At 42.4% G+C, this 72089-nt stretch overlaps 3 protein-coding genes across 3 annotated transcripts in view; all 3 read left to right on the top strand.

The window, feature by feature from the left end:
- si:ch211-159i8.4 (matrix-remodeling-associated protein 5) overlaps positions 1 to 6633 on the top strand; it is a 22237-nt gene extending 15604 nt beyond the window's left edge. The window contains exons 12-16 of the mRNA XM_041944611.1: positions 2027 to 2293; positions 2423 to 2549; positions 2891 to 2971; positions 3845 to 4991; positions 6080 to 6633. Coding sequence (XP_041800545.1) covers positions 2027 to 2293; positions 2423 to 2549; positions 2891 to 2971; positions 3845 to 4991; positions 6080 to 6633 — 2176 coding nt within the window. The remainder of the gene's footprint in view (positions 1 to 2026; positions 2294 to 2422; positions 2550 to 2890; positions 2972 to 3844; positions 4992 to 6079) is intronic.
- A 2339-nt stretch (positions 6634 to 8972) lies between these two features.
- Positions 8973 to 18576, top strand: rab33a (RAB33A, member RAS oncogene family). Its single transcript, XM_041944551.1, has 5 exons — positions 8973 to 9090; positions 11246 to 11798; positions 16320 to 16460; positions 18146 to 18226; positions 18325 to 18576. Exons 1-5 carry the CDS (start codon positions 9086 to 9088, stop codon positions 18547 to 18549), a joined length of 1005 nt encoding a protein of 334 aa, XP_041800485.1. The 5' UTR covers positions 8973 to 9085; the 3' UTR covers positions 18550 to 18576.
- A 4752-nt stretch (positions 18577 to 23328) lies between these two features.
- fmr1 (FMRP translational regulator 1) lies at positions 23329 to 45555 on the top strand. Its single transcript, XM_041943723.1, has 15 exons — positions 23329 to 23714; positions 27612 to 27664; positions 27765 to 27858; positions 28324 to 28395; positions 29015 to 29163; positions 29490 to 29583; positions 29787 to 29903; positions 30141 to 30311; positions 32711 to 32789; positions 32918 to 33045; positions 33282 to 33368; positions 34406 to 34652; positions 35116 to 35316; positions 35929 to 36008; positions 36840 to 45555. Exons 1-15 carry the CDS (start codon positions 23664 to 23666, stop codon positions 37038 to 37040), a joined length of 1824 nt encoding a protein of 607 aa, XP_041799657.1. The 5' UTR covers positions 23329 to 23663; the 3' UTR covers positions 37041 to 45555.
- The last annotated feature ends 26534 nt before the right edge of the window (positions 45556 to 72089 follow it).

Genomic DNA, 72089 nt, shown 5'->3' on the forward strand with positions numbered 1-72089 from the left:
AAAATGGACTGCTGGCCACAGTTGGCTGACGGGCGCAGTTTGGACACCCCTTTTTTAGCCTGTTTTCATATGATTCATTGTTTCTGTCAGTACACAGGGTTAAATGTCTGGTTTAATATAATTACTGTATCATGAGACATGGTTCTTGTTTTAGTTGGCCTCCCTTGTTAAATCAGAATCTTTTTTTCACCTCTTAAGATAGAGAAATAATTCTCTCAATCTTTTGATTTCCCTCTGAAGCTTTATGTCAGAAAAATTTAGTTTAGGTGTGTGGGGTTTTTTTAGTATGTATTTTTTTAAAGACTGAATTTAAATGTATCAATTCAGGTCAGTGGAGGTTGTATAAATCAAGAAACATTTGTGGATACATAAATGTGTCTTGTCTGTCTGCAGGAACTGATGCCTTCATGGCAGCACACACTCCAATGCTACACTGCTGTCTGATAAAAGTTAAAATGAACATTGCAAATGATCCTGGCTAACCAGCTACCTATAACATCAACTTTCATTGATATTAGTTTTATTTTTAGCAAACCTGCTGATGGCTCTAGGGATGGCAGTGTAGGTTGGTTGGTCTTTTAGTCCACTACTTTTTCCAGACTGAAATATTTGAACAGCTATTGGATGGGATGCCATTCATGGTGCCCAGAGGATGAATCATACACACTTTGGTGATCCCTTAGGTTTTCTTCTAGCAACACCATGAGGCTGACATGTATGATTTTGAATTAAATGTCTTAACAATTGAATACATTTTCAGGATTATTAAGGTCTCCTGCAGATGGATCTTATTGATTTCCATTACTTTTCTAGTGCCAGCAGCAGGTGAAGATTTTAAGTTATCGAGTAAAATAACATCTATTGGATAGATGGTAGATAATTTGGCACAAACATTCATGTCCCCCACGGGATTGTTTGTCATAAACTTTATTTATCCTGATTTTTAATCTAGTGCCATCATCCAGTCAAAATTTAAATTAGTCAATTATGTTGGCCTTTGACCAAATGTCAGGCTGGGACTCAAGACAGGACTCAGAGATTTATCAGAAAGCAGACTTTAGTTATCACAAACACCAATGACCTCAGAGCAGAGTGACAAATAAGCAGGCTATGAAATTATTCTATGGGAACTTCAACTCTCCAAGGGGAGAGAGCAAAAACCTTGAGTAAAAAAAAGTCACTGAGAAAAGAGAACAGAACTAAACAGAAAATCACTCCGGAAGGAGGAAAGGGATTAATGCAACAAACAGCCTCGAAAAGGTAAAGAAAACAAAATTCACTCCGAAGGGAGGTAAACTGAACTATAGAAATTAGTAACAAAAAACGCTCAGACTGGAGGAAAATAACAAAAGAAACTCGCTCCTGGAAAATGGAGGCTCTAAGATACATTAGAAACTTTAAATGACAAACCAAAAGTCACTCCTTATGGAGGAAAACAACACGGCTATGAACAAAAACTATTACCAAAAGGCAAAAACTAGATTATACAAGTTAAAAACAAACAAACAAAAAAAACATTTGTTAGAGGATCAAAGGCTTCCGCGCAATTAACTCTAGCAAGGACAAGGACAGGCTCGGGTGACTCGATCATCGGACAAAGACACTCTGGCATAAGACAAGGGAGACACAGACTATTTAAGCACATGGAGGGTAATATGAAACAGGTGGAGACAATAGGTAATCAGACGAACTGGTGACACATGAGGAAGAGCAAGTGCTCTGAAACGAGAGGAGATTTAGTCTTTCAAAATAAAACAGGAAATGACAAGACAAAAAAAAAACCCAGGAAGAGACAAACCTCACCACGGTGTGACACCAAATACCTTATGGCATTCGCATCAGCCTCAGAAAGCTGCTAGCATGTCGTCCTCACTTGGAAGTGGGACCTACCGACTGTAGATCTTCATCTTCTGCCTTTGGATGGCATGCAGCAGTAGATGTGTTGTGTACTGCATTTAAAGTCAGCTGTGTACCATTTGACAAGTCACCAGAAGAAGTCACCGGGCTGCTGTCAATCCTTCCACAGGTACGAGTGTTTAGCCACTAATGCTGTGGGCATTGCAAAAAGAACCGTCCTGCTGGAGGTGAGGGCAGATTCCCCCTCCTTCCCACGCCAGCCTCCTGCTCCCCTCCCCATCCCTCCAGCCCACCGCCATGGTGTTCCATCCCGCCAACACTCTGTCTCGGCTATGTATGGCTCTGCCGTCTACCTGCACTGTCCAGAGTCGACCGGATCCACAAGAGGGACAATCTGGCAGCTGCCCACCAAGACCATCATGGAACATCGATACAGGTAGCTGACTTTCATGAATTCATGAATCAGTATAATACTGACCAAATTATTAATATGTTAAAAGGTTTTACTTTCCATTAAACTCTACTGACTGCTTTAATCTCAACCATGTCCTCCATCTGCTTGCAGTCCAGAGAGACCAATTAAAGTCTTCCGTAATGGGACTCTGAGGATACTTCAGCTAACAGAGCTAGATGGTGGAAATTATCTGTGTGTCTTTCAGCGGCCCAATGGGGAGGACATGGAGCTCTTCCAGGTATGAACAGGACAGAAAATGACTTCTGGCAGGTTAATTTTTCTGCCAACTCTGTTCCATTAATCTTCATTTAATTTCTGGCCGAGAACACTTGTTCATTAAGAATCTCTGTTTTGTTAATGAGTATCAAAGACACTGTTGTAAAGACATGTCTTCATGTAAGAATCAAAGAAGTGGTCTATCCTCACAGTTAAGAACAGGATTTTAATTTTCATACATGGGCTGGCAAAAGCTGTAATAGTCTAATCAGTCTCTGTATTTTCCAAGCTTTCACTGCAACTTCTCACATTAAAAGTATTTCATGGATGTGCTCATATTTTTGTATGTATTTGCTCTATCAGGTAGAGGTGTTAATGACCCCTCCCAGAATCGAACATGTGAGGACTCCACAGACCAGGGTCACCTTTGGAGAAAACTTCCAGGTAGCTATGGGTAGCTACAGTTTATTTAAAGTAGGACCGGGTCTGATGTTGTAAGGACTTCACTACATCACTTCAGTTTTGTTCATACATTTTATTATTTTTTTCTGTATTTTATGATTTTATTCGTGTGCATTTGATCTTATAAGACATTTAGGTCTCATTTCCTAAAAGCATCAGGGGTTGACTTTTTAGCCACTTGGGAGCAGCACCTTGTTAAGTTTATATAGCAGAAGTAGTGATGAGCAGGTGCCTATTCACACATCCAGCAGGTAGAAAACAATTAAATCATTTAGAGTTTCTGTCCACCTATGGATGTAAGTTAAATTCTTTTAGCTCTGTTTTGGTCTCAACCAAGTCCTCAGGGAAATACCTGGCTCTTTAGCAGCTAAACGCTCCACTATGCTGACCAGCTAGTTGCTAACTTTGTCTGTCTGCTGTTTGGAGCTGGGCAGGTAGTGTGCAGGCCTTTTAACTGAAACAGGGTAGATGAGGACAGTGAGAGTGAACCAAAGCAGCAAAGGTACCAAAACAATGAGCTGAAAGATGCTAAAATGCTCTCTAGAGTGGAACTGCTATTAATCTAGGTGCAAAGAGCGACCCCTTTCAAATGACACATAGCCATTAAAATAAAATGAATACACAATAAACAAGACATACAGCTTTACAACAGATTCGGCCAATTGTTTTAATTCTTAATATAAAGTGTAACTTTCGTACACCAAAAAAACCTTTCAGCACTACAGACAATGTCATTACTTGACTTGACTTTAACAATTAAAAAAAAACCCTAAACAGTGAGATCTTCATTCAGAAATAAGCCTATATTCTGATTCAACCTAATCAACTCATTCTCCCTCCTTTCTTTACTTTTAGGTCGATTGTGTTGCAACAGGCCTCCCTGATCCAGAAGTTTCCTGGAGTCTCCCCGATGGAACATTGATCAACAACGCCCTTCAGTCGGATGACAGTGGACTACGCAACCGCCGCTATGTTATTTTTGGCAATGGAACGTTACTTCTCCAGCAAATGGGCAAAAAAGATGAGGGTGACTACACTTGTTATGCCAAGAACAAACTGGGCAAGGATGAAAGAAAAGTGAGCGTCAAAGTGGGACCGAATGCTCCAAAAATTAGATTAAAATCACAGTCACTGCTAACGGTAAAATTAGGAGAATCAGTTAAGTTGAGTTGCCAGGCCACAGGTGAACCTACACCAAAAATCACGTGGATCTCACCAAGAAATGATGTGATATCAATATCCTCAGACAAATTTCAGATCATGGATGACGGGGTGTTATTGGTGAAAAAAGTCAGACTAGCTGATGAAGGGAAATATGCGTGTGTGGCACGCAATTCTGCTGGCGACGATGTTAAAAACATGAATCTTGAGGCTGAACCACAGGAACCCTCTCTCAATGGTATGAAAGGAAAGAGCACCACAAAGGTCTTGGCAGTTTCCTACCAGACAGCACTCCTGGATTGCAGAGTGGAAGGGAAACCCGAACCAAGAGTCTGGTGGGTTACGCCTTATGGTCACTCCCTCCCAACACCCTACCTAGGCGGTCGCTTCCAAGTCCATCGGAATGGGAGCTTGGAGCTGAGAGGGGTGAGGAAAACAGATGAAGGGAGGTACATGTGTCTGGCTAAAAACAACCTGGGTGAAGCCTCACTTTTGGTTGAATTAGACGTGGCATCATTAGCTGAGAAACCAAGTTTTGCCGTTCCCAATATTGAAATCTTACCAATAAAGCAAGATGGCGGGGCATTAAGCCTGGAGTGCCCCGCTCGTGGAAAACCCAACCCGGAGTTTGCATGGATTCTACCCAACGGAACAATGTTAACACCTGGCGTCAGACTCCAACGCTTCACACATCATCTGGGTAATGGAACTCTACAGATATCGCAACCAGTTGCAAGTGATAAGGGAGTGTACCGGTGCCTTGCAAAAAATGTAGCAGGACAAGCCGAGAAACGTTATTCTCTGGAGGCGGGAAGAAAGCCAGTGATCAGGGGATCTACAGGTATGTTTTTTCATCTGGTAAACTTGTTGTTTTCCTTTGGTTTGGATTCTTTCCACACAGAAAACATTCTAATGAATCAAAGTGCAGCACTGTAAGTCACGTGAGAAGATTGACTCTACTCACTTAAGAGCATGAAGGTCCAGAGGTGGGTCTTATCCGCCCAAATATGAATGAAGCCAGGGATAGTGGAGGTCAGTCACAGCTGGGGATGCTCAGAGAAAGTCAATCTAATCTATATAATGACATCATGTAAAATCATGCATGTTTTTCCTGTTTTTTTGTATTAATTTGAATGGCCAGGCTAACTTATGTCTCATAGTTTTAAACATTTTACAAGTAATTTGAGAACATTTTTAAAGTACAGGAGACAACAAACACCAGCATACAGTATGTTAAAGCAGCCACTGCAACCACACAGTCAACAACATGAAGCTAGTGCATGAGAACTGCACAGAGAGGAAGAGGAAAAGACAGCACCTGGACGTGAGCTAGAGATGTGACCCATGACCACCAGAAGTTGTAATAATGCAGCGCAGTGAGGACACAAACATTTCATAGAGGAGATAAGCGTATATAACACAGAACTATCCGTCTGTCTGCAGTGCAGTTCACACACTTCACTTATAAACCACAGAATCATATAGGAGCATTAGTCTTTATGATTGGAGTTTTTATATCAAGTCTCAAGCCTGCATCACGCTTTTTTAATCAACTGACGGTTTTTATAATGCCTGGCTTTAAGGGGGTCCTTAACAACTTCCTGACCTTGATGCATTTTCTGGCTAGCTGCTAGCAACTGTTGTTTTTACTCCCCTGCATCCCAGCACGCAATGCAAACATGGCTACAAGACAAATTTACCTCAAAAGTCTGGAATGCTACAGGGCCTTGGTGCAGGGGCTTTGGTCCACATGAGTTCTGTTTTCTTATCTGCCTAAATTAATCAAACCAAGAGGCAAAGTAAACCAGAGTGTAATTGAACTGAAAACTCTGGCCATATTGCCTCAATGTATTTTGTTTTCATCAGATCATCATTTCATCCATCATTTTTACATATAATCTACTTACTGCTATTATTTTACTTTTCCAGGTGGGATGAAGATCACTTACGGCCTCAATCTCAACTTGCCCTGCAGTGTGGATGGCTGGCCGCAGCCATCAATCACATGGACCCTCCCTAATGGTCTTGTTTTGGACAAACCTCAAACCATTAGCCGGGTATCTTTCCTTGCAAATGGGACCCTCCACCTCAAGCATGTTGCCACCTTTGACAAAGGAACATACTCCTGTAAAGCCTCCAACTCTTTTGGCTCTTCAACACTATCCTACCCAGTTGCAGTGATGGTTTTCCCCCCACGCATCACCAGTACGATGTCCTCAATTACAAGAGTCAACCGGGGATCACCAGTGACGCTAAGTTGTGTAGCAGCTGGTATTCCCAAGCCGGATATTTCATGGACATTGCCTGGACGCACAACGCTGGTTCCACATAACCGGTTCACGGTGCAGGGAGGGATTCACATGACAGAGGACGGCAGTCTGGTCATACAGAACCCCGTACTCATGAACTCTGGCATTTACAAATGCAATGCTAAAAATGCACTCGGAACAGACTTTAAATCTACTTACCTACAAGTGGTCTGAGTGAAGAGCCATAATGATTATATTGGCAGAGTTAAGACTGGATGAAGATTTTTCTTTCAGAATCTGCCTGAAGCTGCCTGACTATTGGCCTGAGATACCTTTCAAAGCAGTTTCCACTGAACAATGAAGTTTCAAACAAGGACTTCCCAGTTAACGCTCACGTTTGACTGTAGTATTTTGTTTTATGTTGCAAATGTTACATTTTGGACTTAAAAATGCATTTTTCACTTCTCGAAATGCATTTCTTCCCTTATCAAAGCCTTGCCTTTCTGGCCTTACCTTGCTTTGTAATTTAACCTTCCTCATACAACATTAATTTTGCCTTACAGTACAATTTCGTTATAACATGATGCCGTTTTGCAACTGAAATAACTTAAGACTCCTCTCTTGTGATGGATCTAAATGTAATGTTTACCCTTTATATGATCACTATTATTGTCTATGTGTTGGTACAATTACAATTTACAGTGATCTCAGCTGTACATGGCAAATATTGAATTGCTCACATCACAAAATAAACACTTCATCAAACACCAAAAACAAGCAGTAATGAGTAGTGGAGAGTCAGAATTCTCACTGGTGGGTCTATCATCATCTGGTCTGCTGGTGCGATAATAAAGTGCCATATTCTATGAACTTGGTGAGCAGTGAGTCTTTTCTATGAGAATACAAATACAGCCTATTGCTGGTCTGCAGAGCGTATCAGCAAATCAATGACTGTATCAATCATTTAATCATTTTCATAATGGTGGGCAAGTAATGACCCATAGCTATGATGTGAGTTTACAGTAGCTATCAACAGCTGAGAGGCACTAATACAAAAAGGTGCACATGACAAAAAATACTCTATGTAAGTGTATAATTTATAAGTAAAAAATAAAACATAAAGGTATATATTGTTGTTTTTTGCCAGTTGACTCATTTTTGCAATGTGAATGCAGCAAGAATAAATTAATAACATTTTTATAAATCCCTTATATTAAGCAGCTTTGGTCTGGTCTGGTCACACCAGCATTTAAAATGATAACATTTCCCGATCAAATCAATTAATTGCGATAAAATTGCTGTGATGAGTAGATTTGCTCATAGTCACCTTCCAAAACAGAAACATTATGAGACATGGATCAATGATAGAAACACTTCTTTTAAATGCATTTGTCCCGTTAGCGACCGAGCTAAGCTGATGAACTGACAAACCACTAACAAACTTGCTAGCTCTGAAAACTTTTTTATTAAACAACGGTAAACAAAAGAGAAAATGGAGAGAAACTTCGAGAGCCACTGTGACTAGCCTGGCTGGCTAGCGTGTTAGCAGTTAGCTCACCATCTACAGTGGTTCACCAACCTGCTCTGCCACTTCCTGTTGTGACCAGGCCTTGTGTGTAAGAAACTTACTTACATGTTGAGCTTATTTTCATTCCCATTAATAATCAAAAGTGCATGCAAGTAAAGTCTGCCTCTGACTGCTGTGTGCACCAGTCTGGGTCGCTCAATGAACACACTATTGGTGATGTTCTGCTACATACTTAGAGGATGCTCCCCTACTTGTTAGCAATGCGATGACATGGTTGGTGCAATACAAGAGAGTTTTTTTTTTTTTTAATCCATGGACGGCCTACAGCACATTGATTGCCACATATATTAACTTTTTTTACGTTTACCATTCAGACTCCTCTTGAAGCTTGATTGGCAGCTGCTGACTGCTCAGTTGATCAGGTGGCGTACACCAGCTGAGGAGATCCCAAATTAAAAAAAAACAAACATTTCCAATGAGTTCTAGTCAAAGGACGATGATGAGTACCACAACCACAGATGAAGGTGTGAAACCAGGACACTGTTATGCATGCATCTAAATGTGTGTGGCTACTGTATATGTAAATGCATGCTATATTTCACTGTTGGTTTGTGTTCACCAGAATGTGAATGTCCCACTGAGACTTGCTTCCAGACAACCAGGCCTTTGACTGAGGAAGAAGGGAGCTTTGTCAGACACAAGCGCTGGGATTGTTCGACGCAGCGCGAGTGTGTGTGTGTGTGTGTGTGTGTGAGAAAGAGATTATGTGTGTCTCTTTGAGAGACAGAGTGTACGTCTGTGAGGAAGAGATTGTGTCTGTGTGTGAGGGATTGTTAAACACAGTGAGTGTGCGCCTGTGTATATGTGTCTGACTGTGTTACTGTATGTGTGTGTGTGTGTAAGAGACACATTGATTTAGAGACTTAGAGAGGGGAAACAGGACAAGTGTTTGGTATTTCTGTCTGCATTTCAGTCTAATATCAACAGACAGGGAGTGTGTGTGTGTGTGTGTGTGTGTGTGTGTGTGTACAAGTGCATTCTGTATGTGTGCACAAGTGTGTGTGTGCATTTCGGGTTTTGTTTATTTTCTGCCGCTGTTCATCAAAATGAAAGCAAAGCAGCTCAGACACATGACAGCGCTTCGCCCGGCTGGAGTTCATGTGGTGAGTGACACTGCTTTCCTTTCTTTCTTGCATTTTATTTTATACAAAAACAGCTTTTCAAGCATGAAAAAGACTTTTGATTTCACGTGTTAATTTTGACCGATGATCAAAATGTAAGAGTTGGTGGTTCTTTGGTCCAGACTGAATTATCTCAACTAAATGTTTGATTGCCATGGAATTTTGTAGATATATTTATGGTCCTCCTTCCTTCATAGGTATATGGAGTATCATGAGGTTGACATTCTTGCTTTGCTTCTTGACAGCTATGGATAGATTGGATATATTGGCGATTTCCAATATAATGGTCAATGACCAAATCCCTGCAAAACTAATGACATGCTGATCAGCCTTAGCTGTACTTTGTGTTTATTGCAAATGTTGGTGCGCTAACATGCTTATCTAAAAAGCTGAACACAGTAAACATTGTGCCTGCTAAACATCAGTGAAGTTGTCATTGTTAGCATGTTAGCATGTAGCTTGTTTGTGTGAGTGATGTTTACAGCTGTCGTTGAGCGGCAGACATTAATGAGTTCCTCATTCATGGGATCGGCAAAAAGGCTATTCAGTGCTGCCCTGTAACGTGTAAGACTACGCCTCACGCCGTTCGTCCTCGTATAGCTCTGGTCAGCACCTGCCTCTGTAGCCAGGTAGGTGACATGGTATTGTTTCAGCATCACGAAACCTGCTTGGTGTGAAAAAATAAGAGTGAACAATAACAAATCATGTTGGGAAACAATGAGCTGTGGCTGCTGTCAGTATATAAACACCAGCATTGTGCATTTCCCATTGACCTTAAGGAGTGTATTGAGCATCACCTTTACATAGCTTCATTCAGTTCATTCATTTTGCATGAATGTTGATTTGTATGGGAATTCCTGGTATTTCTGGTGTTCTGTGTACCTGGACAGACAAACCAATGAGGCCTGGAATGTAGCGACATTACAATCCCGTGGCGTTACGGCCTTGTTGGTTTGTGGAATGTGACAATATGAGATGCTGAACAGATCACGTGACTAGATAGAGTGAGAAAATCTGTTTCACTTTCCCTCTCTGCTCAAACGCCCACTGATGGCTCCAATCACATCATTTAATCACCATTCAGCATTATATTTAGATACGCAGTGTTTGGATGAAGTGTTATTTAGTATGTTGTCTGGAAACAGAATCTTCTACTGGCAGGTGATTTTAAAGGTTTCAGGAACATGAGTCCAGAACAACTGATGCATCAATTTGGCCCATAGTATATGTTCTATGGAGAATATAAACTTATATTAAACTTATATTCTGCAAATGAAACAAACAGTAAAGATGCTAATAATAAGAAGAGGGAGAAGGGATGGATGGGTGACCTACCGTCTGTGTTAACATGATACAAATAATAGAGTAATCCTATACTGCAGTCATTTTGTCTGTGACTGATTAGTGTCTTTATGGTGTCATGTAAGTTTTTATGTTGTATTTTAATCATCTGGCATCACTATAACAGTGCTGTATGGAACAGCAGGATGCAACAGTGGAACAAGGATTCTGCTTTTTAAGCTTTGTGTTTATTAGATTTGACTGTTTAAATAAAACCATCGGACAAGTCTGGTGAAGAAATCATTCTTTGCTGCAGCTGCACAGACATCTGAGATGTGACATGAGCCACAAGCCAGAAAGATTCTGTTTGAATCTTCAACAAATCATTGTGTTTAATAAACTTATCATATGTTTTCTCATGTCAAATCTCAATCTGAAAGTAACTACTACTTTAAATTTAGTGGACTATACAGTACAATATGATCCTGTGCTCATATAGTGACCTTGTTATACTTAATGGGCTTTCATGGTATAAATATAAAAGTGCTCTGTATATTTCTGTACAGGTGTATATATCTGTGTGAGTCACTGGTGAGTTTATAGTCATCTTAGAGCACGTTATATTACATTTGCCTTGGCTCTCCCATTGTATCACTATAATACTTTAATTTCTAAAGGTAATTTGTTGTCCCTAACGGCATCATTATCATCTGGTCTTAATAAAATAATGATTTGGAATAATTTTGAGTAATTGTCTGGTTGTATTTATTTAGCACATCACTACATGTCTTTTCCAGTAGGAACAATAAATCTGACTCTTTTCCTGTGTTGTGTGTACAATACTTCTCCCTTTAAGGCCACACTCAGCTGCTGACAGAGAGCACCGGCTGTATTGTTGCATTGCTGGTCCCCTCCTTCCTTCCTCCTCCTCTCCCCTCCCTTCCCTCATCCATCCATCCGTCCACCCCCTCTCCTCTGCACACACGCACACCGATTTGCGCATCACCTCCTCCGGCATAATGACCAACGATTCCCCGGAGGAGGAGACCCGAGCTCCGGGCGGCGGTGGCGGAGGAGGTGGTAAAGGGATCGCACGAAGGAACCGAGCGGACGACAATGTCACCATCCTGACATCGTCCATGGATTTACAGAGAGCCAGCCGGAGCCGAGCCAGCAGCAGCAACGATGCCGCCCAGAGCCTCACATCCTCCGTGGATCTGAGCACCTCCTCCCTGGAGCTGAGCATCCAGACGCGGATCTTTAAGATCATCGTCATCGGGGACTCCAACGTGGGGAAGACCTGCCTCACCTTCCGCTTCACCGGCGGGAGCTTCCCCGACAAGACCGAGGCCACCATCGGCGTGGATTTCAGGGAGAAGGCGGTGGAGATTGAAGGAGAGACTATCAAGGTAAAAGCAGGAAGGAGGCTGGATGTTGATTAGTGGTGTTTCTTCACTCCCTCCTCCCCCTCTCTTCTTTTTGTTGATCAGCTGCAGCTCAAAGTCTGCCAGTGCATCACACAGGGCCTATTCTTTCATTTTATCTGAACAAAAACCACATTTCACTTTCCCTTAAGATGTTTTTAAACTTAAACTGACATTTTACATGTTGAACAAATATAGCATGTTTTGACAACACAGGTTTTGTGTGTCCTTGTAGCTTAAAGGAAGAAAACCTCACAATAAAACTCATTTGTGTGGTGGATGGGTATTTGGGGGACATATTTCTATGGAGAAATGGATATATTTTGACAATGTGTGTTTTAGTATTTAGTATTTTCTTAATGTTAGTGAAATCTCAGCTGGTACAGGCAAACCTTAGGCTTCAACCTGTATTTAGTCATTTGTTCATCAGAAAACAATTAAATCCAACTTACATGGATGCTGCTTCAAATGTTAGTGTCCCTGATGACAACTAAGCGCCCTGAAACAATAAATGTCTATAATCCTGGGTAGAGGTGAAAAGATCAGTCGATTCATTGATTAATCCATCAACACAAACTAAGCCGCAACAATTTTGATAAACAACTCATCTCATTCGTAGTTTTTAGATAATTTATCCCTTGTGAGGACCTGCTGCTTTTCTTTGTGTTTCATGATGATGAACTGAATATATTTGGGTTTAGACTGTTCAAGGCAGTTTTCACTATTTTCAGACTTCTTTTGGCCTAAACAATCAACTAATCGAGAAGATAATTGATCAAGAAGTAAAATACTAAGATAGTTGCAGCTGATTCCAGTTGCGTTTTAGGGCCCCTGTCCAGCTCGAGCATCGTTAATACATTCATCTTCAGAATTAAAATGTAAGGTGTAGCTACTGCTGAAGAGGAAAGCTCACAAAGAACCTACAGTGCATTAAATTGTTCCAGTTTGCCTACAATTTCCTATCTTAAACCCATGAAGAATATCAGCCATTTGTTGTTTGAATGTAGTGCATCATAGTGCGACAACAGTCACAACAAATTCTACACAAGTAAAACCAACCACCAGCAGTAGAAATGTAGACCATAATACTGTAATGGTGTCCTGGTAATTACTGAATTAATGTTTAATGACTCAGTAGCAATGCATACTGGCAGATGTAGCAAAATCAATTTCAGTGCAACAGCATGATAACAGGCGAGTTGAAGCATCATGACAAATACTATCTGTCAAGATTTTAGTTGGTATATTGAACGGTTACTCACATCTTCACTCATTCGTCAGCCTGTCCTGTGACTAAATATTAGGCTTGTTATTGAGATTTCTCACTCTCTTGCGTGGCGTACATACCTGCCCCCTCCTCACTTGGCCTGTAAGTGTGCGTGCAACCTCTATATCACACATACGCGTGCATGTGTGGGCTCCCTTCCCCCCTTTCTGTCTCAGGAGAACAGCCTGTCTGCAACCTCCAGATGCCCCCTAATGCTGACTCACAAACACACCACACACTACACCTGTTAGGTCAGCGTGCCTGAATCATCGAACTCCTCACCAAAACGCATGCTGTACGCACACAGTATGATCAGCAGTGTGAGTATGTATCACATGTACATTTAATTCATGCAGCTATACAGGCAATCTAGAACTCTCTGTTTTCTTTTCTACTTTGCTGCTGCCTTCAAAGCTGGTTAGATCATGTTGACAATGGGGAAGATTGGGAAATAAGTAAAGATTTTGTTATCTAAATTAAGCCTGTTCAAGTATTTAACTCTGGTGTTGTAGCTGCTGTATGTGCAGGTATTGTCTTCACCTTCCTGCTCTTTATGCTCCTTATTTATTCTATTATTGAAAATTTGTTGTTTTGGCATGCAACCAGAGAAGCGGGTATTGCTCGTTCTGCCTGATGACGTCTAGTCATATTTGTGTGGATATGTATGATCTCCAGAGGATGAGTCCTATGTTTTGGTGACCTCCTGACTTTTTACATTGGATGTGGATGTGATGAACACACAAGCTTGACTTAAAATCAAAGGTGGAGCACTGTATGTATTTAGACTCAAGACTCTTGCGTAAAAGATTGATTTTATTTGCTCTTGTGTCATATAATTTGACTGGTCAACACTTGGGGTTTTATTGTGAGAACTGAAGGTTTACAGCAGGCAGATGTTTCAGATCCAGCCGGCTCCAGATCATCTAGAGCTGAGACAGGAAGCCGAGCTCTTGTGTATTTATGTGTGCTATCCAGATGGTGATTTCATTGCCTCTACAGTGGACTCCTTCATTGTTGGAGCAAAAACGAGGCTACTTCAATGGTGCGGTAGAGCTTTCAAAGAGGTTATAAAGCAACTCCATGGCAAACCTTCACTCAGGGTTTATCTAACTTGATGAACATAAAAATTACTTAAGCCTCAGACTAACTACGACATAGATTCAGGTATAGGCGACTTCTTTTCCTCTCCAGTCCTCTGGCAGGTGAATACACATAGCATAGGGATTAGTAACAACAAATGTTAGAAGCAGCAGAGGTCTAAAAATAGTAGACTACTCACCAACCTGCTCCAGAGGAGGCTATGTTCACAGTTTTGGATTTAAATGGGCTAGAAGAGGCTTTTCCTGATGATAATATCTGTAGCCTATAGATTCTCAGAGGAGGAATACGTTAGAAAACTCACAGAGCCATACGTTAATAATGTCACTGAATGAAGCCGTGCAGTTATAGTAGTGCAAACTGTTTGCATTGCATTGAGTTTTTTTTCCACAGGAAGCTACATGCATTAAGAATGCATGCAAAAAATCATTTTTTTCCAGATTGCTTCAGGTGATACTGACACCTTAAATGATACACAGCCTATCATCCATACATTTAAAGAGAGACGAAGGCAAAGAAACTATAGAGCACTTTGGATTAAGTCTTTATGCTTGGGCCTGCATAAAGACTTTTCCAAGTATTTGGGTTGGTTTTGAAAAGCACATTTTCAAATTGTCACAGTTCTAAATAACAGAATGAAGATGGATTCAGACGTAGGTTTAAAAAGACATCTGCACTGATGAGAGCTATATAAAGTATATTGACAGCCTTATTATTATAAGCCTTATTTGTATGAACTCTGTTTTGTGCCTTATCAATTTGCTCAGCTTGGTTTTAAATGATGGGATACACAGTATTCAAAAAGACGAGGCTTTGATATTACGAGCACCATTAAACGCAGTATTGAACCTCTGATGCTGAACAGCTGGGCTCGTCCTTTCAAATGGTAATAGCAGATAACTGACTGGTCCTTTTTCACTGCGGGCCTGGCCTGAGTGTCGGAAGACCGCCATGTTGATATACACACTGTTATTGATTACACAGGCTATGGAGACTTTGAGCATGCTGATTATTTGAGCACAGTATACTGTACAGTATATGTGACCTCGCACGAGCCATAAATAATTTCTACTCTGCATTCTGACAAGACTGAATTTTATTTTTAGGTGAAATCAATATCAGTACTCCTCATGTGCAGAGGACAGTAAGTAATTTGAGGGGGGATGCCATCTCCGTTGTTGGCAAAATGACCAAAATGCTATCACCCCCTCTCCATCCTCTCGTAGCAGAGAGTGCAGGGGCGGAGGGGTTGTTTAGTTGAATATGTTAGCCTAGTCTGGCTGACTCACTGATCATTTAACCGACTGAGGTTTGTGCAAGTTATAATTTTGGGCCGCAACCACGACTCTGAAATGCCAGCAGCCTCGCTGTGCTGTGTATTGATAAATCTGTGGTGCTGTCTGTGGTGTTAAAGTAGCAGACTGATAGTAGCATAACGCCTTTTTCTCTCACTTCTGCCCTTCTGTCACTTTCATCTTGGATCTATAATATTCTTGAAACTATTTACTATGAAGGCTTAATGCTACATAGTGCATATTGTAGCCTGTATGGCCTGTAGAGTAGTGTCACCTCCACGATCAAAGTGACAAGTAGCAACATGTAGTCATGGAAGAGCAAGAGGATCATAGAGACACACCGCTGAATGTAGAATTCCTAGAATATCCCTACAACATATGAATGTTTTTTTTTTTTTATCTTAATTTGAATTCCACAATTGGGCCTGTGTCATGACATTTGATTTTGGTATACATCAAAATCTGTATACAGCACAGAGTAGACCTGTATGAGGCCTTTGTTAATTATTAAGCAGAAAAGCCCATCGTACTAATAGAGCAGTGCTCTCTTGAGACCCTGTAGCCAGGAGTATCTTAGCACTCATTCCTGTTGACATGGTACAGGGCCATGTTCTGGTTCTTGTAAGCCCTTATAAGCTTATACAACTCATTGTATCCAGATTCATGTTTCTAGTTGTTTCTAATTTACTGAGATTAATAAAACATTTTATCCATAATAAGCTTGGATTCCTGGATTCTGTTTCTCCGGATGCTGTTATTTCTCTGACATCCAAATCTTCCTACATGTAGACATGTACTTTCCCTCAGTCATATTAAAACACGGGTTTATCATGTTTGTCTCCACAGGTGCAGGTATGGGACACAGCAGGCCAGGAGCGCTTTCGTAAATCCATGGTGGAACATTACTACCGCAATGTCCACGCGGTGGTCTTTGTGTATGATGTCACCAAGATGACTTCCTTCCGCAACCTGCAGACATGGATAGAGGTTGGTAACTGGTTCAACACATTGCAAAACAACTAAGTGTTGAAAGGAGCGCACATTCTTAATGTACTGAATGAGTACATGGCACCATGATCATCAGCACCGGTTTCAAGTGTTCCCACTGGGTCTTCCCCAAGACTATTTATTAGCTGTGGGTTGACGCTGTGATGTTTCCATCGCAAAGCGCGGTTTGCATCTCTGAATGCTAAAGCCGTGACAATTCTAACCACAGCTGTGAGCACGTCAACAAAGCCCCAGCTGGTCACTTAGAAAATTTGTTTGTTGTGTAGTCATGTATGTAGGAAAAATCTCTCTGATGTGTGCAAAAATACTACTACTACTATTACAGCTTCCACTTTTTCTGCCATCACCTCTACTGCTCCTTGTGATAGTTAAGCTGCATCACAGTACTAATAGTACAGTACTAATAGTATAGTAGTATTATTAGTAGGAATTGTACTGATAGCTCAATTAGCAGTTATAGTGACAGCAGTGGTCGTGGTGAAAGTAATAGCAGCTGCAGCAGTAGCAGAGCTCCTTCACACAGGTCTAATTAATAACATTTAACAGCTGCATTCGATTTAGTTTTGCCACTTTCAGGCTTCTGGTATTATGCATGTGGCTTACTGCGGCTTCCTGGGATGCTTCAGTGGAAATGAGTCGTCCTAAATGTTATTAGTTAAACCTGTGCTTGTCCTGCTATGATAAGTCAGTATGTCTGAAGAGAAAATACTCTGCAGTAATAACGGTTGGACTACTTGCAGAATGAGTAGTAATATTATTGTTTGGACAGTAAACAATGACCAAAGCACGGAAGAGGAAGCCTTGGCACGGATGTCCATTATGAGGATATCCGGCGGCTATACCAGAAGCCCTGAAACCGCTGCCTCCAGAGGCGGACAACAGCCGAAGGGTTCTGAGACTGGTCACTGGCTGTTCAAGGCAGCTATGTTTAAAACAAATGGCCTCACCTTTATTCAAGATTTTTCTACCTATGGTGTTGAATCCAACACAAAACCTCTCACATGTTTGGTGTCATGACTGTCCCTCCTTTGTATTAACAAAGAGAACAGCAGTACAGGCAGCAGGGCATGCAGTAGATCAGTGAAAGCGCAGTTTGCCAACAAGGCACGGCCTGTGATGCATCGACACTGTGAACTGTAGCACAAATGCAAGTTGTACTGGTTGCAGAGGTCATATAACTAGTTGTTCTAGAAGGGAAAATTATGGGAGACTAATGCTGAATTTATGCCATCTAAGCAGAACGTAGAGAATGCGATTTTTTTTATGATTTATAGCCCATCATGACCTTAACTTCCAAATAATTACCCCCACTGCTTTACTGTAGTGAGTTTTTTTCTTTTTTCTTTCTTGATCATGACAGATATTTCATGGTGTGCAGTGCAGATATAAACACACTGCAGGTTTTATAGCTCCTTTTCAATTGGCTCAATCAATTCTATGAGTGTTAGTATTGGATTTTATTTATATTGAGCTGTTGGGAGTGAGGGCTATACAGCCATTTTGGCACAGACAGTTCTTATCACCGAGTGGGACCTGTTGTAGCTGTCATAAAGTCCTTGTAATTGCAACTAAGAGACTGGCGTCCTCCCAGCTGCTTATATTTATGGTCACATATCATGTGAACATGGCCATAGTTATTAAAGTTAGATTGTGTTGTGTTCCAGGAGTGTAATGGCCATCGGGTCTCAGCATCAGTACCTCGAGTCCTGGTGGGAAACAAGTGCGACCTTGTTGACCAAATACAGGTGAGTGTACTCAAGCAAGGGCCACAACACAGTGCAATACTTTATTTATCTTCCCAGGTTGAATTAGGGTTTACAGCCAAACCTTTGTGCTTTCCCAGGTGCCCTCCAACATGGCGTTGAAGTTCGCCGACGCCCACAACATGCTGCTGTTTGAGACGTCGGCCAAGGACCCGAGGGAGAGTCAGAACGTCGACTCTATCTTCATGTCGCTGGCGTGCCGCCTGAAGGCCCAGAAATCCCTGCTCTACAGAGACGTGGAGAGGGAGGATGGGAGGGTCCGACTCACACAAGAGACTGAAACAAAGAGCAGTTGTCCTTGTTGAGGAAAAGGAGGAGTGGGAGGCATAATGGAGGGGAAGAGAGAAGAGTAACTGTGCATGTCAAGGAACGGGAGGAGAGGGATGGCGGGAGAGTGAGGCTAAAACAAGAGTCTTTTAAATGAAGTGCAACTTTTCTGGTTTACGAGGTGGATTGTGTGTTGAGGCTAACAGACGTGTTTCAGGGAAGAGGAGGATAGGGAGGAAGCACTCGTGCAAGGGACTGAATCATCATCAATATTTTTGTTCTTGAGGATGAGGACTAGGAGAAAAAGGGTGGTGAAGATAGAGAGAAAACAGGAAAAAGGGATTGGGGAGTGACGCATTTATTAACAATTTAGAAATTAGACGATGTTGCCTTTTAGACTGCAGTATAGTGTAGAAATTCCTCCACTTATTCAAACAGACAGACCCTGAGTAAACATACTTTCAGTGTGCCCAGTGCACAGGCACATATGACACTATTAACACAGGATCCACGACAAACACTCTTAATGCAGGGCTGTTGTTTCCTGAACCAGCCCTGTTTATCACAGCCATTATTAACAGCAACGTTCTGAGGCAACATATTACAACTCTTAAATTTTCATCCACATCCTAGCTGAGAGCAGCGTTTTCCAACCTTTATCTACTGCCTTAAAAAGCTGCCTCTGTCCTGGTTTGAAGAAACCAGTCAGGTTTCAAGTGTTTTAGCCGCTCCGGATGATCTTGGTGTATACAACCAACCAAACGCAGCCTCTCAAGTGGAAATACCAACTCTTTTATCTCAGATTTATACCAGAGTGTACCTGATGTCGATCTAGGTCAATCCTTCACAAGTAGGACAGTTGACTTAAAATCACTGTGAGATCACAAATGCATGGGAAAGATGAGAAAACCCATCTTAGACAAAGTTAATGTGGATAAAATAGGGGGCAAAAAAAGTCAAGGTCAGCTTAAAGGACCCGTGCAGGAAGACCTTGACAACAAGGTTTCCTGAAAACAGACCATCTAGAGGTCGTCAGGCAGCGTGTCACATATCGATTCAGAGGCTGTAAGATCCTCTTACCCTTATGCAGGAGAAAGCCACCCTCCTCCAAAGGAGGGCCGTCTTGGCAAGGCTCCTTTTTCTCCTCTAACCCTGATGTAAACATATCCCCTTCACGCTTAGCTTCTGGCAAAGTGGCTTATCCAGCTTTCCCTTTGTATGCAAATGCACAAACATCCAGTCAGTGCCGTACGTGACTTCAAGATAGCCAGTCAGCCACAGCTTTTTTTATTCTGGCAAAGGCCTTCTGTCTGTCTTAGATGGTGTGCTCTCCACATATGTATCACTGCCTCCAGTCTCAGAGAGGGCAGGAAAGATAATAGAAAACTGTGACCTCTGCATACATAATGGATATATTGATACTGCTACACAGCCTGAGCCTGGATGTATGAGCGGATGAGTGAAGCCTGGTGTGTGTATAAAGGAAGGAGTCCGGGAGTGTCCGAGCCATGGATGATACAGGCTGCATGAAAAACTGTAGAAAGCCATATTCATTATTTACTGTACACAGAGATGCAGTGTGCTTTACACTGAGATAGCGCCCAGATGGGTTCTGGGTAGAAGAACACACTGTACATAACTCAGCGTCGGAGCTCTGAAGTCTTTGTAATAAGGCATCGATCCACAAGTCTCACTGTGATACATGCAGTTTAATATAGCAGCACACCCATCATTTCTTACCCTGTTTTAACATCGTAGCCTACTTTTGAACAAGGTTATAAATATATTTGGACGCCATATGTAAAAAAAAATCAGATCAGTGAGCATTTCAGACCGGTGTTCCCTTCAAACCTGACGACCTAATTAATTCATCCTGTTGAGCAATTTAAACACTGTGCTCATCCAAGTGAAGTCCATAGAGCTCTTGTCTGTGATGCATCAGGTTTTTGTGATTTTGATTGAGAAACTCTCCTCGTCTGTTCTCCTTCCGTCAGTAGCAGCGCTACAGGTGAATACAGTTGTAAATCTTATCTGTGACATGCAACCCAGAGCCAGGTTCAACAAAAGCTGGGCAAAAGAACACGCAAAAACTGGGAAAACATCCATTCATCCATTTTCTAATCCACTTATTCTCTTCAGGGTTGTAATACGTGCATGGGAGGAGGGGCGCACGCTACAACTTTCTATCTGTTAACAAATATCTATGGCTCTGTTCACCATTAGGTTAGCATAACCTGGCTAACTTAGTCGCTGTAATACATGTGTGACGACTGGACCAGCCTAATAAGAAGAAAAACATGTTGTGCCTGCATTTCCTTCATAAACTTACCACATCTGAATAAAATATCATTTGATTGGTTTCAAATGATTGAAAAAGAAAAAGGAAGGGATGAACCTTGTTATTAGCATTTATCACTCGTGGCAGTTTTTGAATCAGTTTTCTTTTTCTGACATTTGAAATCATAAGCAGTTTGTATTTTATTCAGGTCTGGAAGTTAAGAATACAAATGTACAGTGTGTTTGCTTCCTTCCCTTTTCCCTGTACATACACATACGTGTTTAATTTCTTATAATATTTTGCTTTCTTTTTTCAGTCAATTTGTGACTTTTTAAATAACCCATGTTTGCTCTTAAAGGGATGCCTTGACATTTTGAAGTTTAGTCTGGTATTTTTTTAACTGCAAAAAGTCACAAAGGTAAAAAAAAAAAAAAAAAGGTTTCTGTATGTGGAATTAATGAAACATCATGTGCACGCGGTACAGTACACCAGTATGAATGAGTCACATCAGGGCACAATCTCTTGATGAGTTGTACAGGGCTGAACAGCAGCCCTGGCTCAACGACTCTTCAGCATGTCAGATGCTGCTCATCCTCAGAATACCGTAGCTACATTCTACCCTGTCAATACATGAAAAAAAAAAATCTGATTAAAAGTCAAAATACCAAGTTACTCCTTTAACAAAAGCCTTAAGATTGGCGTTACTTGATTTTTTGATGTTGTCATCTTTTTATTAGAGTTGTTACATTTGAGATGACAATGTTTTTTGGCTGTGAGTTTGTTATTGTTTTGAACTGTATCAGATTGTCTACGATTATATGTTTCATATGTAACATTGTGGTTGTTACAATCTCACAAAGGGACTTCTGATAAAACTGCTGAAGAAGCTTCACTTGGCTCAGATCCTCATTCTTTGGAGACAGTCGTCTACATGAAATGGTTCTCTGAATGCTTACACCTAGTTGGCTTTTGACATTGCATGCCCCCCATGCATTAACATAATGAAGTTTTCAGTAACACTGCAGTTTTGGCCATGTGTCCTGACCAAGGTATTTACTGTTAGAGCCTGTTTCCCTTCCCGACACAGATTCCAAGTCTGTTTTTCCATTCTCTTATGCTCTTTCTCTCAGACTTCTATCTTATTTCGCCCTTCATGTGTCACCATTTCTACTGCCCTCTCTATTTCTGTCCTAATCTTTGTATCGTTTATCCCTTTAAGTCCTTCATATCTCATTGTCAGTGCTTCTCTGTTTCAGTGACCCCTGTTACTTTAATTTTCTGTCTCCTTCTCTGCCTCCATGTCTCAAATTGTCTCCATCAGTCTGTCTGTCTGCCTGTCTCCTTTCCCACTCTGCCTCCAAATATGTGGCTTGTGGCTGTTCCTTGTGCTGGCTAGAAAATTTAATTCTCAAGCAGATATTGTAACCATTAATGGATTTAGCAGATGAGCGCCGCTGAGTGTTGAGATTGTGAGCGGATCAGAGAGGTGAAACAAAAGACGTGCCGTTCTTTGAATTATTGTCTTCTTCTTTTTGGTACTGACTCTGCAGGTTCACCGGTGACAGAACATTCAAGCGTTTAAGTGATTAAGCCTCTACAGTTATCCGTGCACAGATGTCTTCAAGCATCAAAAACATCCTTAAGACATGAGGCATGACATCTTAGAGGAAATAATTACACAGTCAAATCATAGGGTTGTGAGGCGTGTTATGAATTTAGTCATGCTGAGATGTTCCGGAGTGGCTGGACTTTTTCTTGATGTAGTTTGGCAAGTCAGCTATCAAGAGGCCGACCTGTGATTGGATACAGACCACCAGCGACATAAATACCAAAAGGCTATAGAGAAAGTTGCAAATGTGAAAAAATGTTGGGAAACCCGAGAAGGGAAGTCAAAATATCCCAAGATGAATATATTAAATGAAAAGTTTTCAATCCTGAGCTACAGTGACCCTCATTGACAATACAAACACTGTTAAGTGAAGAATCTCATCAAATAACCCTGAAGCAGGTGTGATAATAACACTGATGACTGATTGCATGAGGAGAACGATGGTGGCTGTTGTTGTTTAACACAGGTGGAGGTGGTGAAGTTGAAGAACCAAAGATCATGCCACCAGAACCCAACTATAAGTGAATAAAATGGTACAGTTTTGCCCAATAAGCTGAATAACTTGTTTTTATTTTCATGAATACATATTGTGAAAGCAAGTAAGACGAGCAATCGGGCGAAAGTGAGCTAGATATGGACAGATATCTTGGATAAAGATGCTGTTTCTACTGTTACAGCGCCAACAGTTGGGCTGTAGTGCTGGGATAATCTTTTCAGTTTTGATTTGTTTTGGAAAAATAGATTAGGTTCATTGCAGGACAAAGACAACAGTCATTTTTATGTCTATGGATTTTCCTGCTATGTGAAGAGCCATTCCTATTTATTACCTGTGGAGAGCAGCAATAGGCTCAGAGGAGGGTAACCAGCCTCAGATTTCAGCAGAGGAAGAAAGCGGAGACGTCACATGGAGAGAAGCAACCAGCAGTAGCTGCTCCACCACTAATCACACATTAACATAACTAGCTAGTAGGAGCTAATATAGCTTGCTACATAATTCGCCTTTGATTTATCATACATCCGGAATTGCAAATCTTCAAGAAACAAACGCAAGATTCATAGACGGTGCAAAACGGGAAACAACATTACGGTCACACACAGCTATTGTGGCCTCTTCTTGCATTCAACTGACAGGCTGTTTTGGCTAGGTAGCGAAACCAACGATTGCAAACTCTGCCTTGGCTAGCGTCAGGCTAGCCAGCTAGCTAGCTAGCTACTAACGTCGCTAACGGTGGTTAGCTAGCTAGCGAGCTGTAGTAACTTGCGTCATGGATGAACTGGTCGTGGAAGTGAGGGGAACAAGTGGGGCCTTTTATAAGGTAAGTTGGTGGCTTTAGTAAAGCTTTCTCGTGTCAGTTATTACACCATGCACAAACGTCAGGCTAACTGACGCGAAATTGTCTTGCCGGACTAACGTTATCATGGAGATACCTGCTCGTATCTCCGGGCCTCGGTGCTTCTGTCCAGCCTCCGCCGGGACGTGGAGCCTGAAAATCTGTAAACAAAGCTGACGCTAAGCTGCCGCTACGTCCTGAATGCTGCAAGCTAAACGTGTTAGTTATCGGTTATGGTGATGTTGCTAAACCAGTGCAGTTGTTGTAGTGGTAATGGTAGTTAATTTAGGTGTGATTGTAACCTAATGTCATCTGGAAAGTGATGGGCAGGGGTTGGTGGCAGAGACACAGGTGCAAAAAATCGGTCGTGATTTGTGTTTTTCAGAGTAATTTGGTTTTGGATGAGTTGAATGTTGCTGTTGTTTTGCTTTGTCCGTAAATTTCCCTGATTGGGCAGGTAGTTTTTGTTTCATCAAGGCTGCTCCTGAAGTCTTTTGGGGTCACTCTGAAGACAAGAGTCAACAAGTTGGAGGAGCAGGAATTTGAGGGGTTGTGCATTTGGTCATATAGTGCAGACTAATGAGAGAAGGCAGGGTCTGACAGCCTGCTTATCGATCCTCAGGTAGATATTAATATCCTGGTATCCATCCTGTGATCAGTGTTAGAAGTAGTTAAATCCCTTGGTTTAGCTTTACCACTGTGGGGGGGTGGGGCGGGGAGGTTCAGTTACAAGTAAATATACTAATAAATACTAAATATACTACGTTTGAATGTTGATTAACTAGTAGTCAACAGCTGCAGCTCATCTGGAAAAGAATATACTGAAGCGTCCAAAGTAAAACTGCTCTTTGTAACAGATTTTGGTGGAATCAAATTTGTATTTTCAGTTTTGCTGGACTGTCATGTTTTAGGAGGAGTGACGTTAACAGAGTTAAAGAGAGTTGGTAGGGTAGCACCAGCTCACATCCGCTGACTGTCTACTTGATTGATAACAGACCAGTGACATTAAAGATAAATATTCCAGTAGTTAAGTTGCAGAGATGGTGAAGCTGAATTGTGATGGTTTGTAAATATTGGCCTAAAAGTAGAGGCTTTGTTGCTGCCAATCAAATGTAAGGAGTATGAAGGCATGCATGTGCAGCACAGCCATCAGAAAGCATTTCGAACAAGTGTTGAGTCGGCATGCAAACCATCCTGCACACCACTGGAGCTGCGTTCATTATAGACTCTCATAATGCATTCATGCCAGCTCAGTCATTTGGAACGTCTAAAGAAGTCAAGCATTTCACTAAAGCACACTCCTGATTTGAACATAAATATAAATCCTGTCTGGAAATTAAAAAGTTAATTATTTTCCTTGACTTAGATGTTTAAGGTGGCAACATCAGCAGTAGATATACTTTATTCTCTTAGTTGGGTGTGGTTCTGGGCAAACATATCACTGTATGTGATTTTTGGCATTCAGTTTGAATACTGTTTTATTATTTGGCATATGTTATTATATATATCAAATTGTAGCACTTAATGCCAATAACCAATTTCAGATTAGTTTAAGAGATCCACAAAATGTACTTAAAATAGAGCAAAAGGCAGACTTTGCCAGCTGCTCAACTTTTGCTGCTTGCTGCTGTTAAGCGAGCGAGATCATTAGACTGAACTGCCATGTTTTCACTTCATTCCACAGTATCTGAATCACTGAACAAACTGCTGATGTGGGCTGTGATGCTGAGGTGTGTTGAAGTTGATTTTGAAAACTGCACAAGCGTTGAGTCAGTCTCTGAGTCTGCTCATTGAAACATTGTAGGCTTTCTTGAAATAAGTGATACTAGGCCTGAGTATAATACACATTATTAGCTACATAACTGTCTTGGACTGTGCTTCATATTCTACTCATAGGCCGATTTGCTTTTTGTATGGAGCTGCTCACTGTTTTTAGCTGTGACCAGTGGTATAATTCACTCATTTATTGTAAATTCCCCAGCTCATATATAGAGCTGTAGGATACTGAGGTGTGTGTCTGACTCAACCACTCTGGTGCTGTACAGTAACTCACTTGGTAAGAAAGTGGACTTTGATGTTTGGGTCCAGGATACTAATCCCAGAAGTGGCAAACTTGGCACTGCACTTGTGCAGGGTTTAATAGACCCAAGTAGGCTGGAGGTTATCACAGTTTTTCATGTTTTGTTGTTGTTGTTTTTAAAATTTGAAGCTAAAAGCACTTTTTAGGTGTATTGCTTTTAATTGTCATTTAGTGTGAACTAAGCCGTTAGTGGAAGCTTTCATTGGACGAAAAACAAAAAACCCTCAGACTCCATTCAGGAGCTGCGTCTTGTTATTACAGTTGGGACCAAGTATCAAGGGGATGTTTTCAACACGCGCCCTTTCTCTTGTAACACTGAAGTCTGCTACTAACTGCAGCTGCCGTTTGCTCAGTTTGCCGGGCAGCTGGTGGTCCTGCTGTCGCTGACTCGGCCTGTACTGGGAGCTCGGAGCACCAGGGGAGTGTTGGTGTTTACACCGCCAGCACAGGAGGTTTTTTACCGCCGGGAGGAGGTTTTCAGGGCCAGGGTGGGGGGACACAATGGGGAATGCTAGCTGGGAGCGGGCCCTGGAGTGGGCACCAGAACCGGAGACAGGGGAGGACGCAACCTGAACACTGCCGGACCATGACCTAACACAGCCTCTGAGACTGATGGAGGCCAGTTTATGACCGTGTTTTGAACAAGACTTGTGTGATGTTATATGTTGAAATAAATTAATATAATGTTCAGACCCCATGCTGGTTGTTACGACACATTGTGAATCGTTATCACTTTTGCTGTTAGTGTGTAAAATTTACATTTTAAAGGTAGATCGTAAACTTTTGCTCTGATCTTTAAAGAACAGATCAGTATCATAACTGTGGTCGTCTACAAACATGAAAGTCTTAACTGAGGAAAATCTCCTACTAGAGCAACAAATGGCATAAAAATCATGATATCATCATTAAAATGCACACTTTTAGTTGAAGTTGTAGTTTTATTGATAGGTAACCACATTTGTTTCAAAAGGAGTGCAATGATTTTCACTTTCATTTTATATTTTCATGTACAAATCTTCATCATTACAACACCAAAAAGATTTTCTCCAACATTAAACAGTAAATCCTCCTGTGATGAGGACAATTCATAGTTTGATTCTGCTCATGTGGCAGAACCCTTCAGTATTCAACACCACACACACTGCACCTAACTTCCTAGAGACAACACTACAGCGTCTCATACTGTACCAACTACCTTACTTGTTTTCAGTAGGTTAGTTTATAGTATCAAATTAAAATTTCTCTTTTTTTGTATTTTATTTCCAAACTAGACCAGCTGAACATGGCTTGTAAACTTCTCCTCAAGTTGACAGTTCAAGTAGTCATAACCCTGTAAGGAGTTTTTTACAGGCATGGTCACAGGTCAAGGAAGTGTGTTGGTGAAATAGAAAAGATTTCCCTGAATCAGTGGACATTTTGAGAAGCCCTCCTTTGGGACATTTTTGCTTCATTTCATGCATTACTGACTCTTAGCTTACCATGCTAATGCAGCCCTTAGACTAGACTCTGTATCTCTCCCTGTATCTTTCCTTCAAGGCATTGCATGTCCTACTTGCAGTACTTGACACACATGGACAAAGGCTGTGTACCACCAAACCTGACTGAAGGCCAAAGCCCAAACCCACAAAGAAGGAATCAGTTTGGACTATTTTGTTGCTAACAGCTTGGGCTGGGGTCAGGCTTCGGTAGCAGAATTGTAGCCTTGTACATGTTTGATGCCATTACAGGATTGACTATTCCAAGAGGTATGTCAAACCCTGGTCCCTCTAACTGTTGTCACTTCACCTCTGTGATTCTTGTAGGCTTTTGTGAAGGATGTTCACGAAGGATCAGTCACTGTGGCATTTGAAAACAAGTGAGTAATGCGCATACACAACAAAATGTTGCAAACTGCAAAACTTTTTGCCAAGGATGACATTCACACTTTTGTAAATGTGTGTGTCCCTGTGTCCCAGCTGGCAGCCAGAGCGTCAGATCCCGTTTCAGGATGTGCGCTTCCCTCCTCCAACAGGGTTCTGCAAGGAGATAAATGAGAGCGATGAGGTGGAGGTGGGACTCGCTCAATACTCGTTCAGTTTCAATCAGATGTGGTTTGTTTTATCCCATGTTACACATCAAATAGCTGCTGTTGATGCTTCTGGCTGCAGTTCATATTTTTCACCAAGGGTTTAAGAAAACACGTCATCACGAGGAGAGCTGAACATCCACGAGTAGGAAGTGAACGATTGGGAGGAAAAAGCAGGAGCCATTAGCAACATTTTCCTTCTTTGTTTCATTTATTTTTCCTTGATTTTTGTATTCATCATGTTTTTTTTGAAGATACAAAATGAATGGCAATAAACTGCAGTATTAGTTTTCATTAAATTACAACAACAAATCAAAGAGCTTAAAGTATGATAGTGTGCTCATGTAAAAGCAAAATAAATGTTTTTTTTAATGTAAATAATTAATTCTTTGTTTTGTAATATGTTTATGTGGCATATGGTGAGTGTGTGTGTGTGTGTTTGTTGCCAGGTATATTCCAGGGCTAACGACAAGGAGCCATGTGGATGGTGGCTGGCCAAAGTTCGCATGGTCAAAGGAGAGGTAGGACTCAGACCACAGTCTAAGTCTGGGTTGCATGGTCATTGTACAGTGTAGGCCTGGGTTTCAGCCTGTCAGTCAAATCAAAGCACCAGCAAGTAGCATTGCAATGTCACTTTTCATATTAGTTTTCATTGTTTCATAAAGTATAATGTTTCAAAATACCCAGAGAAATATAAGTAGTACACCATCATCATGTGGAGGCTGGTGTTGGTTTTGATGCTAGTGAGTTTACTGCCGGTGTTTAAGGTCTCACTGTTCCTGGCTCCAGACTTCCACTTTTGAATGACTGACTGGAGGACTTAATTTAGGCTAATCTGTCAGACGTGTCTCACTGCTGTGAGCTATTCTGCATTTTGTTCTCTGGCCTGGTTTTAAGACTTTGTCTCATCTTCTGTCTTCTGCGCCTTTAATCTCCTCCTGTCTGTCTTTCTCTGTTTCTTCTGTGTTGACCACATTCTGTTGAGAAAAAGTGAATTGTTTTTAAAACTGCTATTTAGATTTTATGCATTGGTACACAATTGTCACTCATAGTTTTTATAACCATGATATCGCACCTTTTGCTTCTCATAATGTGCAAAACCAGATCACTGACTTCACCCTTGTCTCTCTGTATCTCCAGTTTTACGTAATAGAGTACGCTGCATGTGACGCGACATTAAATGAGATTGTGACGCTGGAGCGGTTACGGCCGGTTAACCCGAATAAGCCAGCCACCAAAAACACCTTCATCAAGATCAGACTGGACGTACCTGAGGATCTACGGCAGATGTGAGTTGATATATAGACAGTTGTCTGTCCAGCGAGTACACCTCAGGGCTTGTAAGTAGCCCTTTTTGTTGGATAAATTTCAACAGGTTTTGTGCTAAGAAATTTGAAAGGGTTGTCCACAAAGAAAAGTCAAGGAACTTGAGTAAAATGAATAACTGGGCCACATATGTGCATGTTGATATTAGGCTCTGAAAAAGCTAAACAATAGTTCTCTGTGATGAAGTGGACGTATGTGCACATGTTTCTAAATAATCAGCAATGATTCCTGAATTATTTAAGGACATGAATTAATATGACATGAACTATTTGTGTAACTCTGTTGACAGGTGCTCCAAGGAGTCAGCACACAAAGACTTTAAAAAGGCCGTGGGAGCGTTCAGCGTCACCTACGACTCAGAGAAAAAGCAGCTGGTCATTTTGGTTCGTTAAACTTTTAAAAAAAATTTTTTCAACTTAAGGAAATTAGATAAAGATGTCTGTCCACTGCTTAAATTATATTTTATACACATAATCTAATTATTTGTTACCGAATCGAAATGGCGTCATTTAGCTGATGACCTCAATTAATAGCACATCCCAAAGGCAGATTCTTTGTGTGAACTAAGCTTTGATTGCTCTCTCAGTCGGTGAATGAGGTCACAACAAAGAGGGCCAACATGATGAGTGACATGCACTTCAGGAGCCTCCGCACCAAGCTGTCGCTCATGCAGAGGAACGAAGAGGCCAGCAGACAGCTGGAGGTAGATACGCGCACACACACACACACACAATGAGGTCAGTGGTCAACAGCCATTTCACATGTATGTGTGTTCTTGTGTGCCTGTGTAGAATTTGATCATTTTGCAATTAAAAGTGATTACAGCTTTATTAAAGCATTGCCCACCAGGAATCACTTAACTCTGACTTACTCTGTTGCGGCAGTGCTGATGCTTTTGCTCTTATTCTTTCTCCTTGTCCCTCTCGTTGTGTTTCTGCAGAGCTCCAGGCAGCTGGCATCACGGTTTCATGAGCAGTTTGCGGTTCGGGATGACCTGATGGGTCTGGCCATCGGGACTCATGGGGCAAACATTCAGCAAGCACGTAAAGTCCCAGGAGTCACTAACATAGACCTGGACGAGGAGACGTGCACCTTTCACATATATGGGGAGGTAAGATGGCTCTACTGAGAGGACACACTGATGAACATGCCCATGTTGTCCCTGGATTTATGAGTACAGACCTGAGTGTAGAGAGGTTACCTTCCATGTTTACTGTGTGATCTGGAAAAACAAGTTTAAAAGCTTCTTGTTATATATGTTAAAGATAAACGTGAGTGAGGAAGGAGGTGTCAGAAGTTACAGTTAGGGATGCACGATAACTGTTTTTTAAAACCGATACCGATAACCGATAACTTTCAGCTCCTAAAGGCCAATACCGATAACCGATAACACACACATATACCTAACATCATGACATCAATACCACGAACAAAACCAAAAACAGTTTTGACTCTTTAAATGAAGAGATATTTATTTTTCCAATGAAAAACTATTGGCAAGCCTCTCAAACATGTTCTTAAAGCTATCAAACAAACCTATTTGATATCTCACATCAATTTAAATAATGTGCATTACTTACTGATATAAAAATAAAGGCCCCTTGAAATGATGCAAATACATGCATCAGGCTTACAAACTGAAAAAGTGCATTCCAGAAGTTTACAAAAAATAAATATACATAGAAAATTAATGCACTGACACAAGTTAGATTCAAACATTTCTATTTAAACAAACTGAAAAAGTGCATTCCTCAATGACAACAAAAATAATGCACAGTGCATATTGTACTGACAGAAGTTAGAAGACGGCGCTCTTAAATACTCAATTCTGATTGGTCAATCGCGAAAATTCAGCTGTGTTCCTAATAGTCACAGAGTAAAGGGGCAATCCCTTCATGTACCATGCTCAATAACAAATCGCCAGCTGATTTGAGAGGCAAAATATGGAGCGTTTTCCGTACATTATTTTTGATTTGTTTGGAGAGGACCAAACACTTGGCTGGAGAATGATGTCCCCCGCAAAAAAGACGAGAAAAGTAAAGAACAATGCTGGACCGACAGGAGGAGCGATATTAAGACACAAAAGACTTGAGGACGCAGAGATTGACCAGATTAAAGCCAATAGACAGGAAAAAAACACCAAGAGAAACGCAGCATGGACGATCGGTCTGCTAAAAGACTGCTGAGTGGAGACAAAACTGGAGACAGATTTTTTGATGTCTGACGCTGAAAGCAGAAATCAGCTGATGCGGGACTTTTATCCATCAGTCCGAAAAAATAGCGGTAAACCAAACTCTGTCTCCAGCTACGTCTCTCTCAGGTCTGGGATATCCCGTCACGTCTCCACATTTGACAGGATTTCGCTGAATAGCTGTAAAAAATAAGTTATCCTGCCTGCCGGCCTGCGCACAGTGAGAGGCGGTTGCTACGCAACGTACGTGTTTACTTTCAGAGCCGCTGCGCAGTGAGAGCGGTGACAGGCGAGAGTAGGCTCATTTTAAATCAATAAAATATGTTTTAATCCGTATTTTGTGACACACTATTTAATGCTTTAGTAGTAAGCCGTGTTCTAAGCGGGATAACGTATAGTGAGCAGTTTCCTACGGAGAAGCGTCGCATCGGGCTTCTATGTCATCCTGAAGGAAGATACATGATCCCTTACTGAGACTTATCTATGTAAACAAACTGAAGAAGGGCAGTCCATAGTAAGTCAAGCACCATCACGTCCATGATTAAATCTCCAATAACCTTAGCCCGTGGGACATCTGTGGCAAATTTCTTGGACTTATCGAAAGCCTCGCCGACGCGTAAGTCCCGGTGGCTTCTTTGCGGCTGGCTTGCTAACGTTAGCGTCTTTAGCAGGCCGGGCGTCCTCATGCGCTTTCCAAACTCCGTCAAAGCGGTGGTTATGTTTCAGGTGACTGATTAGGTATTAAAGCTTGTGCCATTTCTCGCTCCTAGTGGAACTCGCTTGGAACATTTGTTACGAATAACCAGCGAACTGTCTCCTTCGGAAACTTTGAAGAAGTCTGAACTCTGTTTTCATAAGCACGCTGTGCCGCATGCTGCATTCAAGGTGTAACGTACATTCCCCCGTTCCCTCGTTTGCCAGTCGTTCTTTCGGCCTATTTAAGTTCATGTTTCTATTATTTGTGTGTAACATGTGAAAAAATACTGCGAATATTAATTCAAGTCAGCAACTAGCAAAATTATGACCGAGTTAACGAGTTGTTTTCTGGCATGAAGGGGTATTCTTGATTTTTCCCAGTGAGAAGGAGTTTTTCTGATTATGCCAACGTCACTTGAACGCAGCATTCACTACAGGCCATTCGGGTCTCATAGTGCGAGCGAGGCACTGCCGTGCTGACAAAAACATATGTTATCGGGGCTATTCGTGATGATATCGGACTTATCGGAATGACGTCATAATTTCCTGTTACCGGCCCGATATTTATCGGCCCGATAATTATCGTGCATCCCTAGTTACAGTGTGTGTTTTGTGCTTCAAAGGACCAGGATGCTGTACGCATTGCCAGGAGCTTCCTGGAGTTCTCTGAAGATGTCATCAAAGTTCCCCGGAACTTAGTAGGTGAGAAAATCACTCAACTGAGACACTGACATTCTTGTTCCTGGACTTGAATTTATCCAAGAATTAGCCAAACTATTAAACTTCAAACTCCTAGCAGACTGTGACCGATGATGTTTTTGCCCTTATAGGGAAGGTGATCGGCAAAAACGGCAAACTGATCCAGGAGGTGGTTGATAAGTCTGGGGTGGTGCGGGTTCGCATTGAGCCTGAGAATGACAAAAAGCCCTCGGCGGCAGCGGCGGCAGCAGCAGACGAGGTCAGCGGGAAAGAAAAGACCCAACATATCTGTCTGTTAACCAGGATTAACAGCTGAAAGCTATTTGTTTAAACTGTATACTGAAGTCAGGCTCAACCCTCGTACTCCTAAATCACTGACCTCTGATCCCAGTAATGAATATATCTTTACCGCTGCTGGTGTGCATCATTTGAGCATAGACCAGATGCAACACAACAGAATTCATCTTTCTTTCTCTTTCTGACCCTCTCTCACAGGGAATGGTGCCATTTGTATTTGTGGGGACCAAGGAAAGCATCTCCAATGCTACAGTACTGCTGGACTATCACCTCAACTACCTTAAGGTCTGTGTAATCAGTAGGCGACATGAGGGGCAAGAAATACTGAATGACTTGAGCAAAAAATGTTTTTCCACAAAACGTCTTCCTCGCTGCTGAAGCATTTCAAATACAATATTCATGAAGGGATATGAATAACTCAGAGGCAAAGGACTACTTTTATTAGCTTTCTTGCCCAGAGTTAGATCATTGTCACTCTCATGTCTGTTGAAAACAGGCGTGGCAAAGTTATTACTACCATCCCTTTTTAAAACACAAAGCATTTCACGGGAAACATACAATATACATAGACGCAAGGAAAACTCCTCACTCTGTTGGGGTGGTTAGAACTACAAAAACATGATTCCACTGTGGTGTTACTCGTCATTAAGTTAGTCATGGGATTAGCGTCAGTTGGCAGCAGCTGATATGACCTGGCTGGTGCTGCAGGTAGAGGGATGAGGGGCAGCCATCTCAGCCAGAAGGTCTAGAAGAAGAGGTGTGGTAAATTAGGTTAAACATTAGGGCTACATACGGTCATCTTGACCGCTCTGTAGGAATGACGGTGAATGGTGGACAGCAGTCAGAGTGGTTAGAAACATCGCTTTTCTGCAGTTTCAAAGTTGTCTTCTTATTGCACATACGGTAAGGAGCCTAGTAGGTGTTATCTCGAGTAATATCTTTCATTCACAGAGGGCTGAGGAGAGAAAGATCATAAATTACACCAAAAACCAGAGTTTCCAATCCGCTAATCACACTGTTGTCTTCAAGTACCAATTAGAGAAGTGACCTTAATTGGGGGGGGGGGAGGGGGGGGGGGGACTATACACACAATAGTCACGTTCTAACCATATTTGCCCCCAATACCGACTGAAATAACAGCTAATGATCTGTAACACATTACAGAAAAACGCATTATCAGAGACTGTTGTCCACAGACTTGTTACCCCAGAGCATCCACTACGCCTACACCCCCAAGATGCTGCAGAACGTTTAAATCCAGGCTACTATTGTGCTCGCAAACATCGTCATTCTCATGTTTTTTGAATTCTTCATGTCCACAGGAAGTGGATCAGCTTCGGCTGGAGCGCCTTCAGATAGACGAGCAGCTGCGACAGATAGGAGGGGGAGGTGGAGGAGGAGGGACGGGGCCTCGAAACCTTAAAGACAAGGCCTACGTGTTCGATAACGGCATGGGGCTGGGGATGGGGAGAGGAGCGGGCGGAGGCGGAGGAGGAGGGAAGCCCTACATAGGAGGGGGAGGAAGAGGTGGCAGAGGGCGGAGAGGAGGAGGTGCGGCTTTCGCCTCAGGTACGATGAAATTAAGTGAATTCATTCAGTTGTGTTTAAATCAGTTCATATCATCGTTTTCAGACACTGTGCTTGTACACATAAAAGTTAAATTATGTGGTGCTTTGATATAAAGCAGTCATCTCAGCTAGGTCCAAGTACAAGTGCTGTCATTGGTTTGGATGAATGATACAATGATGAAGCAAAAGAGCTGATTCTCTGGCTCAAATCGAGGTTATTTTCAGCCATATTTGATGAGAAGTAATTACCTCACCTTTTGTGCACAGTGGCCTCATTTCTGGGTGAAATAAGTGTTTGGACTTCTGATATTTGAATGGATAATTTATGAAACATCCAGCTAGTACAAGGCTGTAATCATCGAACAGAGAATGTGTTCCCCAGGCAATGATTTTATTATAAAACAAAACAATTATTCGGTGCTTAATGTTTAGATGAGGTTTGACTTGTGTCCTCTGTCCTCAAGGCACCAACTCAGAGGCGTCCAATGCTTCAGAGACAGAGTCGGACCACAGAGACGAGCTCAGCGATTGGTCGCTGGCCCCCACCGAGGAACTGATGACAGGAGGAGGGACCCTGCCCAGACGGACAGATGGGAGGAAGAGAGCAGGCGGAGGAGGGCTGCGGGGACGAGGGGGGAGAGGAAGAGGAGGGGGAGGGTATAAAGGTAGGCAGTAATTATCATTGGCTCGCATCCATCTTTTTATAGCGATCTCGCGTCACTCAGGATTGTCCTCAGCAGGTATTTCTAGGAATTTATAGAGAGAGGAGTCAAATATGTGCAGTTAAAAGCTTCACAGACTTTCTCCCATTTAGATATACAGCTGTATTCCTATTATCTGTCTACCATTTGACTGGAGATGAAGCTTATTTTGAAGATAATGACTGGAGATGATCTTTATTCAGGTTACAAAAAATGAGAAATAAGAAGGAGATAGAAACAAATGTGTAGTGAGATGCTTTTTGTCAAATGACAGAAGATATTAAGAATGCTGCTGACTCCATTCACTAATACGTTCTCACTGAGTGTTTGCTTTTCAAGGAGATCCACATTTACATTGAAAAAAGACTTCCCACAGACATAAATCTCCTTGCGATGCATTGATTTAACCTTGTTTTCAATCTATGTGCCAGCGAGCTGCTGTCTTAGGCTGCAGCGGTTTGTGATGGTTCTGACAACATGACAGTGAGACGGTAGTGTCGGATTTCACTTCGTCCTAGAACTGGTTTTGATGGGAACGAGGATGATGAGAGTTGGGCTTTGTTTGTCCCGGTTTAGGTGACGAGATGCAGTGGAGCGAGCCGAGACCTCGTCACATCAGAGACCCCAAGACGAGAGTCCAGGAAGACACTCTACAGGTAACACACACGCACCTAATGATCGTTGTGTTGTATTTAAATCTCAGCAGGACCAAGGACACACAATGACACAGAGCTGCTTGTTTAAATGAATTATTGGAGAAGAGAATGATTTAAACACTCACAGACATCTATTTTCTGATCCGGGCGTGTCTCATCTGGGCGTGTCAAGTGTCTCAGGGTAGGAGATCAGTCCAAACTGGCCAAAAAGACATATTTGATCCTCTCCTTTGAAGTAGGATAAACGCATGTTGCCAGCTTCCCTAACCTAGGAAATGACTCCTGTGTCAGTCATTGCTGATGATCAATCTAGAGCCGATGGCAGAGGGATGATTTGAAGACAATGAGCTTATTAAAATATTCCATTTTGACCAAAACCGAATTGTTTTACAGAGGACAACACATGCCCTCTCTGCAGAAACTCCCCTGCAACAACTATTTCTGCAGTATTTAATCAAACTTGGCTCATGCAGCACCTCCAGTATTGTGTGGACTAAAACTCTGATTTGAACACGGTCGCATTCACACAGCTTATTGGTGATAAAAAACTGCAATATTTCATTAGAATTTCTACTTTGGAAATGTTGTAAGATGGTGATGTCCCACAAGTTACTGAATGTCAGAGTAGGAGGCTTCATGAATAACTCTGTCCTTCTGAAGCAGAAGTATATTTCGTCCTATCTTAACTTTCTGCTCGATTCCCACGAGTTATTCTGAGACACGTGTTGAATATGTCCCAATTCATTCACGATCTTGATTTTGATCACTTTCACTGCCACTCGTAGCTGTGAAGTGTGGAACTAGACCGTATGTGCTTCCTGTCTCCCACAGATCCGTGTGGACGGTAACAACGAGCGTAGCGTGCAGCACTCCTCAGGGGGGCGAGGAGGAGGAGGCCCTTCCTCATCCCAGGGTGGCGTCAGCGCCGGCGGTGAGGGCCCATCTCGTCATCACCATCAGAGGCCCATCAGAGACCGAGGGATGAAGAAGGACAAACAGGACGCTCCTCCGCTGGTGAACGGAGTGTCGTAGATACACCACTGGAGGACCCTACTCACTTAGACACACACACACTCAGAAACACACACACACGCAGGCAACTTGTCATAAACCATCATAGAGTCTCTCTCGTTTTTTTTCATTCTCTGTCTTTGTCAAACACATGAATACACATATTTCATCAGCATGGAGGAGTTTACTGTAGTGAAGTCGTAGACCAGAGGAGATCTGGTATCTGCTGGTCTGCTCTGTTGAGGTACTGGTCTGGTTTGTTCTCGACTGATCCGGTCTGGTACATCCTGTTCTTCTCTGGAGTAACACATAAAAGAAACAGCACTTTTTGGACAAAAGGAAAAGAAGAGGAGGGATTTGACTAAAGCTCATTTCTTACAGAGGCATTTATCCCAAACATGCTCCCCCTCCCATCAAAGGCATATAATTGTTTACTTGTGTTTTAAAATCAACTAGATTGGATGATTTTTGTTTTTTCCGCTGCCCTGTTGGGACTGATCACAACAGAAAACAAAATGAGTAAAACAAAGTCATGGAAATAATTGGTTGACAGGAAGCGAGGTGTTATTACAGCCACTTCAGAAGGCAGGATGAAATATGTTCCCTCCTCCTCCTCCTGCTGCACACGTTAAACTTATTGTTACTGCAGATGTTTATTGTAGAGATGATCTGACAGCACTGGCGTCAGTGTTGCCCACAGGCTGAGAACTGATGTTTGGTGGTCTAAAGGTCTCGCAAGCTAACGCTTGTGAGTCAAAAGGAGCGCAGCATTGCATTTATAACAGAACTGTCCTGTGTAGAGAACTCATTTAGCTTTGTTCAGGTGCATTTCCAGAGAGACTTTAGAACTAAATTGATAAATTCCTAAACTCTTTTAGTTAATTTAGACCAACATATTGACACTTGAGCAAATCAAACCTGCGTTTGGGATCGGCGAAGTGGAGAGGAGTTCAGTTCTTGTTTCAAGATGAAAAGCCAACAGGGAAGCATGGGCAATGAAATTGCCGATGAATACTTATCACTGAAGTCTGTGTTTTGTTTCCTGTTGCCTGGATAATGTAAACTTCCTTCAGTCTGTTGGAGTGTCAGACTAAGCGTGGGTTCATATTAGCCCTCGCAGTGGGGAACCATAAATCTGAGGCACTCTGATGCAGATAAACTGTTAAAGAGCCTCTACAGAAGCAGAGATACTAACTCGGAGTCTTCAACAGGGAACAAAATGTCATGCACTGCTGTTCTTTTCAAAATGACTTGTCATGTGACTTTCGCTGCAGAAACCTTCAGTCCACACTGACTTCGTTCGACCTCCGTTCAGCCGTGTCTGCGCTCAGAAGCAGCAGTCTGTCAATACTAGCTCCTGAGATGCTGAGAGGACAGCGACTGGCCAAACTGTCTGTCAGAAATTTGCCACACAAAAATAGCTTTTAAGCAGGCTGCATGAGGATTACACAGGAAGACAGCGTTGTTTTAATTTCTCAACTCATTGGTTTTATTTCCCTGCACAATCTCCTTGATCAGTCATTACAAATACCATTAATAACCTCAGAACACTGCATGAACAGATTGTTTGTGTGAAGATTGCATTTCACTAAAGGCGCCAGAGGAGTAAAAAATAGATTTAAGCATAAACACATAAACAGCAGAGGGTCATCTCGAAGTCAGTGTGGATTGATGCATTTGAATCTATGCCATGAGATGGACATCATAAACGCTTCTGAGAACCTTCTCTGTGGGGATCAGCTTTGACACAAAAAAAACTAGACACTTAAAACATCTACTGTAAATCTCAGTACTCACTATCTCAGAAAATGTAGCAGTGATAAAATGATTCTGAATTCAGCCGACAGTGGCCAGAAACACAGGTGAAACCTGCATATTCACAACGGTGTACAGTCACTCTAAACTAAACTCCCTCCTGACTGAAGCCTTTACCACAGTGGTGAATAAAAGCTTCCAGAGAATCAATCCGACACATTCACAGCAACATTTCTGCACTAGTTTCTAGCAGCTCTGGACCTTCTCATTCAGTGAGGTTCTACTCTCCCAATCCTCATTTATCTCATTGGTAAAGACGTGCCAGCAGGAATCTACATCCTGTACCAGGCTGATGAGAGCCTTTTCAACCTCAACAGTGGGACTTTTCACACAGAGGGCTTAGGACTTGGCTAATTCCACTTATTCACATTTAACAGCATTGTCAGATGGACAGTGGCACAGTTAGTAGAGCAACTTTTGCTCTCAGATAAACCTGATCGGGTTGCAGGATTCGGCGGCAACATCATGATTATAGATCTCCTGTCACCTGATCGCATAAGCTTTTCTTTAATTTATGAAAACCTTTGTATTTAACCTTTTGTTTTGCAGTTAGACAACCTATTTGAAGTATTACTGCAAAAAAAACGACATCTCATTGAGTTATTATCTTGACAAAATAAACATTTGGTGTAAATTTTATTCCTCCTGGTTTTCCAACTTATTCTGTGCCCTCCACTCTTACCTAAACATTTTGTCTGATAGTCTTATTTTAAGTTCTTATTCTCTGTTAGCTGTATTTTGTAAATGGTAGGCCAGAGGATGGAGTCTGACTTTACTTCCAGTTACACCAAACTGTAATCGTCATGAAACCACAGTATCAGATACTGTTGACCGTGAAGGGTGCAGCGCACCTTTTGTGTGCATGATCTAAACTGTGCATTGATCTACTTCTTGCTTTCAAATTGCAGGACTGTGCATGTCACATGACTAAAAACCCGCTCTAGAGCCAGAGTGTAAAGTCAGGTTTAATGTCTTCAGGTCCAGTTTTCTGAGCCTCCTTTGTGAGATCTCCTCTCGATTATGAGCAGTGTCAGTCTGTCAGTTTTCTGCCACTCCTCTCATCATAATGAGGCTTTTTTTTTTATCTTTGTGCCTTGGATTTATGCTCCTCCGTTTCTGTGAGTTTGGCCCATTCTAGAAAGCACCTGACTGCTTAGAATAGATCAAAGCTTTTTATGCTGCCTGGTTTGAACCCATCTGTTTTTGGGGTTTTTTTTTTTCATACATGGGTGTTTCTTGTAGGGGTGATTCTGTGACCCTATGCATTTGTTTCAGTTCTTTTGGGGAGGTACGATGGTGCAAGATGACTTCTACAGTTTCTGTTGATTCATTCAGTCCCAAAACAGTTAAAGTCTTCTGTCGTTGCTCTAAACTTATCTGCCTCGTGCTGGAGCTCTGAGACACACTGACAGACTTACACAAAATAGGACTCGACTGTCGTGTCGTCAAAGTAACTCTGTCTAACCAGTGCAGGTTTCCAGACTTCAAACAAACAGACAAAACAAACAATGTGTTGACTTTAGGCTCTCATCCTGAGGTAATCCAACCTGCTGTTCGGTTTGACACCTCAGAGAGTTACTGACTTCATACATCTTGTGCATGGAAATATCCTTTGTGGCATCATCAAAATAAGCCAAGTACAATTTAGGTGGCATGAAGGCCTTTGAAGCTCATCTACATTCTCAGTTGTCCCAAATTGTATCCTAAAATGAACCTGACTGCCGTAACACAGGTGGGCTTGTGTAAAGTATTTGTAGATTTATGATTGAGGAGAGATTGATAATAGCGTTAGTTTGAATAAAACTGTTAAAATGTGAGAAAGTCACTGTAAAACAAAAATGCAAAGCAAAAAAAAAAAGTTTCTTGAGGTTTCTCTGAGCATTCATATGCTGATCAATGTGTCATGAAAACACTGTAGTACATCAAAATACTGCATCTCACTGTAACAAGTCTAGTATGATATTTAGGCTAGCAGATTAGCTGTGTGTAAATGTTACGGCATCAAGTACTTAACAGGCAAAGTTAGCCGTTAAATGTAGCTTCCCTTATTGCGGCGCTCTGAAAGGTTTATTTTGACATTTTGGGAAATATCGCATTCTTGCCGAAGGTTTGATGAGAAGATTAATACTCACGCCTGGAAGGTGAATATCAAGCCGCAGCCAGACAGCATTTAGCTTATCTTAGCTTAGCTAAAGACTGTGAACAGCTAGTATGGCACTTTCCAAAATCTCTGTACTGGCACCTCAGAGGTCTTGTTTAATCTGTACAAAAAAACTTCAAACAACCATTTTTGGCCTGTAGCGGGGTGGAACTGCCTACTTCTGACCAGACACAGTGACTTTGTGGCTAGCTGTTTTCCATTTTTTGTGCTAAGCTATGATAGCTGACTGCTGGTTCTAGCATCGTACTAACAGACAGACGTGAAAGTGGTAACGATCTTCTCATCTAACTCTTGACAAGAATTTTTCCTGAAGTGTTGAACTATTCCCATAAAAATGTCTTCAGCAGTGTCTTCAGCATAGCATACTGTTACTGTACAGCAGGGTAGATCAATTTCGGACCAAGCAGAAAAAACACAAAAGAGAAACTGGACTTCAAATTCAAAATAGCCACTGACTTACCATTTGGGGAAACAAACGCTCATCTTGTAGCTAGAAAACTGCGAATGCTCAGAGAAACCTCACCGTATTTTGTGTGACATGTGCCTTTAATTGTGGCTAGTATCACAACCTAGACATGTAAATCAGGGATGATGAGACGTTCATAATGGACCAGATGTGTAAAGGTGGCTGCTTCCTGTTGTGACATCATCGACTCACCCTGGGTCGTCACCGGCCGCGCTGAGTATTTCCGAGCTTCCTTTGAACTCAGAGGGCGGGCGTTAGCTGTACAGTGACTTTGACGCACCAGGGACCTGCCTGCTTTAACCTCCTGATCCTTTTTAAACACTGACGGTGTTGTATTCTTGTATAGTCGACAAACATGAGCCTGTAGCTTATGACCTGGCTCAGCTGATCTGTCAAATGGATTCAGTTACTTTCGTAGACTTGTGCAGTTCATGACCGTGAGTGGCCACTTTGACGCCTTTGGTTCTGTTTCAAAGTCAAAGACCGCTGTTTCTCCACACAGACCCCTTTTTAATAATGTCATCTTGAAATGAAGAATAGTGTAACCCAGTGAAACTTCATTCACCCGCTCTCTAACTGAAGACATGAAAGGAACTGAAAAGATTTCAGAGGTTGAGCCAGGTCTCATCTTTCCCAGAGATCAGTGTATCTTTCTAGTCTTGCGCTGCATGTACATCTTTATTATGGATTTTGGAGACTTTCTGTAGGTTCAGACACATGTTAAAAAGAGACATACATAAGTTTAGTTTTTTGAATCAGTGTTACTTTGTTTGATTTCTCCTCGACCTGAGTTCAGCTGCCAGTGATGAGTCCGTTTTCTGGCAACCATCAACTTGGAGTCACATGGAGATCTTAGAAAATGTCAAAGAAATGTTATGTAACATGAGTAATGACTGATGAAACAAGGTTTTTTTAGAAGTTAATTTCTCTTTTTCAGAAGTATTATTGGTGTCAGTTTCTCTCTCACTAATCGGTTAGGACCTTTGCTTTCACTGTCCCCAGTAAGCATTCTCTGCAGTGAAAGTAACCTCTATATTGTCAATAGAGCATCACCAGTATGGAGTTACTTTGTATTGTAAAAAAAAAAAAAAAAAAAAATCATGATGGAAAAAAGAAGGGAGGGTGGCATACTGTATATAATGATGTCATTATTTGTCTGAGAAAAGATTTGTACTATTGTTTCAAATGTGCACTTATCCTGATATTTTCTCTTTTTTTGCTGTTTAATATCGGTTAAATGCTAGAGCTCTTGATAATAAACTTAATGATGTGTGAAAAAATAGTATCCTCTGTAGCAGGGCTGAGCCACACACAGCTGTCATTAATAATGAAATGTCCATAGTGCTGCAGAACTCGAAAAGTAGCGTTGCATTACAGAAAAGGGTGAGTTTGTGTTTTTATCTGACAGGGAAAATCCACCCTGGAACTGAAAACCCACTTGGGAATTTTGACCGACATAATGACTGAATTTCAGTTTTCTGACAGACAGTGTTTTTAGTGAAGTTTGGGTTCATTTTCTGCCTAATTTCAGTTGCCGCAATATGTGCATTAAAGCTGAAAGTGATACTCCAAATATATGATTAATTTCACCTGTAGGGTTGGTGGCTCTTTAAAGTAGGCCGCTTTGTCTGTAATAGAGAATAGGGGTCATAATGGATGTCTGGAGACATTTCAGTGGACATTTGGACACTGTTAGACTCCCTTTAACTGACTGAAAGCAGCAACTTTTAAAGACCACCTTTACATTTTGGGTGGATTCGTGGGAAAGTACAGTTATGACCTTGGGAACAATTATTTGACCCCACAAAATCTGCACTCAGAGTCCACTTATTAGCTTTTTAGGGGTCTTTCAACCACATCTCACGGTCTTCCTCGGCAGATGAAGTTCGTTGTTGCTTACACTCACCTGTTGTCACATGACCGAAGTTCTGTTGTTAGGTCATGGAGGAGGATCCTGGGATTCAGTTAAAAGCTCAGGAAACTAGCAAGTGGACTTTGAGTTAACATTTTTTCATCAGATGTTGACTGGAGTGTCATTTTATAAATAATAACAAGAAAAAAAACTATTTTAAGATTTAAAGGAATAAATGAACACTTTCAGAAATTGAGTTAGATGAGACAGTCGATATCAAGCTCAGGTCTGTGCCCTAACAGCCAGGAAACCGTTAGCTTAGCATAAAGACTAGAAGGCAGCTGTCCAGATTTCAAAAATATACTTAAGATGATAATCTCATTTGTGTTGAACACCAAGAGAAAAGTAAGAAGTTGGAATAGTTCTGGCACATAAGTCCCTGTGTAAACAACTTTCAGTTTGTGTACAGATTCAACAAGTGAGGGACCTTCAGTGACCTGGGTCAGGGTCAGGACAGCCAGGCTGCTCCCTCCAGTCCATATGTCAAGCTAAGCTAACTGTCTTCTGGCTCCTCAGTCTGCACAGACATGAGAATGGTCTAGATTTCATCATCTAAATCTGTATTTTCCAAAATGTAACAGCTCTTTCAATCTCTGTTCTGCCAGCATGAAGAGTTTGCCTCTGACAGCACCCTGTGGGAGGAATGTTTTATGGTGGGTTTTCCCTTTAATTCCCAGTCACCAGACTGATGGCTAATGTTAAGTGTTTCCTTAAGATTTTCAACATTCCTTTTAATATTCTTTTCTTTTTGACTGGTGTAAAATTTCGATAAGGCTAAGCCAGCATGGTGCTGGTGGTGAGACTCATCTCCCAAAAGCCAGTTCCCCTTGAACTGACAAAAAGAGCCACATGCAGGTTTGCTGCATGAAGGTGTGACAGACCTTGGGGCTACATAAGTTGCTGAGTCTACACAGGTCCAACCTTCACATCAGCCCTGTTGTGTCACGCCAGAGACAATGAGTTTCTTTGCTTCTGCGGCTGTGCTTCAACCTGCTTGTTGGTGTATTTTATTGTGCCTCCAAACACCAGGTTAAAGGTGTACGTACTGCTGAAATTGAATGAGCAAAAGCAGTTGAATGGCTTTTTCATGCTTTGGTTTGATTTTTAGGGACATTACTAACAAACTGTAATGCTAGACCAAGGCTTGTACTAAAGTGGTTAATGTTAATTTAAAAAAATGTGGGAGGACTGTTGCATGCTGACCAGTTGGGGTCTTTCAAGAACTGTTGCTAAGAAAGCATTTTGACTATGGGAATCTCCAATAACTGACTGGTTGTGACATCAATATCCAATCCTGCTGTTTTCCAGTGACCTGCTATGGAAACGACTACTTAAGATACTGCATACAGTCGAGATCACGGCAGAACAATAAATGCAGCATTGGAAAGCATTGCAGATGTGGTCATATGGAAAGCTGCACAGGAACCCTACAAGTAGGTTTGTGAACCATTTGGGATCCAAACCAAGGAACAGTGTTCGCACATTTAATTCCCAGGATCAAGCTGAGTGCATTTTGATTCATGCTGGCGATTTAAGGTGTCACATGGGTTACCCACTGGCACTATGATAAACATTGCTGTGGACATCCGAGTTTTGCGGATGGACTGTTCTTAAGATGCTACTTAGCACTGTCTTATGTTTGCTGTTTTGGCATGGCACTGCGCTCAATGCAGTCCTCTGTCTCCAGTACATTAGAACAGTACCATAACATGTACTGTGGTCCCCCATGAAGTAGACCGGCACCATCAAAACTGTACAATCCTTAAAGCTGGAGTTTGCTTCTTTAAAATACTGAATTGCTGTGAACTCACGTGGAACTTTTCATATTAAAACTGGAACTGTATGTTCTGTTAACTCATTCCATGAACGGATGCTGTGAAGTCGTTCTCGTAAAACTTCTGGCTGTAATGTCTATCAACAGATTATATGGAGTGAGATCGAGGGTTTGGATCACAGATCTGTGGCTTCAGATAGTTGGATCTTTCCAGCGTCTTCATTGTAAACAAATGAAGTTACAGAGTGAAATTAAATTGGATTACAGAAAATAAATTCTGGCAGCTTTTCACATAATGACAAGTTTCATGTCAGTTGACAGGGTTGATGATAGTTTTGTATGTTGAGGGTGTTTTCCAGCAAAGTGCTTTTCTTGATATTCAGCTGTTGTCTTGAAAGGTGTGCTGTTCTAATGTTCTGGTGTACAGAGTGTTTTGTTTTTGTTTTTTTTTTACCCATGATCCAATGGGTTGCATAAGGCTGGTGGCTTAATCTGCACTGGGCGTGAATAACGTTCAATCCGTGTCGAACCCATGCAATGCTCAAATCTGAACGAGGCGTTAGACTGATTTAAGCAGTTCTTACTCCTAAAGCTACAATACTGTGTTGTGTTGTTTTAGCAAATGTGGCCAGGTCACGGAGGGGTTGACTCTACCTTGTCCACAAAAACCTTGATTTTGACATCCTCAGAAGAGATGAACAAAAACTGTATATGTCAAACACACACAGTTCTGAAACTTTCAATCGATTTAACTGGAGAAGTGTCTCATATGACCTTGTGCATCCCCGCTTCACTTCAGTCCAGTTGGGGTTGCAACATGATTCGCGTGGAGCCAACGCAAGACACGACGACCCAAACACTTTCTTGTTGTTGCTCGCCAGCCCGCAGCAGCTTTCAGCAGTCATTTCTTTGCAGAATGTATATAACATCAACGAATACTAACTAGACTCTGCTGTGGGGCTGTTCAGCAGTACAGTGCCGGAGAGTGACGACAGGCAGAGGATCTGTAGATACTTAAACCAGGGTAGTCAACAAAGCTGTAAACCTTGTGTGCACTTTGGGGCATTTTTTTTTCCTTTTGTACATACTACTAGCATTTAAGATGTTTGGGTTGACATGTATGGTTATAGTGCAGTATATTTTGTATGCAAGCAGTTTCAATAAATAAAGGTTGATCTTCCTCCGTGAGCTCCGGCTGGTCACTGCATTTTATGAGTTTCAGGATTTATTCTGTCAGTTGTCAATACACAGTGAAGATAAATGATGTTTTGAGTCATTCCCTCCAACAGATGACACTGTTCTCTAACCCTGATTTAACTTATACCCTTAAACTGCTCTAAACTGTCACGTGAAGTTTAAAAAGAGGATCCTTTAGGAAACGAGTCATTTATCTCCCTTTACCAGCTGGCCGTCCAGTCGAGGCTGCTGGGCGTTCAGTACACACTGAGAATACTAGAGTAGATTTTTCTAAAAACAGTAGCCTGCACAGGCATTTTTGGAAACATCTTTTATGTACAAAGTACATAAGTGTGACGACAGATAAATGCAGCAGCCATCACTGTTAATTCCATGGTTGAAATAGAAAGTGTGAACATTTTGAATTTCCATTTAAAATGTTGGTTATTTTTAAAATATAAATGAACATTAATCTTGGTTTGATCCTGTGGCCATTCACTCTCTGACCTGTGTGTTGATTGAACGACAAAGTGCACAGACGTGCAAGCAGCTCTGTGAGGCTGCACTTAAGAACAACAGTGATTTGAGCCAAATGCTTGGCAGTATCCGACGCCACCAAACGCCCACTTCATCCATAAACGGGTGGAGCTGAGGCGGGCTGAATGAAGACCGGTTGCTGTCACTCAAAGTGACAAGCCATTGAAACCAAAACATGTTCAGGCTCTAAACATGTTGTTTGTTTTAAAGTTGGATATTTTAATATAGGGGTCTATGGGAATTGACTCGCTTTTGGAGCCAGCCTAAAGTGGCAACATACTAACATGACAATGCTAAGATGCTAATACTTGCCAGATATGTTGACCACATGTTAATTCAACATGTTAGCATTGTAATATTTGCTTCGTACAGGCATTAGTACAGGTATTTGGTTATAAAACGGGTTGAGACTACCTAGCGAGATGGATGCTGAAGGTCAGGTGACCTCCAGGTGGTTGGTGTGGCCGATTTGCTGTTGATGACATCACATTCCCATTGCCTATTAGGTATCAGAAATTCTGATTCAATGAAGGCACAATTCTTCCAAAGGGGACCGTGAATGTCTGAACCGGATTCCATGGCAATCAATCCAATAGACTACCTGTTGAGACATATCACTCAAAATCATAAATGTAAACCTCGTGGTTGCAAAAGAGTAAAAATCATTGGGATTCCTTGTCTGGGAGCCATGAATGGCAGTCCAGTATCAGTTAGCTGCTGCAGTGTGGTGTAAATCCAATCCTCACTCTCCTTATAGCTTTGTTTTTGTCTCCACTAACTCCTGAGGGAAATATGTGCTCCGCCATGCTCACCAGCTAGTGACTGGTGTTGTAGTGCCTTTATCAGAGCTTTTGTTTATCTAAGAACAGCAGCCTGTTGCCGATAGAAACAGGGTTGGAGAGAGTTGCAGGCCATAAACCAAAACAATGAGCTAAAAGATGCTGAAGCGTTCCCTAGAGCAGAGGGAGCTGCAGAGGTGGGTGATCATTTTCTGTGGGTTTGTCAGTAAGAGCGACACCTTTCACATCACACCGTCAGCGGATCCATTGATAATCTAAAAACCCTGAGTGGCACAGCTTTCTTGAGCACAGCTGTGAGTGTTTGTTGGAGCAGAGAGTGCTTTTGGAAAACAGAATAAGACATAAAAGCCTCAAACATGGCCGTCATAGCCCACTATACTGTCACTTGCAATTTTGTTGAGGCACAGGGGTTGGCCAGTTGGACCTCTGGGGTCTTTACATGCTTAATTCAAGGAAAGAAATATGTTCTGTTCATTATAACGTTGTATGGTAAAGCATTGCGGCCTTGAATAGGATGAGCATGTTTGGTCCATTAGTGAAATACTTAAAACTTAATAACTAACATTTTCTCTCATAGTGTAAGACCTACTTTTAGCCACATGGGGGAGCTGTGGTACTGTGCTGACTCCCTGCTCCTCCATGTCTCTGAGAGGGAGCGAGGGGAGTGAGAGAAAGCCTGGGCACATATTGAAAATTCATGACACGCACTTCTCAACTTCTGCAAGATACACAGCAAGTATAATGAGCTCAAATCTGAGAACTTCCTGACTATTTTATCTCTCTTTTTTTTTTTTTTGCGCTCTGTGTCTGTGTGTGAAACTCTGACTCTCTGTGTCATCATTTAAATATAAATTACTGGCACAGCTGTGGCTTTAACAATACTGCAAAAGACACTAACGAAGAAAATGGAAGCTCTCAAAACAAACAGCTACTCTTGATGCAGTAAAGACTGTGTAATGAGCTGGGATTGAATTCATGCGTGTCGCTCTCTGTACATTTGCCCTTAATTACATTTCACCTCAATGCCTCTCTGTCATGTTTTGCCATCGAGCTCGCCATCAGCTCGTCCTGCAGTTGCTTTTTTAAAATTCTGCTGTATCTCTCTATCCTTTCCTCTCTCCCCATCTCCAGTCATTCTCTGTCTCTCAGTGTCTGACCTAGTTTTGGACAGCCTTTCTTACACACACACACACACGCACAACCACAAACACACAAAACCACTGTTCCCGCAGGTGCTTAAAATCCTTGAAAATTGGTTGAATTTTGATGTGGTGTTTTTAAGGTCCAGAGATGTCTGGAATTTTGATTTGTGCGGCTGGAATTGATCAAGGTCATGAAACAGCACTTTCCGACAATATTGCTCATGGCTGGCAGTGTTTTATTCCCATCATGCACTATGGTTAACTCTCTTCTCCTCTCTTCTCTTCTCTTCTCTTCTTCTCTTCTTCATCTGAGGCTGCTGTTTGTACTTGTGGTAGTGTGATGCAGAGCAGTGCTGGCATGTTGCCCCAGACCAGACCAAAATACCCAAGCACACACGCACACACACACACAAACGCAGCGGCACACCATCCAAAACAAAGACACAAGCGCACACACACACACAGCCTGCAGTGTATCTTCAAATATTATTCCCGATACATTTGGACTTCTCGTGTTCTCCCATCACGGGTGAAAGCATGCAGGCTTCTGCGTAGGAGGTCTTTTTAAAGGAGAGGACAGTGATGTCACAAAGGAACCACAGTTACAGCTACAGCACATGCTGAGTGAGAAGTTTCAACCATCTGGTCAATCATTATTCATAGCGAGGCGTAAACAGTAAAACGTGCTGCTGGGCATGTGTTGCAGCAAGTGTATGATAGAGAGAGAGGATGGTGGGCTGCTAAACTGTTATTAACACGCTGATACCTCGGCTGATCTCAGGCGAGAGGTGAAGTGGTCGGATAAAGACACAAAAGCAGGTGACGGGAGCAGTTTGTGAGGGGTTCAAAGACCACCTGCACTAAGAACTGTGCAGCGCAAGAACATGTTGGGGAACATTTGTTAGTAGTAGCCCGCTGCTTCGACGCCTCTCTGTTTAAGATGAATTCACTGGAGCTGCACAAGTTAACTTTGCAATTTTTGTGTGCAAACGGAGGGATCCTGCAACAATCAGTGGGTCGCTCACGTTAACTTGACCGGTCATCGCTGTCTAAATGCACAGAAGAGAGTAAAAAAAATGGATCTCGCTCGCTGCTGTTCAGGAGGAGAACGTTTGGAAGATACATGGGAGCAGTTGTTTGGACATCCAATCCTATATTTAGGCCAGGTGCAAGAAAGCAGATTCAGTGACGGGAAAAGCAGAGAGTAACCGCACGGTGGATTATAGCTTGTGAAACACCGGCCAGCTGGAGCTAAACTGCTTCACACTCTTCTCGAGTCTTCTTTAACGCAGAAGAGGAACAAGCACAAGCGTCTCGGCTGACGTCAACCTCACTGTTCAACGGTGGTTTAAACAGATACGCAGCATCAGGGGCACGAAATGAAAACACATCAAACACTGTCGTGGAAACTCTGTTTCCACAGAGCAGATTACAAAGAAAGACTGTGACAGCACATAAAACGTAAAGACGGAAAAAATATAACAAAAACTAATGATCGCAAGCCAGTTTGCAGAGTGAAGATGCTGCTGTTTTAAACTCTCCAGGTCAACAAGGATCAGAGAGGTGATGCTTCATTAAAATGGCAAAAGGTTGCATCAGCCAAGGTGTGTATAGGTGCAGTCAGTAGTCATCATGGCTAACTATACTGACAAAAGAAAAACACAGATACGATACGCAAGATATATCGTCAGAAACCAAATCGTTGGAAAATGCTTGAAGTGTACAAATCATTAAAAAGTGGACAGAAAATATGCCTTTATTCTCAAATAATAAATAGTAAAGGGAACTATGATTTATTAGAAACAGGGTAAGTTACATGTAAGTTACTGCTGGAAAACTGTCCGTTACGAGCTTTCACCACAGCTTACAGCTCCGCGTCCTGGTTCAGCTTCGACCCACCTTGGTTGCCATAGTCGTGTGCAAACCACTGATTTTCTGTGCGGTGGGTGCAATCTATTTTGGTTTCACCTACAAATAAAATAATAGCTGATTTAGCAAAACCTTTAATTCAGTTTCAACCTGTATGACTGTTTGACCGTTTGTGCTTGTTGCCCTTGGACTTTTTTTTTTTTTTTTTGCCAATGTTGCTGCTCTCTGAGGTCTCAGCAGATACTTCGGTGAGTATTCAGTGGAAATAATGGTATGAATAATGGCACAGATGACCAGCCAGATCACCATGCTGAACAACACTTCAGCAAATCTACACAGCATCCAGAATCCCATAAGAGAAAATAAATAAATAAAAATGCAACATATAAGACCTCAGGAGGGCTTTTCTGTTTGCCATTTGCCTGATGGAGACCTGGTCTGGCTGAAACTGAGCCCGTTCAGTCCAGTCCAGTCGGGGAGCTGTAATCCAGTGTCTGCCTCTTCCTTCACTTTCCATGAGAGCGTTTCTGTGCAGGGAGAAATAACAGGACCTTTGTGGAGTCATAAATTTCACTCCACAAACAAAAGAAATGGTTCTGCTCCACACCAGGGCCACCGCTCGTACAGGGTCACCGAGGTCACGTCCCCGCCGTCGTTTCCGTGGATTTTAATTTTCCAAGCTGACACACGTGGTGCATTTTGAAGGCTGTGTCTAGGCTACAGCTTTAAAATTTAAAAAATGATAAAAACATAATTAAGCTTTTAATATTTTTAACCATAATTATATCCAGTCAGCGCTGAGAGGCCCTTGAAACAACATTCAGACTATCAGGAAAGAAGATAAATATGTACAGGAAAGATTACTGAACAGGTAACTTCATGAATAAAAGGATTTTCTTTGGCGGGCTCGGGTCTCGGGCATCTTAACTCCTGGCGCCCTGCGGCCGAACAAAGGCTGCTCATGGCTCGGTGAGCGAGAGCTCTCACAGACTCGGTCGAGTCTGAATAGGTGCAAAGAGATGGCACCTGGTCAAGCCTCTGACTCATAGGAACATGTGGTACATAACAGATCACCTCCAGCAGTGGCTGAGATCACATGTCAGAACGTCACTGGGTGAAACGTGTGGCCCCCGATTCCTCTGACCCCAGTGCCACCACCATCACCACTTTCTGAAAGACACTGAAATCATTTTCCAGCTGTTGCCAAGTCACAGTCTCACATAAGGACACATATTGTGCATGTGTGTGTGTGTGTGTGTTGGTGGGGGGGGGGTGCGGTAAGGTTTATTTTTATAATAACCGTGCAGTATAAATAGCTTGGCTTGTTATGAAGGAAAATGTTTGCAGTGAATATCTCAGTGTGACTTGTCATCCACAGCCTTCTTCAGTGAGTGTGTGTGTTTGTCTAAGTGTGTGTGTGTGCTCTCTCTCTCCCTCCCTCCACCTCTGCCTGCCTGCCTGTCAGCTTGCCTCGACCACGTAGCAGCTTCCTGGCAGCGGCAGCAGCTTGTGTCTGCTCTCCCTCCTCTCTGCCACACACTCACACACTCAGTATCAGTAGCCCATGTAGAACCACGTAGCACCAGCTCTGGATTTTAACCACCACCACCAGCAGCAGCAGCGGCAGGAGCAGCAGCAGCGGCAGCAGCAGCAGCCGAAGCAGCGATGGATCTCTTTGAATTCGACTTTTTCAGAGACTGGGAGCTTGAACAACCATGGTAAGTCCTGCTCCCACCGCTTTATCATCATTTTTAACGTGTGTTCAATACGGGAGGTTTTAAAAGGGGGGATGAGCGGACATGGCATCCCGGCTTTCTAGGCGAAATCAAGCCTTAAATTGCTTTTTTCTGTCTTGACACGGAGACGCAGCCAAAGTGAGTCAAATCGTGCAAACCGCGTTTCTTTGTCACCGTAAAGCTGCCGTTGTTGCATGAGACGTAGCCTGCGCGCACACACACACGCATGCAAACACGCACACACAGAGACACACACAGAGAGAGAGACACACACGCAGCGCAACGCCGGCTTTTGACTGTCTCATTGTGATAATAAGGAATGTTTGATTTGAACGTGAGACCGCACCGGGCGCCGCGGCGGAGCGGCGACGCGGGGAGCGGCGGTGATGCAGGCGCGGAGCGGGCGGCGTGGACGCACCGCGTCCTCCTGCGATGCCACACGGAAGTTTGACAGCTCGCTTCAGATGTGATCTGGCCGGGCAGCGTGTTGGTAAACAGAGTTTAGGTGAGTTGCGGCGCGTTCCTGGGTGAACACGCAGGCACGTCCCGGCAGGAGTGAAGTTGGGCTGTGATGGTTTTGGGATGGAGGTCGGTGCTGCTGGTCAGCTGTTTAAATGCTGAAGCTTGATTTGCCTCCTCTTGTTCAGAGCCTGCGATGATGTTTCACAATCACTTCATGAAAGGGGCGATGAGTGTTGTGCTGCGATGGCCTCTGCTCAGTCTGCAAGCTGACGCACAGTTTTGTCTTCTTTGTTGATCGATTAGTTGATCAGCAAAATATTTCAGCATTAAAACAAACAGTCTTGGTCTCAGATGTGAGGAACTGCAGGACGAAGCAGGACATTTGAAGACATCACTTCAGGCTCTTGGAACTTGTGATTGGCATTTTACAGACTAAATGATTCATAAATCAATATAATCAATAGAAAAACATGGGATATTAGCTTGTTGCAGATATATCTGGCTCAGTGTGCACATCAGCCAACAAGATTTCAGGTCATTTCACCTTTACACAGTTGGTCCCATGATCTGAGGGATCTTTATCAAGATTGTTTATGTTAAAAAATATATATACAGTTGATTTGTGAATCAGATTTTTTCAACTCCTGAGCATCGATGAAAATTTCCAGTACGAGCCAGGCTGGAATAATGAAAGAAGTGTTGGTTGCAGCTCTAATCCATACAGCACAGTGTTGCATTATCTTCCAGTCCTGAGTGGAGTCATTTCACATGCAGCGGTGGAACAAAGACTCGCATGGAGAGAAGTGCTTTTTAACACCACGGAGCCCAAAAGATGGTGGACGGCTTTCTCCTTCTCTGGAATTTAACGCAACACTGGAGCAGAAATGAGACATTTGAAAGGTTATAACAGCTTGTCATCTCCGGCCCTGGTTGTACTGGTCAGATCCCAGTTTAGGCTCCGGTGTGGAGATCCAATCCAAAGCCCTGTGCAATTTCACCTCTCATCCACCCATTTGCTCCCAATGGCGATAAGTGGACCACTCATTCTACCCGCTAAGCTGCAGCCACCTCGCTGCGCAGTATGAAGGGTACAAGGTGATGGAGAGAAAGTCCACGTATGCTCAGGAAATCCCTTCTGAATGAATGAAAAAGAGAAACACCTCGCAATTTTTGCATGACTAAACACATTGATCATATTTCATTCAAAAAATTTCACATGCTGATTTAATGTGCTAGATACATGTCGTTTCAGAGCAGTGCAGCTGTCTGTATCTGGTCAGCTCCGGCCTCAGCATGAATGAATGTGATGGAAGGTGATGTGAGGCCCACGCATCCAAATCCATCTGTCACGGCAATAAAAACAGTACCAGACCTGCTTCACCACAGGTTTTATGTTCTGGATAGATACTGTACTGGATCTGTTGTTGGGCTGTTAGCTGCTAAAGCAGTAAGCAGGACTGTGGGAGCTGCAGCATGCACTCCATGACAGTCAGCCTTAGCCAGTTCAACTATGTATTACAGTGGGAGCACAATAACTTGGCAACCGTGTTGCTGTTTTGAATCCGTGCTCCAGCGGGGAGAGTGAGACACACTGCTGTCCCTCAGCAGCCGCCGTGGAAGGGCCCTGGAGCAAGGTACTTAACCCCCCGCTGCTGGAGCGGAGCTGCACAGGCCTCAACAACAAGCTCGGGGTGTGTACACATGTGACCCTCCTCCTGCCACCGCTCCATCACACGGCTGCTGTCAGGTGGTCTCAGGCCATTTAAAAAGGCTTTTTACAGAAAAGGAAACACGGAAACTAGCATTAAACGTCTGATTAGGAACAAGAAGCTGCTGATGGGCAGATCAGCTGACAGCTGGAGCCTGGTTAGATCTCTACCGGCAGGTGAAGGTGTGAATGGAAACTAGAAGACTCCCGGACTTGTGATCGCATGCTCTGGCGTAATAAAGCGAGGTGGGTTTCTTTTAGCTGCCCTCAGCGGGTGTGAACTCCAGAGAAACAGAGCTCTGATAACTCTGTTCACTCTGCTGCAGCACTTCCAACTTTGAGCCTGTCCTCACCAGAAAAATGACAGCAGTGTTCATTTGTTGCCATACTGCTCAGATGTCTTTACTGTCTCTGGGTGCGTTCGGCCAGTGGTTCAGGACCTAAAGGGGAGGACCCCTCTGAGGGGTCACAGGATGATAAATGGAAGAGGAAGGAAAGAAATGCTGGGCAGTGTTAACGGTGAAATGAAGCGATCTGAGTCTGGAGTGGAAAACTACTCTCACAGACACACACTTGTGCACACTTGCTTGTTACAATAAATAAAATGAAGTTACAGGTAGATTGCTTTCATTATTTGATTACTTTCCTGGTAAATTGTTTCATCCATGAAATGTTAGAATTTTTCCCAGAGCTCATGGTGGTGATTTCAGAAGTACGGCAGCTTCGTGCATCCATGTGATGAAGTACCTTGATTTGTTGTGTTTGGTGAAAAACAGATGTTCTTGTTGATGATAAAGTGTGTGACTTTGACACGAGGTTGCGGTTTGTTGACGCCACCTTTCTTTCCTTTACTGGCCTGAAACAGAGTATGTTTTTATGCCTGAACCAAACCAACCGTAACCTTACAAAACACTCAAGTTTCTGTGTTGACCTGAGAGGCATCGGAGCAGAAAATGCTCACATTAGGAGTTTGGACTTTTTGCCAAATTTCTGTCTGATAATATGAATTTTCTAGCTTTATCACAGTAGACAGAGTGAAGCCGAGGGTTTCTGTTCCCTTCATACAGAGTGCTCGTCTGATCATTGGACAGTCTCTGAAACCAACACCTTTCTGAAGCATTTTTTTGTCTTTCCAAAGCCGACAATCACACCCACTTCACACCACAATTGGCCAGGTATGCAGAGGTGTGAAAGTACAGTTTGAACTTCTCTCTCATTTTGACGTTCTCCACTCACCACCTCCTTCACGTTTCGTATGTGCAAACAAGTGCCACACCATAAAAGCTCTGGAGTAGAGCCTGTCTGAAAGTGTGCACTGTCACCCCCACTTGTGTCAGCCATTGTGTTGAGACTACAAAGACTTGTGACAGAGAGATGGCAGAAGAAGTGTAACGCAGCCAGTGGAGGATATGACAGCAGCGTCTTCTAGTGTGGCCTTTCAGAGCAGGTATAAACACCTTTGAACGTGGCCGACTTGTACCGACCAGTTCGTTTCAAGCGCGCCCTTAAACCAGCCAAATAGGGATAATCCACTAAATTCAACTTTTCCTCAGCGGTCCGGGCCAAAGGCAACACGATGAAATGTATTTGGTTGGTTGAATGGAGCCGGTGCAGCACAGGATGCTGCTGCTCCTAACCAGCGTCTGCACTTTACCAGTGTCTTTCACAACAGCTGGGCAAGCTGCTTTGATGTGGCTGACAGCTCAGTGCTAATAAATGTTAAAATGGACTCAACTGTCCAGGATTATAAGGGGGAGAACACCTCCACTGGAGGAAGAAAACCAGAACGCAGAGAGAGAGAGAGAGAGAGAGAGATTTTCAAATGGAGCTATTTTTCTCAAATTTTACAATGGATTTTAGAGGCATAAAAGCTGACACCACCTTCAATAGAACCCGTGAAAATCAGTCAGATTGGAGTTAAAAGTCTGTCACTCGCCATTGATGTGCAGCTCCGGTCTGACAGTGGATTTTCCCTTTAAGGGAGAGAGAAAACAATCTTGACGCTCCCCACGCCTTTGTTAAATCTGAACGAATCCAACACTGTAGGTCTCCTCCTCCTCCTCCTGAAGAAATACCCTTTCATCTCTTCTCCTCTTTGTTGCTCTTTCTCCCTCCTCCTCCTCCTCCTCCACCACCACCTCCTCCTCCTCCTCCCATCCCGCTCCTTGTTTCATTCTCTCGCTCGGAGATCTGAAGGCTTTGTATAATTGTAATAGGGCTAGCATTGAATGTTGCGCACTCCTCGCTGTAATTGCCCATCATGTAGCCAGCTAATCATGGTAGTGGAATCTGGGGGAGATCACTTTGAATGTTAATTGACACTGATGGTGATTGGTTGAACCATTTAGGTCGTTAATTAGGGAATTGATTACACGTATCATCAGCATGGAATTGTAAGATTCCAGCTGCGCGTTTTGGAGCTTAAAGGTTCACATCTGCGGGAAGACGATTATTATTATTATTATTATTGTTTCTACTATTATTATTACTTGATTTTATTGGATCTTTAAATAGTTTGAATGAGTTTTATTTTTATGCTGGTGTAAAATGTAAAAATGCAGTCAAAATGCTGCTTCCTGGCGTAAGTGGAGAAAATGGGATCTGCAGGAAAAAGTGGCGACAGAGTCAATTTATAGTCAATGCATTCAGTGCTCAGTCGCTCGGCCCAATATTCAATCTGCCCGTCAATCCTCCCAAGCTCTCAATCAACTCAGTCACACGTGTCAGCTCAATACGTGCAAAATCATTCATCACGCAGAAATTTCCATCCTCGCCGCGTGACGGGCCTCGGCTCGCCAAACCAGCTCCACTCGATGATACTTCACACCATCATCAGCAGCGGCTCAGAGGCTGTGAATAGGAAGCTGCGCCTCATCCCAAACTGGAACAAACAAACGCTCGAAAACCAACAGCAGATCACACTGAAGCAAGCTCTCTATCTGGGAGAAATCCTTTTGATCCCACGCTGGTGGGACAATTATCTGTCAGGGCTGTGCAGCCGGCAGGTGTGAGGACACCAGGCAGATCACCTGCAGTCCATCTGGGAGGAAGCAGGCGCTGGCCGTGGTTCTGAAGCAAAAAAAAACAAAAAACAAAAAACAGGCGTTTTAGCTTTAGTTTTGGGCTTCGTCTTTTCAAGTTCAAATTCTGCTTAAACCAAACACAAGGACAAAGACATCGATAGCTACGAACTAATTCAGATATTCATAACGGAAGCAAATCTTGCCAGCTGATTAAAAAAAAAGCAAAAAGAAGCTTCTCAAGGTTGTGAGAGGACACATGGTCCCAGTGTCTTGGAACAATGAAGTGACACATTTCAGTCACATTTTATAAAGGTACTGGCAGAATGAAAACTAAAGAAAGAAAAGTGATCTGGGTGACATAAACCTTGAGTAAATAGGAAAATGGCTGCAAATAATGATTTAATTATTGATGAAGCTATCAATTGTTTTGATTAAACAATGGATCTTTGGAATTAAAAGTAAAAGTACTATCAGAAAGTAATGACAGAGCCTTCAATCAGGGTCATTACACACACTCATTTAACCCATCGTTAATATAAAAATATTGATTAAAGCAGCTTTAAAATCGTGCTTCCAGATTTTAAAAAGCTTTCCACTTTCAGATGGATTTGATGTCTTCCAGAAGTATTTACTCGGTCCTGCCAGAGTTAGATTGAGAGGAATTGTCAGTGATCCACTGCAGACTTGGACTGAACCTCTCCTCGCTGCAAAGGATGTAATATTACACAGATGTGTCTTTCCAGCTGTTTATACATTTTAACCAGCGAGTCAAAGTAATAATGAGACAGAATCTCCAAACTAGCTTCAAATGTTTTCTCAGTTTCTTTCAGGATTTAGCTTCAGGATCACCGCAACACGACACGAGGCTGTAAACAGTCGGCTCAGAGTACCACATCTGTGACATATTAGGATTAAAAGAGGGTATGCTGTACCTCAAGAGGACGTGCGGCTTGTTCTTACAGATATCTTTCACATGTCATCATCACTTAGTGCTGACAGTTGCTCTTCTCACGTCTTTGTGTAAAAGCTATCCATAGAAACACCAGAGGAAACATCGCTGGAGCCGTTCTGTCAGCCATCACTGCGTTGGGAGGGACGATAAAAAGCCTCAACCTCAGGAATCATCATGAAGAACACGGAGCCTTTAAGCTAATCGTTGAGCAGACAATCCACATATATTCCCACATCACGCAAATTCCAAATACCTCTATCTTACTTTGGCTTTAAAGTCATTTTTTTGCTAATAAAGGTGTAATAATTTGTTGTTGCTGGACTAATTTAAGACACAGGTCAGACTGTTAAAGCTTGCATTATTGCGTCAATCTAGAGGCCCGTCGCTGAGACTTGAAGTGTTGCTCCGTGAAGAGCGAAGCCATCTGTTCGCTCTCTTAAGCGTCTTATAAGAAAATAAAATATCAACCATCTGGATGGGATATAAAATCCTCAGCAGAACATTTATCTTTATCAGTGAAAGTTTGTGGATGTAAGCAGCGTGCAGTCCCCCTCCACCCACCTTCAGCTCACATGTCGGCATGCGGTCGGCCTGCAGAGGAACACATTTTTTGACAGTGGAAAAAGGGATGGGGGGGGCCTAAAGATGAGAAGAATGAGTGATCATTCGTAGAACTCTGTTAAACTCTTCATCACAGTCTCACACATGCTCATCTGGTCCAGAGGCTTTGCTCTTCTGTGTGTTTTGCACAGCTTCATCAATAATAATGAGAGCTTTTAAAATGGACTTCTGTTCCGTGGACGGCGGATGTAATCCAGCAAAGGTCTCTATTAACGTTAGAGGCATCATTCTTTTGTTGCAGAGGAAAATAAATGAGTAGAAAGGGAACTGAAAGCATCCTGAACTAATTACACTCACTAAGCACTTGTAATTCACCAAAGTATTGTCAGATATTTCACTGCTTTATCACCATATTAATACACAAAGTAAACAAAGTGCTTTTCTCTTGGACATCTCTTCAGCGGATCTGTAGTAGCCTCGTCTAAGTGATATTTAATGAGATGTACAATTAAGCAAGGGAAAGGGCGACTGTAGCTCTTGGCTGACATATATTATGATATATAATGACACAATGATGTTCCATGTACAATGCCCACGCCTGTACGAGTCATAAAATAAGCAGCCTGAGTCAAGGTAGGTAATCAGAGAAGACACGAGGGAACCAAATCCCTGAGACAAACTGACCGCTTTAACTGAAAAGCGCTGAGTCGGCATTGGACAACATGGAAATCATCTAAAGCTACAAACTATCCAGATGCAATCATCAACAGCAGCCTCATCTAAACCCAGAAAAGGCGTTATCGAAAATCCATCCAACACAAGGATCAACTGTTACAATATTACACCTCGGCCTCGGGTTCGATCTGTGGCAAAGTCACGCACAACTCCCAACCAGGAGCATGAAAACAAACAAACCGTATTAAGAAAAGAACAATTTCAGCCTTATCGAAGGTCCAGAAACACGCAGCCCGCCATCTGTCTCGTCCAGGGAAGCTTTGAATTCTTCAGGGGTGTCGAAGGTCTTGGAGGCTTCATCAGCCATAATTTGCACCTCAGCAGGAAACAGTAACGCATATGTTCTGTTATATGCTGCCTTCCCAGAGCATCGGCTTCACCTTGTCAAACATTATGCCCCTTGCTGGAGAAATGATGAAATCTAATTATCACTGGCCAAGGGCGCTGACTGGGATCTGATTTAGCTGCAGGTGTGATTTACCTGCTCCGGCGTGATGTAACCTCATTTCATGTGCAGCTGTGGGAACTATGGTAACCAGCTCTGAAAGAGCTTGATTGGAGCAGGCATCCCCTTTGCCCCTTCAGGAAACCCAGTAATGTGGAGATTGTGACAGCGTCTGCAGTCTTTTAAAGTTTCAGAAAGCACGTCATTGTTAGCCACATAGCAGTGGCTATCACATGCTTTTCCAAAAGAACTTTTCAGGCTCCCATAATTTTTGCACACTCTGTCCTTGGGGGTTGCATCATGTCATGGATAATTAGCCAAAAGGTCACAGGACCCACTAAAGTGCTATAAAGCTATTAGCTATAACACCATTATCTCCAGAAGGCAAACTACTTTATTTACTGACTTGGAATAAATCTTATTATGACCTAATTGTCAGCTAAAAACATCAAATCTCTGCTAAGACTATAGTCATTTTAAAAAAAAAAGCAGACTTTGCTTATGTTTTTATTAGCAATAGCTTAAAAATTTAAATTAAATGAATTAAATTCAAGTACATTCCAAACATTTAATGAAACTATAATGATGCAGAAAACTGTAATGAATTCACACGCAGCAAATAACCACGACAAACATCCGAGGATGACGCCTAACGGGCACTCGGTGGCTCAGCGAGGTGCAATAAAACGTCACTCATGAGTGCAGCCCAAGTACTTACACTGAGGTATGTCTCTCTGAGCTGCAATATCTTCATTAAAAGCGACTGATAGAACAGAAGATAGTGTTCCCCGGATCAAAAGCGGGGAAAAACATTCCACGCCGGCTGCCAGTTCGCCAAATGAGCACAGGTGGAGGAGGCTGCACTGTGCTGAGATATTAGTTTCTGTTAATGGTGTGCAAAAATGCAATTGCCTTGTCAATAGATGTGACTAAAAGCCTTGTAACTACTAATTAGACTATAAAGCAGAGTAGCGCACATAGCTGTGCCGGATCCTCCCCATGGGATCCGATCACCAAGCTTCTGTTGTAGCTGCTGTTCTAATATTGGCAGAGTTTCCCACCTTCTAATACTCGTATTTATCTGTGTAGTTATTGCTCCAGAGTCCTTTTTATGTCTTTTTTTAAATCATTACTTTTGCTGTAGTTTTCTTTATCAGAGAACACACAGTGGAGAGATAAAGGGAGCCGCTGAAGAGTTTTGGAACAACATTGAAGAGAGAAAAGGACAAAAACTGATGAGAATGACCAGGAATCGTTGCACAGTATGAACTGCATGGTCATATGTCATTTTGTTTGTTTAGTAATGAATTTATTTAATTAGTAAACTGTTTGCCTCAGATAATCATTCATTTGCTGTGACAATTGAATTAGGAACGGGTCAAATTAGTTAATGAAGAGCTCGCCTGAAATTACATCGCTAAAACCAATTAAGAGTTTGTTTAATTCGTTAATCAAGTATTTGCTTGAAGTGGTGTTCCTTAATTTGTTGTGAAACTTTAAGTAGTGATTAGTTTAATTAGTTAATGAAGTACAGTGTTTGCTCTGCAGCACTAATTCAGACAGCACCAGCGTGTGTCCTGATGATGCTCGTTCATTTTGACTCATTGACCAGTCAAGTTTGCGACTGTTGCTCTTTCTGCTACTTTTGAGCTCGGTAATCCAAATAATGAGAGTAATGATCAGAAATATCACCGTGTGAATGACAGGAGCTTCCAAAAACAGTCTTAACTGCTGCACCTCATCAAAAACAAAATTCAATCTCATACACAATAGAAGTCGTGACTGGGCATGGCATATCAGCCGGAGTGTGTGTGTACGCGTCTGCATGTGTGCATGTGTGTGCGTGTGTGTTGGAGGGTTTAGAGAAAGAGGGACTTGGCAGTCAACACCAGGTAGCTTCTGCCCTAGTGCCCCCAAGATACCAAGACAATACACACACACACACACACACACACACACACACACACCCCAGGTCCCGAGGTTGGCAGAGCCATCTGCCAAGAGGAGCATGGTGCTGAGGAATGATAACACATGCACACAAACACACACACACACAGGCGTGCATGTGCTCTCTCTCTCTTTCTTTCTTTAACATGTGTGTGTGTGTGTGTGTGTACACTGGCGCGCGCACACACACACACACACACACACTGCTTTGAACCCAGGGCTCTAGTAGTTCTCTCCTCTCTGCTGTAGTTGGCGGCTGATATTGCTGATACCTACTTTGTTACTGTGGATCTGGATAAGCGTACACACACATATTGTCTATCTGTGTTTTAGCAGATTCATTTTGTCCAACTTTATTATGTAGAAAGCCCCATGAAGTGATGCTTCTGCTGCACAAACCCAGTATTTTTAAAGAAATAATGCAGAGGGAAACGCGTCCTCTGTGTTTGCTTGTTGGCAGAGTCAGACCTCTCTGAAACCACACACAGCTTCCACACAGCGTGCTCAGGGTGTAGGTACCATAGCATGTAGCTGCTGCTGAGGACACTGAGGGCATGTCCTCCACAGCTATGTCTGGGAATTGTGGTGTTTAAGCGACCTGGCGGGAGTTTACACTAATTGGACGATTCTAGTGAATTTTACATGTTGGTATCACTACCCACTACCAGAATAAAGACAAATGCCTCTAAAGACTTCTTAATTTAATCATAATATATTGGAGACATTATTAAAACAGTGTATCTGGTCTGAAAGAGCAGTGCATATCTAACGCCCTCGTTACGGCCCTGGTGGGTTCCTTCATTGATTATTGAAACCTTCTGATACGACACCAGGAACTGATGTAATTGACCGCCGGTGCTTTCTCATGCAGTGGTGGGCTGGTCCAGTCTATAGTGACTTCTGTTTTTGCTTTTCTTACATTACGAGTAACAAACCTATGCAAAGATGAAAATAAAATGACTGCAACTCATCTAGTTAATGTTTTATCTGTACCTGCAAGTTCTAGAATAATGAATCACTGCTAAATTATTAAATCAAGACTCCTACAATTTAACATGTTTTTGAAATATCAAAGGAGGATGTGGGACAGTTTTCACATTTGAAGTTAACGCTTGAAAGTCCACCATCATCCAGGATGTAGTTGCAATTTGCATTTGCAATTATATTTTACCATGCAGAGTTTGTAAAAAAAAAAAACAAAAAAAAAAAACCAACAACAAAACAGATACCCACATGAAGCTTAACGCTGGCTGGTTCCTCTCTGCAGGAGACGTCTAATGATGTTTTGTCATTTCTAGGTAGCATGGTTAGCATAGAACAGCAGCAGCTAACTACACATGCTGCTTTTCAAATACCCTTCCCATTACTTTAATACACTTTATCCAGCATAAATAATAATAATAATAATAATAATAATAGTGGACTCCACAGTATTAAACACAATATTCTGTGCATTATGTTAACGCATCATCATACAGTCAGATACTCTGTCAACAGTCTGACACAAAAATCATACAGAAACATAATGTGAGACACAAATAAAAAAACATGACAAACACTTTTTGTGGGCTGCCTGACTCACTGCAGGTCTCTGATTACCTGATTCTTACTGCAGACTACTGGACTGGACTACTGTTTCATTATTGAACACAGGCAACAACACATATACAGACAGCCAAAGAGACAGAGACTGAACAGGGACCACAAGTCACATCAGCTGATCGAAATCGCCTTTGAATGAATCCCAGCAGGGCTCTGCTGTTCAGAGAGTGTGTGTGTGTGTGTGTGTGTGTGTGTGTGTGTGACTGCGGTGCATTTGAGAGGAACACAGACGGACAGCTCGAGCTAGTTAGCCCCACAGAACAGTAGATTAAACGCTGAATTTAAAATTAAACAGAAATCTAAAAACTGAATTTGAAAGCAGGGAGGCACTGCGTAAGTGAGAGTGAGACAGAGACGGAGAGGGCTAATGACGTAGCTTTTCTGGCCGAGGCCAATTTACTGTGAGGTTTCCAAAGGTCATCTCCTACACGGAGGCCTGTCTGTGACAAATTACATTATTTACAGCGGGTAGAAAGAGGCAGCGGGACCAAGAGAAACGCAGAGTAAAGGAAGAGAGAGGGAGGGCGAGAGTGTGTGTTTGACTGTAATTGGTCTACAGTGTTAACACGAGCACCCTGAAGACTTTTGCTAACACTTTGCCTAATGATGCTCTTACCAAAGCAGGATACCTGCATTTCTGACGGCTTCGTCCGACTCGCCATAAAGAGACGTCTCACCGCCACGTTTTGATGGTTTAATTGTTGAGCTCAGGCTGGACTGTGGACTGCAAAGTCAGCAGCTGCGTGACCTGAAATGACTCATTATTTCCAAAGGAATTTCACAAGCATCACACAGTTACTGTGTCTGCGTTGTCTTTCACAGACTTCTATAAGACAGCAGCTTTTTTTTTATCATTTGCTGCTGTAAACACTTGATGTTGTCATGCAGGTGAGTCTTTTCAGGGCAAACCCCCGTGGAGCAGAGGAAGTGGCCTGTTTGATGTTTCCCATTAGTCCGTGTGAAGGAGAAGTGGGCAATAAGCCTGAGCAGCATGGCTGGACGGACAAAGAAAAGAGCGCCATCTACGGAAACTCTGGCAACAGAAAAAAAAAAAACGCAGAAAAAGACATCACACATACACATTTTTGATTGACAAGTGAACTCTGGAAAGTGCAGTGCAGAAGCTGTTTGATTGACAGGCGATCCATGGGAAGTGCCAAAGATACTGAAAAACACACACAAAGGCCTCAAATTTGTGAGATGCTGTGTAGCACAAGATGATAAGGTAACATAGTATCAATGATAATTCCTTTTGTTTCATTATTTTCCGACATTAAACAAAGTCGACTGCTAAGCTGTGGAATGAAGACATTTCACTGGTTCTTATTTCCCCTGAAGGAGAGGACCCGGCTCCCCAAAGACCAGCTTAGTGTGTGCGTCTGTCTGTGTGTCCCTTGGGCTATCCAGAGCAGCAAAGAGCCACAGGGATTAGTAGTTAAATGGTTTGGGACTTGGGAATGAACAGAAATATTAATATTTAGATTTAACTTCTTCAAAGAAATGTTGTAAATGAATAAAGCATAATATGTGCTTAACATCCCGCAGTAGGAGCGCAAAAATGGACTTATTTGTTATTTTAAGTGGAAACGCACAGTGTGTTGTGCTGTGATGCTGCTCAGCATGATTGGCTGTGCAGAAACTTATCTGACTTCTATATTGTATGGTAAAATTGCATTTTTTTATTTGCATTTGACATGGTCACACTTTATGCTGAGGTGCACATTAGTAGCATATTGGCTCATTATTAGACTCATTATAAAGCACTTATTAATGCCTGATTCTGGGGATTAGTGTTATTAAGGGTTAGAGGTTATTAAGATCCTAATTCCTGTCTGACCTCACGACATCACCACTTCAACATCAGAGCTAATAAATAAGAGGGGTCATAACTTCTGATGTGATCTAAGTTGCTTGTCGGAAGGTCTCAGTCTTTATTTTCTCCTCCGCTGCTCCTCTGTGTCCTCTGTCTCTGTCACTCCTGCTCCCCTCCAGGACATTTGGTACCTCTTCATCAACTAATTCATAATTATCCTCTGCCTCTCTCTGCCTTTTTCTTCACTGTCTCCCCTCTCTTTCCTCTTTCTGTTAACCTTTTCTATCTCTCTCACCCCTCTTCCTCTCCCCTGCCTTCCTTCACAGGCCTGCTAATACATTTGTTATCAACCTTCTCCCTAATTAACATGCCCCCTCGCTGTCTGACTCCCTCCTATCTCTATTACTCTGTCGAGATGTCTTCTTCGCGCTCTCCTATTTCATTCTGACTTTTTCTTCCTCCTGCATCTTCTCTTTATGTCTTTTTTCATGTTTTGAATAGATGAATTTCAGGACGGCTCCTCACCTTCACTTCTGAAGCTCTATTATCTACAGACAGACAATTTGTCTGTCTGAAAGCCAGCAGGACACAGAGATCCATTTTCTGTGTGAATGTGTGAGCTGGTGTACCTCGATCCCTCTCAGCTTCGGTAGCGTCTCTCAGCATGTCTCTGTTTTTGTGTGTGCCTCAGCCTGGTGGTCCTCGAGCTGTGGTCTTAGTCTCGGAGTCCTTGGCAGGCTCCCATGCTGGGCTCATGGGGCCTCTGCGTGATTTTTCTTTGAATATTGACCTTTGACATCTTCTTGGTGGAATTGCTCTTGAGGTCTCGTATATACCCTTGAAAAGAAAGGAGAATCTCATTTGTTTTGTACATTTGACATTAGGAAACAGCTTACAGCGGAAACACTCGAACATTTGCTGCAGAGGAATTATTTTCACACCCTGTTGCTAACAATGCTACAAATTTATGCCCCCTCCAAAACTCTCCACATCCAGGCTACACCTCCAAGCATACCTACCACTACACACACGCACAATAGAAGATTCTCCTGCTTATACAGCACATGAAAAGCAGTATTAGATGCATTTTAATCTGTTCATCACTTTAGACATGTTTGCATGTTGGCGGGTACACAGGTTACTGTCACTGATGTACTGTGAAACAGGCAGACCAGTCCAGTTTACCTAAGTAAAGCAAATATATTCTGAAAGACAACAGAGCAAAGTTGTATGAGTGCAAAAATGTAGTTCAATGTGCCAGTATTCTACGGTGCAGCGGAGGCATGGTGGTCCTGATGGTTGATTGGGGCCAACATAAGCAACGTTTTTTGTACCAGGCTGTACACTTGTTTAGTTCTGCTGGAAAGCTGGCCATTTTAGTACAAGGATCTATGGAGACTGACAAAGCGACAGCCTCCAGGTCTGGAAAATGAAGCCAAAGCAGAAGTGCCAAAACTTGCAGTTCCTCGGATGGCCTCTAGAGGCTGGCTCCAAAAGTGAGTCAGTCCTAATTTTTCAGCCCCGGATGTTGCTGCTTGGTTCAGACATTGATAACAGACAGAAAGGAACGAACAGTGAGATACAGAGGCTAGTGGAACAGAGGCTAACCTGGACGTGGTTCTTGATGTTTTTGACATTGGTATCCCAGATGAACCTTAACCACATGCACCACACTTAAACTGCAACACATTTGTATTCAGGGATACTGATAAAGAGAACTCCTGGGCTGCACTACATTGGTCAAAAATTATATTTATCTTGCACAAAGTGGTTTCCACCATTTGTTCCTCAGTGAGGACTGAGCATCATTAGACACAATACGTGTTATTCTGCCACCCTCGACAAACAGGTCTATTCTCTAATTGTGTGTAATCCTGACTGCACTACTTACTGCTAAGCACAACAGAAAAAATCTTAGCTGAGCCTCATTAACCTGGAGATAGATGCCAGTGGTTTGGTCAGGACAGACTGCAAGCAGTTAGCCTTCACTCTGCCCAAACAGCTAGTGGAGAAAATGGCTAACAGGGAGCTCAATCAATACACAGTGTGTGTGTGTGTGTGTGTGTGTGTGTGTGTGTGTGTGTGTGTGTGTGTGTGTGCGCGTGCGTGCGTCTGGCTGGTGTTCCACCGTGTGTGTGCATTTGCATTACGTGTGCCTCTGTCTGCGCATCTGTAACCGCGCACAGCCTGTCTAAATGCGTATTGATCCCGAGGTGTTGTTTTGTGTATCTGACGGTCTGCTGTGTTTCAGTTTCATTAAGTTCGGCTCGCGCTCACAAACGATGACAGATGAAGTCAGCTGAAGCCTGATTCGTCTGTGTGATTTTTAGAAGCGGTCTCAGGACATTTTCCGGCTCTCGGGAATCGGACCCGATGCATTTTGGGTAGTGTGAGGATTCCTTATTCCCAGTTTGACTCTCCTTTGAGCTTCAACCATTCACACACTCTCTCTCTCTCTCACACACACACACAATAGAACAAGAAGAGACAGAGCGACGGCTCTGTGTCAATACTTGTACATGCACTGAAGGCTTGTATTCAACAGAGATACGACTGCTTTATCCTCGAGCACACACACTCAGTGGACACACACACTCGCACACACATATTTGCACGCTCAGTTGGTCGTACTGTTTGTATTTACTGCTGTTCAGAATCCCACATCTATTCTCTGGTGTTTCTTAGATTGTCTTTCAAATCCTGTCTTTGATGTGCTCTCATCATTATTTCCCTCTCATGTAGCCTGTGGTGTGTTATTCAATAGACGACTGGGGGAGACTTTTTTATGCTTTTACATGTTTCCTTCCTGTTCTTGAAATAATTATAAATCATTTGTCTTACTCTGTCTCCTGAGACGTGTTTGATCTTGATGAAATAAATTATAGAGCGGGTAGTTGCCATATCCTATGTTATGTTAACAGATCAATATCTGCTCAATATATCAGTGTCAGAACACCCTGCCTACTGAAAATAGGCGTGCATTGTCATTGTAGTATAATGGTAGTACATAGGATAGTAAGAACATAACCAGATACTGTACATCTGAGGGGCCACCCACTGATCAAAGGGATTAGAAAGAGTTACAAAAAAATTCTGCTCATTTTCTTAAATCTAGCTTTTCAGTGTTTCTTGCATGATATTGGAAACTTTCTGCACTTTTGAATATCCTTACAAAATGACACCATCTAAGAAGGAACTGATCACAACTCAAGACACAAGAGTGTCACATGGACTGCTTTGCTTTAAAGGGCCAGAACCAGAAGGGTTGGCAACCACTGACACAAAGTGTGAGTCAATCACATTTTAAAGATAGCTTCAGATATGTTTAAAGATGTAGATAAAATACTCTGCTTTGAATAATACTTTCTGTCTGGTTTGGTTCCTACTTCTACTTCTTCTTTCTCATTAAAAAAAATCTCACTAAGTTGAATACTGAACCAGGATTGGCTTCCAAACTAGTTGTGATGTCACAAATCATGCTTATAGGCCCGCCCCTGGAAACTGGACTTTCACTGAGCTCAGAGAAAATTTCCCCTGTGAAAACAGCCCTTAGTGTCAAACTCTGCACATACGCCATTCTTCCTCAGTGAAGCTCAAACATTCAACTGGACGAAGAAGAAGAAGAAAAAAACATTTTTGACTGGAGGGGGAAATCTTCCTCCTCCACCCTTAGCTTGACTTAGAGAAAAGGTGCAAAAGTGTACCCTCAATGGCTCAAAAACCAAAATCAAAAACATCTACTGCATTAATGCAGTTTGTTTAACCAAAGAAAGTGCATAAAGAATTAAAAAGGTGGTGTACCTCTGTATAAACATTAATGTTAATAGTGGAATAAATTTGCCATTGCCATCATAATATCAAAAATACAGTCAGACAAAACCGCCTCTGTCCATGATCATTTTCATACAGTCCTTAAACAGTTCCTAATCTGTGTTATTTGGATATAGATCAGTAATAATTCCCACCTCATTTTGAGACATTACAGCCATAATGATAAACGACTGTTATAAAGATCATACCATTAAAATTAGTGTTGAAGTAGTGCACATTAATACTTCCAGAGATGGCGGTTTTGCACTCTGAGCATTATTTTTAGCGCCACCGTTAGACAAATAGGAGCAACATTTGTTTGAAGTATTTGCACATCATTAGACGTGTAGTTGTACACAGCTATCCAGGCTCCCGAGGGGAATAATAAGGATGATAAACCTGCGTAAAAACAATGGAGTCTCAAACCCTGCAGGGCTTCAACCTCAAAAGAAAGCAAGAAAGAAACCAGGTCAAATTGTTAATGCTACTGTAAATAACAACACATAAACCGAGCCCAACATACACACCACCTCCCACAAGTTCTCACTTAAACACTGAATTCCCAGCCGCTCTCTATATGCTGTTAATTCAGTCCTTTCTCCTTCACTCGTTGCCTTCCTTTATTCTTCTCTCCTCTCTTCTTTGTCTTATTCTTTCTCTCTCAGGTTTTCTTCTATCGCTCTTGTTCTCTTGGTATAATCAGCATGTTATCAAAGTAAATCCTTCACACTGAAGTCTTTTGGCTGCATGGGGATTTGTAATATTTTCCTCATTTATTTTATAATATCCTGCTTTGGTTATTTTAGTCAGAGATAATGTTCGACTCTCCTATTTCTAGAGACTGAAAGGAGATCTCTATACGGTTAGCACAGCGCTGTGCAGACCCCGGCTGTAATTACTTTCTCAAGACTTTCTTCTCTCTCGTCTTGGTGAATTTTCAGAAGTTGCTAGCGAGCCCTAAAAAGTGAGACAACCCTTTTTTAGAGGGTGTGACACACGTGGCCTTACTTATGACCTCTTACCGCCTACGTTTTGAGTAACGCTCCTTTGGTGATATGTGGATGGCAAGTTTTTAATGTTCCTGCTGTTTGAATGCTTCAATTTCAACAAAATGGTCATCCGTCCCACGTCGTCTTCTCTGGTTCCACTCGCGCTCCATCGCTGAGGCGAGGCGCGACCCGTGGCCGGCTCCCCGGAAAGGCCGGGGCCGTTGTTTAGCAGCAGCCAGGTTCACTGCTGCCTGGGAGCCTCGCAGTAACCTTTGAGCTGTGTGGGATTCCTGCAGCTTGCCCGCTCACTTGTTGACTGGCTTGTAGCGTGAGCAGTGTTCACACTGATAATCTCTGGAGTGAAGTTGCAGATTGTTTGTGGCAATGCTGTGATTCTTTAGAGGTTCCTTAGCTCAGAAATGTTAAACAATAGAACTCGACCTGAAATCAGCTTGTTCGGCCTCTGTTCATTGCTTTTTTGGGGAATTTTGTGACATGACTTCTTAAGCTGCACTGTGCTTCCACTCACATCTAGGACCATAGAAAGAAAATCATGCTACATACAGCATCTATTCTTCAACATGAAATGCAGTTGTTACATTCGAGATATTTAAATGAAATTGTTTGCCTTGTTGCTGAAAGTTAGAAAAGAATACTGATACCGCTCTCATGTCTGTGTGCTGAATATGAAGCTCGAGCCAGCATAATGTTAGCATAACTCAGCATAAAGCTAGAGGGAAAAAAACTAGCTTGGTTCAGTTCAAAGGTAAAAAACCTACCAGCACCTGTAATGTAAAGCTCAGTTGACATGTTATATCTCTTGTTTAATTCACACAAAAAAAAAATAAGGGTAAAAATAGCAGATTGTGTTAAGTGCTGAATCATTTCTTAGCCGAGTGTTTATTAGTGAGCTTTGTGTGCTGGTAATGTTGATTGGATTTTTTTTTTTTTTTTTTTTTTTTTTTTTTACCGTTGGATGGAACCAAGCTAGCTGTTTGCAGTCTTTATGCCAAGCTAAGCTAACGGCCTTCTGGCTTTTGCCTCGTATTTAGCGTACATTCATCAGAGCGCTGTCAATCTTCCCATCTACCACTCAGCAAGAGAGTCAACATATTTACTCAGGAGGTTGATCTGTTCCTTTAACATTAAGATCCTGAGCAGCACGGATCAATTCGACCGGCTCCGCTGTGTCAGAGAGATCACGCCGACTGGACGATGTCCAGCTCGTGATGGCAGGACAGCGTCTGCCCAGTGTATCGACAAACCGATCTTTCAGTCGGACTTTTTTTTCTTCTTCTTCTCCTTCTTCTTCTGGAGCTGGCTGTGTCAGTGTGCAGCGCCACATCACCATGAGCCAGCCTGTGCGTGCAAAGGGGTAGCAGCTGAAAACAGATTCCAGGTCCCGTCTGACGTTTTCACACTGACAGAACACAAAGTCCTTGTCTGTCTGAATCTGCTGCAGAGCGAGGCCTCTCAAAACATCATATCCCCGGTGTAGCGACCAGGTACGTGGGTGGCCTCGATGGTCTGCCATGCAGGAAGACCTGACCTAGAAAACAATGGCTGTCCTGTCAGGCCCTTTCCCGGAGCCCCCAGGTACTGCTGCACGAGACAGACAGACGAAGAAAGAAAGAT

Source organism: Chelmon rostratus, chromosome 9 (assembly GCF_017976325.1).
Source record: "Chelmon rostratus isolate fCheRos1 chromosome 9, fCheRos1.pri, whole genome shotgun sequence".
In the NCBI taxonomy this organism is placed as follows: domain Eukaryota; kingdom Metazoa; phylum Chordata; class Actinopteri; order Chaetodontiformes; family Chaetodontidae; genus Chelmon; species Chelmon rostratus.

What these genes read in the sequence shown, in the direction of transcription:
- rab33a (XM_041944551.1), top strand. An exon ending in TTGAAGGAGAGACTATCAAG is followed by an intron (nt 11,799 to 16,319) that starts GTAAAAGCAGGA and finishes TTGTCTCCACAG; the next exon opens with GTGCAGGTATGGGACACAGC. An exon ending in ACCTGCAGACATGGATAGAG is followed by an intron (nt 16,461 to 18,145) that starts GTTGGTAACTGG and finishes GTTGTGTTCCAG; the next exon opens with GAGTGTAATGGCCATCGGGT.
- fmr1 (XM_041943723.1), top strand. Translation starts at nt 23,664, where the DNA reads ATGGATGAACTGGTCGTGGAAGTGAGGGGAACAAGTGGGGCCTTTTAT. An exon ending in TTCGCATGGTCAAAGGAGAG is followed by an intron (nt 28,396 to 29,014) that starts GTAGGACTCAGA and finishes CTGTATCTCCAG; the next exon opens with TTTTACGTAATAGAGTACGC. An exon ending in AGGCCAGCAGACAGCTGGAG is followed by an intron (nt 29,904 to 30,140) that starts GTAGATACGCGC and finishes GTGTTTCTGCAG; the next exon opens with AGCTCCAGGCAGCTGGCATC.